The 72,089-nt window shown below is 42.3% G+C and overlaps 1 pseudogene; it reads right to left on the bottom strand.

Annotated features, from left to right (window-relative positions):
* Window positions 1–19,899: 19,899 nt before the first annotated feature.
* On the bottom strand, window positions 19,900–49,771 carry LOC129834716 (liprin-beta-2-like; annotated as a pseudogene).
* Window positions 49,772–72,089: the final 22,318 nt, after the last annotated feature.

The raw sequence follows: 72,089 nt of genomic DNA, 5'->3' as shown, positions 1-72,089 counted from the left end.
ACAAGCTCACCTCGCTGTGTGTGTGTGTGTGTGTGTGTGTGTGTGTGTGTGTGTGTGTGTGTGTGTGTGTGTGTGTGTGTGTGTGTGTGTGTGTGTGTGTGTGTGTGTGTGTGTGTGTGTGTTTGACTCTCTCCACATATTCAAAACAAAACAGGCCCCCCTGAAAAAACAAGGTGTTAGGGCAGGCTGAGGGACTGAGACCATTGCAGGTGTATTCACTCCACGCCAGACTGCTAAATAATTTATATTCACCATCCATCTTTGATTGGATGGGAAGTGTTGACATCCATATATCTTGTAGGTCATAGATATAAATGACGATGCGCAGACACGCATGTCCCTAGTGTCCCGTCGCACTCCATATGAGGAACAATAATCAATCTCTCGCTCTGACATCGAATCCCTGGCAATGGAACAAACCAGACGCAGCTGAGAGACCCTGACTAAACAGTGGCACTGTAATATGTATTTACTACAACAACAATATATTACAAAACTGAACATTACCATCTTTTTGCGGGAGATTGTTTAAAAAATCTTATTTTGAACAATTTATTTTTAGACTCATTCGCTGCTCAAAAGTTTCTGCTGAACGGATAAGCATCAATGTATGATTTCAATCAATCAGAAAGATAAATCCTCTGTGTTGTGCCAGCCGTTCTCCATTCTGTAAGAGACAGGCTTTCTCTCGGAATACAAACCAGATCCCCAATTTGTCAGGAACACAATGGCAATGCTGGCAGAGCCCATTTGCATCATTGTGTGAGCAACAAACAGAATTGCTTTCATCATTGATTATTGTCTTTTTGGAGAGATGAGGCGTCCCTGAAGAGGAGTTGAAACGGTTGGACATCAATCAGATCAGTAAATGTATCTTCCCTAACTTTTTCTTGTCATTAAAAGATATGCAGAACGTATTGGCTTGGGCAATGAGTAAGTTCCTTGCTGTGAAATGGAATAACCAAAACTCCCAAGGAAAATATCTAAGCGGTAATACTACTCTATGACTAATCTTTTCCTGAAATTATTTTAGAAGAAGACGAGGGAGCAATGTTATACTCTCAGTTGAATCAAAACAAAAGTCCTCTACTACACCAAAATTAACGACATGGCATCAATAGCTCTATGTTATCAATAGATGTTCAATCTAGAGGAAAAAGAAACGCACACCTATTTAGGCGAGGTGCTGGCTATCGGAGTGGAAAACTTGAAAATAAAGGAGAGCCACACACTCTAGGAGCTCAGATCCAAAAATGTAATGTCCAACGATATACCCTGATGAAGACAGCTTACCTGTCGAAACGTTGGACATTACATTTTTGGATCTGAGCTCTTAGAGTGTGCGGCTCTCCTTTATTATCAATAGATGTTCAATCATTATCTTATCATGCGTCTCCTAAAACGAGGGAAACAAGACAGACTAATCTCCATTCAGCTCTAGTAAACACCAGTAAATGTGGTTATGTAAGACAAGAGGGACATGTTTATCCAACAACAGCCTTTCAAACATGCCGTCTCTGCCTGGCAACTGTACCGTTTAACCATTACCCCTGAAGAGTGTCCAAGCTGCATCACTTATCAGGGGTGTTTGTTGTACAGGATCAAAAGTCTTCATAGAATTGACTTAGCTTCACACAATGAAATATTGTGAAAGACAATTCAGTTACTTTTTAAATCATTGCACTCTGTCTATGCCCCTGCTGTTTGCTGCTTTGACCCAAAATGGAGACTTGTCAGTGGCATAATGTCATCACCCACAATGCATTGGGTCACACCGCTTGTTTGAGCAGGGCAACTCGGGTCTAATTGAAGACGCATATCACACTGCAACAGTTGCATATTAACACAAAACCAGGGACCAATTGATCATTAGGCCATCGATATGTAGTTTGCATAAAATTATTCGCCTTAAATAGTCTATGTTTGAGGTGACACAGGGTTTGCTCATCAATAATGCAAATGGGACATTAGGGCATTAACAGGCTGTCTATGGGAGTGAGGGAACGCTGGTCTTCTGTAAGTTAATATCCAATACACCCTTCCATGCCAGAGAAAGGGAAAGGGGGGGACCTAGTCCGTTGTACAACTGAATGCATTCAACTGAAATGTGTCTTCCGCATTTAACCCGAAACCAGCAGGGGGGGCTGTCTTAAACGACATCCACATCATTGGGGCCCGGGGAGCAGTTGTTGTTTAACTGCCTTGCTCAACGACATATTTATACCTTTTTGGCTCAGGGATTCGATCCAGCAACCTTTGGGTTACTGGTCCAACTTGATGCTATTTATACTTATTGGAGAGTTATAGAGACTTTGGTGCACCATTTTTGGGTAAATAGTGGACTGAATTGGTTGAGCTGATACAAAGGTCAGGACATACTCAGTATTGTTTATGCAAAGTTTAGGCAAGTTGTGATATCTGATACACATTGAATGAAAGAAAATATCTAAATTGGCCATTTTTATTTGTTTAAGTATACTTTTCTAAATTATATGCATTTTATTAACCTGTAAACTGATGTATTCTGTGTAACATAAAGTGAATAATTTCTGAGGAAATGTTCCAAATGGGAGTTCAATAATCCTGAGGAGAATTCCCCAACAAGACATGGAGTCAAGACCTGTCTCAAACCTCATCCTCCATCTAGATCCATAAATAATCCTGAGGAGAATTCCCCAAGAAGACAGGGAGTCAGGACCTGTCTCAAACCTCATCCTCCATCTAGATCCATAAATAATCCTGAGGAGAATTCCCCAAGAAGACAGGGAGTCAGGACATGTCTCAAACCTCATCCTCCATCTAGATCCATAAATAATCCTGAGGAGAATTCCCCAAGAAGACATGGAGTCAGGACCTGTCTCAAACCTCATCCTCCATCTAGATCCATAAATAATCCTGAGGAGAATTCCCCAAGAAGACAGGGAGTCAGGACATGTCTCAAACCTCATCCTCCATCTAGATCCATAAATAATCCTGAGGAGAATTCCCCAAGAAGACATGGAGTCAGGACCTGTCTCAAACCTCATCCTCCATCTAGATCCATAAATAATCCTGAGGAGAATTCCCCAAGAAGACATGGAGTCAGGACCTGTCTCAAACCTCATCCTCCATCTAGATCCATAAATAATCCTGAGGAGAATTCCCCAAGAAGACATGGAGTCAGGACCTGTCTCAAACCTCATCCTCCATCTAGATCCATAAATAATCCTGAGGAGAATTCCCCAAGAAGACAGGCAGTCAGGACCTGTCTCAAACCTCATCCTCCATCTAGATCCATAAATAATCCTGAGGAGAATTCCCCAAGAAGACATGGAGTCAGGACCTGTCTCAAACCTCATCCTCCATCTAGATCCATAAATAATCCTGAGGAGAATTCCCCAAGAAGACAGGCAGTCAGGACCTGTCTCAAACCTCATCCTCCATCTAGATCCATAAATGCTCCTGCCTGCCAGCTGCAACCTTGAGACACCTCAGCTCCCTCCACCCATCCCTCCCTCCATCTCCACCTCCACGGGGTGTGCCAAAAACGCACAGAGAGACAGAGTGGCAGCGGGAGGAAATATCGTCTCCTAAAGCGGTAGTGTCGTCTTAGCTCAGGGGAAGGGGACGTCAACGTGATCCATCACGCCATTGATTCCCGCTGGAGGAAAGGATTCAAATCCGCAGGCCGAAATGGAGAGCCTCAGCAGCAGTGTGAGTCCGCAAAATGTCCTCAACTCTCAGAGAGGGCTGGATGTATTCTCCATGCCTTCTTTGACACTGGAAGAGTATGAATATTAGAGGAAAAGAGGGGATAGTTTCACCACTCTCTTGCTCTTGGGCATGTCATGTCTCTTGTATCACTAATTTGCATCATGTGACTGCCTATACTGGAAGAGCAATGAGACCAGAGTAAAAACCCTGAGAGCGGATATGAAGAGCAGTGTCACTAAATACCTTCTAGTATTTTTCAAACAGTCGCGCTCTATACAGTATCACATTTGCAATAACACTGATTTATGGAAAGGGAAAGTGTTACAAACTCAATGGAAAACAATATGGATTCTCCAATTGAGTTTACATGACAGAAATAAGGAAAATTAAGGAATTGTGCTAATTAAATTTCCAATCTGTTTATCAGCTTCTGAAACCTGGGGCATACAGATATAAGGCAGCTAAATGAGATAAAGAGGTAGGGAACAGTGAACGCTGTGTTGTAGAAACCTTCAGCAGTCCTATGCAGATATGACAAACGGTATCAGAATCAGAGCTGAACTATGTGATCAGTTACAGTGCATTCATGAAAGTATTCATACTCCTTGACATTTTCCACATTCTGTTAGGTTACAGCCTTATTCAAAAATGTATTAAATCGTTTTTAAAATCTACACACAATACCCCATAATGACAAAGCAAAAACAGGATTTAGGACATTTTTGCAAATATATTAATAATTAAAAACAAAAATATCACATTTACATAAGTATTCAGACCCTTTACTCAGTACTTTGTTGAAGCACCTTTGGCAGTGACTACAGACTTGATTCTTCTTGGGTATGACGCTACAAGCTTGGCACACCTGTATTTGGGGAGTTTCTCCGATTCATTTCTGCAGATCCTCTCAAGCTCTGTTAGGTTGGATGGGGAGCGTCGCTGCACAGCTATTTTCAGATCTTTCTGGAGATGTTTGATCGGGTTCAAGTCTGGGCTCTGGCTGGGCCACTCAAGGACATTCAGAGACTTGTCCCGAAGCCATCCTGCATTGTCTTGGCTGTGTGTTTAGGGTTGTTGTCCCGTTGGAGGGTGAACTTTCACCCCAGTCTGAGGTCCTGAGCGCTCTGGAGCAGGTTTTCATCAAGGATCCCTTTTGTACTTTGCTCCCTTCATCTTTCCCTCGATCCTGACTAGTCTCCCAGTCCCTGCCGCAGAAAAACATCCCCACATCATGATGCTGCCACCACCATGATTCACCGTAGGGATGGTGCAAGGTTTCCTCCAGACGTGACGCTTGGCATTCAGACCAAAGAGTTCAATCTTGGTTTCATCAGACCAGAGAATCATCTTTGTCATGGTCTCAGAGTCCTTTAGTTGCCTTTTGGCAAACTCCAAACGGCTGTCATGTGCCTTTTACTGAGGAGTGGCTTCTGACTGGCCACTATCACAAAGGCCAGATTGGTGGAGTGCTGCAAAGACGGCTGTCCTTCTGGGAGGGTCTCCTATGAATGGCACACATACACAATCCATGTCTCAATTGTCTCAAGGCTTAAAAATCGTTATTTAACCTGCCTCCTCTACTTAATCTACACTGATTGAAGTGGATTTAACAGGTGACATCTATATGGGATCATAGCTTTCAGTTGGATTCACCAGGTCAGTCTATATCGTGGAACGTTCAGGTGTTCCTAATGTTTTGTACACTCAGTGTATGTTTCTTTGCCTTTGTATCTTCACCTTTGTATTTTTCACATTATAGTTTTGCAATACAATGTTTGTATCCCTAAATACTGTGTTCCATTCTGTTAATGCTTTGCGTTCTCAGAGAGAGAGGACTACTGGCTGTTGAAATACTGTACGTTATTATCAAACTAAGGGGCCTCGCTCTCATTAAGGCAAACCGCTGGATTATCTCTCTCTCTGTCTGTGTGTGTCTGTGTGAGAGAGGTTGCCAGAGTGTGTTCCTGTCATGCATGTCATTGCCTTTGAGAGGTGAAGGCTTATTTAACACAAGACAGATGGAGGTATTTGCTAATTTTTTAAGTACTCTTAAAAGTACTTTCTGTGTGTGCCCAACACCATGGTTGTTTTATCCTCTCCCGGAAACACTTTTACTCAGAACATCCAAACAGAAACAGAACATTTAAGATGATTATGTTGTGAGAGGAAACACTTATGAAGGTGTGTTTGTGCCTGTCTGTAGGGGTGCACATATGTTATGTGTATGGCAGCAGAGCAAAGAGCATGTGAAAGAGAGATTATGCCAACACATTTAATTTCCATTAAAACAGACAGTTAGCGTTCTTGCATTACTCGCCAAAGTAAAGAGTGGAGGCTTACCTAAACCTCCCTGTGTTGTCATTTCTACTGCAGGGACACGCTTGTTTTCATTGTAAAAAGCAGTGGAACGGAGCAGTCCTTAAATCACTTCAACCCAGCATTTATTAAGGAACGAAGGTATACACATACATCTCAGCCACCTTTCAAACCCTAATTACAGGAGCAGGCTAATGCATATGCAGTGGAGGGCCCAGCTAAGATATATAAATACAAGACCAACCGTGTTGATGTTCACTGGCTTTGGAGGTAGTCTGTATAACATTGGATTGACAGAAGGATACCAAGCCAGCGGTCCGCACTGGAGCATCCCATTACACGCATCCCTGGGCGCCGATGACGTGGACGATGATTAAGGCGCCACCCCATGACCTCTCTGATTTAGAGGTGTTGGGTTAAATGCGGACGACACATTTCAGTTGAATGCATTCAGTTGTACAACTGACTAAGTATCCTCTTTCCCTTTCCCCAGATACTCAGATAGTAGCCTACACACATGAGCACGGATGCACACACACACACACACAACACACAGACACGCGGACGTACTCACGCACACACATGCGCACCCACTAGGCATCCATAAACACTCAACAAAAGTACACACTTTGGCGAAACACTGCACACTGACTGAAAGGGAAGACTGTATGACCTAACTAGGTAAACATACATTTTTAAAGACTATTCATGCTTGTCTGTTTTGTTCATTTACTATTACTATTTAATCTGATCGATATCGCTGTTGAATTTCAAGGAGAAATTAGGACTGGTTGAATAATATAGTGTCAAAGACAGTGTAACTTATTTTGAAACTGTACTGATGATGTTCCAGTCAGTCTCCAGAGGGAGTCTGAGGAGAAGTGAAGAATAGGAAGGTCTAAGGAGCCTCTCTCTGGATCAATGGTGCTACTACACTGTTTCTGATTATATCTATGTGGACAATTTTCTGTGTAGAAATCGTAGCTCTTTTTTTCCTGATTCTCTTGGCAGTAAGAATACCCTGGCACACGTTGAAACCTATCTCTAACTCACTCTACTCTCGCTCCCCTCTGTCTCTCATTTCCCTCTCATCTCTTGTCTACCCCCCCCCCCCCCCCCCCCTTCACTTCCCTTGTTCAAGCTGCCATCTCAGTGTGTAATCTGGCCCCAGTGGCCTGTTTGCCATTCTGCTCATTACCAAACACAGGAAGGTTTTTCAGAGTTCAAGACTCCTTATTGATCAGTCACAAGACCCTGAAATCAACGTCTGTCTCTTGTGTTGGCCCAGTGATAGCCAATCCTCCAACAAGGAACACAGCTATTGATAAACAGTCTAATTTACCTAGCAGATATACTCAGACAACCCCAATACAGCTCCAAAAAATGTATAACCTTTTTTGTTCTTCGCTAAGACAGTGTAGCATAATTTGTAACATGTTTCATAAAATCATTACACATAAGGCCTTGATCAATCCATTTTTAGATAGCAAAGTTTTACAAATAAAGTGTCAGAAAGGAGAAATGCAGGCATTCACCAAGAGAACGAGTGCGTGCTCCACCTCCACCCGCCATGCCACTCGCAATGCTCTAACTCTGCCATCCCTCCTCTCTGAATGCCATCGCACCAGGGCTCTCGTTAGCCCTCTATTACAGATGTGACGAGCGTCCCATAATGGGCCAATTATCCCAAAACTCTAAATTTCACTCCAAAGGAAAACGACTGTGTAGTGATTAATGGGAAACACTTTAGGGGGAAGAGTAACACAACGCTGCTGGATGGGGAAGAAATATGTATCAGTCAGCCACCACTACAGATGCTTCCTCCCTTCTGACAACTGCAATTCATTTGAGATGCTATTAACATGCATAATTATGCTAATCAAGTGGTAATTAAGTGCCAATTCATCAGAGACTGTTTTTTGTGTGTAATTTTGTGGAACACGGTTAGTTTGTTGTTGTTTTCTTCCTCTATTTCCTTTCACAATATTGTCTAAGTGTTGTGTTCACGTTACATCCACTGTATCAGCCCTCTGCTCCATGTCTCCTCTCATATCGGACTGTACACATCATCGCATCCAAGATTCACAATCAACCTTCTTAACACTTATCAAGAGAAGGCCTCAAATAGAAAGTAGCCTATGCTGATCAATATAAAAGGAACAATTCCTACATAATTTACCCAAACTAAACATAGATTTTTATTGCCAAGCTGCCAGCAGCGACTTTGAGTACATACTGTTTGTTACAAAGATATTAAACCGACCATGTTTGATACAGCCGTGTTCTTAATTTATCCTCCATACAGTCCGTCCACAACTAGCTTCACCCCTAATTAATGACTCGCTCACTTTTCAAAATCTGATATAGGCCTACTTCATCCATAATAGCATCCATCACACTTCTCTACATGGATACCACTGGGAGTGAAATAATCCCTCTCTCCAGCCCGTCGACTGTCACTCTGGTAGTCTAATCATGCTGGGTCTTTCTTAAAGTAGCTACAGTATATAAGACCATAGGTTTGTAGGAATCTGATCTCTCTCACTCTGTAACTCTCTTTCTCGCTCTCACTCTCTCTCTCTCTCTGAACAACTCACTGACTCTACATGCGGAAGCTTGCTCAGAGGGCATTGAACGTTGGCCAGGAAATCCAACAAATATCTCTGAACCTCAATGCCACCCTACGCATGGCTTGAGTGGTCTGACAGAGATACTAAAGTTTTTTGGATGTACATAGGAAAAACCTTTTAAGAACCCTTTTTGGTTCCAGGCAGAACGCTTTTGGTTCAATGTAGAACCCTTTTGGTTTCCATGTAGAACCTTTTCCACAGATGGCTCTACCTAGAACTAAAAAGGGTTCTCCTATGGCGACAGCTGAAGAACCTTTATGGAACATATTTTTCGAAGAGTGTAGGCTATGCCTACTATCGTTATGTGCAGGCCTACTCCAGTGACCCAATTTGGTATACAAACTTCATAAAAAATAACAATATAAAAAATACTCCAAATATAGTGTGGTATATTGTCTACAATACAGATTGTTTCTATTTGTGTGTCCTAGTAATTCTTGTCGGTCAGTGCACTATTACATAGGAAAGCACATATGAAACATAATTTGCTGTGGCATCCCTCTGTCCAGTTTCACCCTGAGAGTCAGACAGGTGTTCTCATTGGACATGAAGGTCTCTGATGATTGATGTCACTCTTGATCACCACTAACGCTGGCCTGGGGTTATGAAACTGCTAGTTTCCCACCAACATGGGATCTCTTTGGAGTTTCAGCACTTTTAGGATGTTTTTGGCAGCTGCAACAACCTCCAACGCTACATCGAGATGGACAGAGTTTCACAACAAGGTGCATCATTTCTCTTTCGCTGTCTCTCTCTTTCTCTTTCCTGTCATTTCTAAAATCAAAAGTAAAACACTGTATTAGAGTTTCTAAAATGACCGAAGTGTACTAGCGGGCAGCCGTTTATACTTTTTATCGTTTAAAAGCGACATGGAAGTAGTGCAAAAGCATTGTGCAAAGTCCCAAAATTACCATAAACCTCATTATAAACTGGCAGCATTATTTAATTGGAAGCTTTTCATCCACAATGTGCGTTATGAAGAGGCAACTATTTATGTATTGCTCAATTTACTTCACTCTAGTTAAAGAATCGTCTCTTCATATCACACATTGTTGAAGAAAAGTTTCAAATGAATTCATACTGCGAGATCATTATAATTTGTACGGTATTGTTAGGTCTTTCTATAATGCTTTTGCATTACAAAAATAGAAATGTAGCCCTAAGTCTTTGTTTCCAAATACATGGACATTGATTTAATTCTATACATGTGTGAAGCTGGCCAGCTCTGTTGTTGTGGCACATGTTGTTGTTGGCTGTGCTCCTCTCTAACAGTTAGCAGGCCTTGACAGATCTATTTAACCCAGGCTGTGCCCCTCTCTAACAGTTAGCAGGCCTTGACAGATCTATTTAACCCAGGCTGTGCTCCTCTCTAACAGTTAGCAGGCCTTGACAGATCCATTTAACCCAGGATGTGCCCCTCTCTAACAGTTAGCAGGCCTTGACAGATCTATTTAACCCAGGCTGTGCCCCTCTCTAACAGTTAGCAGGCCTTGACAGATCTATTTAACCCAGGCTGTGCCCCTCTCTAACAGTTAGCAGGCCTTGACAGATCTATTTAACCCAGGCTGTGCTCCTCTCTAACAGTTAGCAGGCCTTGACAGATCTATTTAACCCAGGCTGTGCACCTCTCTACACAGCACTCTGGCCCGGTTCACAGGAACAAGGCTGAGAAAACAGCCAAGCAAGAAGTCACCATAACACACTCTGCAAATGTTTGACCTTGAAGTTTTTCCTCCATCTCTCCCGCTCTCTATTACTCAACGTTTTCATGTCTATTTTTCTTCTCCTGCTCTCTCCTTCTATACTCCACCTCGTGTGTGTTCCTCTTTCTACACATCTCTATCTCGCTATCCTGTATACAAAATCTCTTCTTCTATGTCTCTCTAACACCGCTCTCCTCCTCTCTTTCCTCTCTATTGCTCCCCAGTTTGAAGACACAGAGGGCCCCAGGTTCCTCAGACTCCCCATGGTCTCCCCTGACCCCAGCCTATGAATGAATGATGACTGCATGGCCGGACACATAAAGACTCTTTATGGTGTTGGACCTGCAGCTGGTGCTCCCAGGGTGTCATGTTTGTGATGTGGAGGAGAGAGAAGAGAGGCGCTGAAAGGCAAGTCCAAGGCGCTGAAAGGCACGGCTGCATGCTCCCGAGTTGGCGAATGTAAAGCAAAATGAAGTTATGTTGCTTCATGTAATACATACTGGACTCAAAAGCCACATGGATGGATAGTAATTTAGTACATTTATCATAGATGATCACAGAGTTTAGAGAGAACATTTTCTATCATACTTTTTAATTTACACCAATATTGGCTATAATCTCCCACTGTTACATGAAGAAAAAGGCCTCTGAAATAACCTCCTGTTTGAAAAAATGAAAGCAATAGTAGAGGAAGTATACCATTTCTGTATTCAACTCCTTCGTCTGAGTGGATCAATCAAATCTCAGTGATGTTGTCTGTACAGTAAGCTGTGGTTATGTTGTTCCATTAGATTCCACGAGTGGGAGAGATACATCTATCCTATTCCTAAAGGTCTGTGTGCAGCGTTTTCTAAATGACCTCGGAGAGCAATGACATGATGCTCGATCTCTTGTGTGTTGAAGGACTCCTTAAATGTCTCTATCATTCTCTCATCTCTCCGTGACTGATCTCTCCCCTGTCTCAACATGTTCCCACCACATTTTCCAGGCAGCAAAAAGGCCAGTCCTTTTTCAGCTCCTAAGTACACATGACAGGGAGTTGTCTCGGGAGCCTGTAAAAAAGCCCTCGGGTGCCGCGGGCGGCCGATCATAACAGATCTCAGTTAGTCCTCTGAATCATACCCCATCAAGCTTGTTTTGGGACGTTAGTTGGGCTGTCTGTTTGTCTGTCCAGCTCAGACCACTGGGAGAGAGAAGGACAGATGGACAGGCAGAGGTTAGAGAATCACTGAAAAGGCACATTCTGAAAGATTTCCCATGCTTCCAATTGCTCATTCGAAACATCCTGAAATATAACTCCATTTTGAAGAATAAGACAACATAAATTAAACATAACAGATGCACTATGCAGAAATAGTTCAGCCAAATTAGTTTGCCTAATTTCAGTTTATGTGAAAAATTAAGTATGTATAGTGTAGAGAATCACTGTACTATCTAAACCGCTGTGAAGTATCTTTCCCATAAACAAAAATATTGTATTTTCAGCTGTTTGTAGCTGGTGAACAAAACTGAAAGTAAAAGATGCAAAAACTAAACTTAAGAACGGGATGCATAGAAATAGCGACATAGAACAGATCTATGGCTTCTTAGACTTGCTTTCAATGATAATGACAGATCTATAACTCAGTTTTCTATGTGAATGTGGCCTGGTCGCCCAACAAGTTACATAATGCTAGAGAAACACACAGTATAAGACAGAGAGACACACAGATAGGACTGCTCCATTTGATACAGTGAAGGTTGCGACAGACAGACAGGCAGGTTGGATGGAGACACAGAGGTCTTGATACAGCACAGCCGCATAGGACAAGATAGGCTGTGAGGTTTGACGAGGCAGAAGGAGGCTTATGCGGACGTCTGGCTGCTCCTTTTGACGGCATGTCAGGCTTGGCTTGCAGGCCGCTTGGCCACGTCCGCATTACGCAATCATCGTTGTGGCAGGCCTGTCAGAAAACTCTGGTGTGCGGGAGACAGATCCGACCTCGGCTCGTCCAACGACCAGTGTGTGACGTATGTGCCACCCTGCCAAGGAATATGTTCCCCAAACTGGCAAGCTGGTGGCAAGCCTGTTGATAAGAACGACCAGTGACATCATACAACAACATGATCACGCTCCGCTCCAGACATCTGAGGGAGCTCAAGGATCAAACAGACAGACACACCCACAGGGTGATGAAGGGAGGTGCTTTGGGATTTGGTTGTTACTGGGACTTCTAACACTCTTGATAGAGAATGCAAGTTTGCTCTTTACAGAAAGACAGGTCTGATTTAAAAAATTCTGTAACAATCGTAAAACACCAACAACACACAAAAGCAAGCAAGCAAGCAGGCACACTTACAAGCGTGCCTTACCGATCCAAAGTTTTTTTATGTGATATATTTCAAGTGAATGGACAGGCACAGTGGGAGAATAATGTGTAATCATTAGCAAAGGGTTTACAAATTATTTATGTAATATAAGCCATGATAATTTACTCAGACTTTTTTCCTGACTGCCATTAACAAGTAACTTGGAATCCAATAAATGTCACAATCGCTTTCACTTAATTAAAACAATAGATATCATATAGCAAGGCGTGCTGTCATTCATACCCTAGTTTCCTGCACACCGCCATTTACAGCCAATGCTTTATGAGGGAGGGTGACACAAATAATAGTCATTAAACTGTCAGCCAATGGGAGCTGGATCACATTACCGAAATTAGCTAAGATGCACCATTATAAACAAGGCCTTCCCTCTACACGCGCATACACACACACACACACGCACATACACGCAAACATTACAGGAGGGAAACAGGCCAAAATGGAGGAGAGGAAAGGTCTTTCTACTTACTGCTAACACTTACAGAGCAGTTCAAAGACATACCCCCAGCTTTAAGGTTGTTTCCACACAATGCTCTTTTGTCCCCACCATATTTGGGCGGTTGAGTTGAAACACTGTGTCTGATCCCATTAGGGCATCTGTCTTGACCATCCTGACTCCCATTAGGGCATCTGTCTTGACCATCCTGACTCCCATTAGGGCATCTGTCTTGACCATCCTGACTCCCATTAGGGCATCTGTCTTGACCATCCTGACTCCCATTAGGGCATCTGTCTTGACCATCCTGACTCCCATTAGGGCATCTGTCTTGACCATCCTGACTCCTAGGGCATCTGTCTTGACCATCCTGACTCCCACTAGGGCATCTGTCTTGACCATCCTGACTCCCATTAGGGCATCTGTCTTGACCATCCTGACTCCCATTAGGGCATGTGTCTTGACCATCCTGACTCCCATTAGGGCATCTGGCCAATGGCCATCCTGACTGTGACGTCCTGTTAAATAAGTGTCCATCGGACCACGCAAGATTAGCCTTTGTGCTTGACCGGTGCCGTGACATCCAATCATGTCCTCTGTGTTGGCATCACAACCCTGTTCACCTCCTACCCGTCAGAGAGACATTTGAGTGGGTGTTGTCATCACGTATGTCTTGACAAATGCGTCACATTGAGATGAGGGGCTGTAAGAGAGATAGTATTTCAATGACCCCGCTGATGCCCTGACTAACACCAGCAGGACTGGGAACTCGACCATTATAAAGTACGTGGGGAAAGGAACATTGAAAGACAAAAGTTCTCATTATCATTCTGTAAATCGACTATGAAGTGTTTACTTCCAGCAAGGTCCAACCTTTGTTAGATGACAATAGGGACTTTCATTCGAAATTAATTGACACACTCATTTCTCTTAGTTGAGAGATAATATTGGCCTGACAGCACAATACAAAATTGTAGAAAAAGAGCAATCAACGACAGTGTGTTTGTTATAAGTGGTGTTAGTAGGCTTTGTCACGGCAACCTATTCTACAGACAACACTGACACCTGCTGGTGTGGAACATCAGTCAAATGTTCACAGTCCAACATGATATTTACAGTACCACCGTTGCCAAACTTTTCTGAAACTACCACATGTATAACGCCAATCACATACAGGCAACCTCCTACAGTTTAACCCACAGAACAATATCTTTATATATACCCCATCTCCCCTCCAACCTCAGCCACATCCCTGTCCCCTCCAACCCATCCCATCCACCACACCCACTCCTTTCCCTCCTCCTCTCTTCCCCTAATAAGCATTTAACATGGGCCATTGATTGGTGTGGCACACTATCGGTGGGACTAATTTATTTATGATCTTGTCATTTCCAATCATTGATCTGGATGTCCTTCGTTAGGGAACTAATGATATGCAGAGGTTAAAGATCCACTAATTATTGTGTTTGGTCTAGTGGAGGCTGTGCTGCAGGAGTAGAGTGCTCCAGAGGGAGATGACTGCAGAAGGACAGGGCTCAAGAACTGAGGTGACTGCTGGAGGAGAGGGCTCCAGGGGGGAGGTGACTGTAAGAGGAGAGGGCTCCAGAGGGGAGGTGACTGCAGGAGGAGAGAGCTGCAAGTGGAGGTTTCTGTAGACTGTAGAAGGAGAGGGCTATGGATGGGAGGGTGCTTTAGGATTAGATGGCTCCAGAGGGGACATGACCACTGTCCTCGGCTGGCAGACTGCAGGACATTAGGACAACCACTGAAACAGAATCCTTTGCACTAACATTATTTAAAATGGTTTGTCTGTCCAGTTCCATCTACACTTGTGAGATATTCAGACACAATGCATGTCTGACAACCTCTATGTGCTCTACACCCGTCTACAAATGTGGGCACAATCAGGATGAGGACACAATCAGGACAAAGGATGCATGTTAGCACCCGGTGTAAACGGGGCTAGAGACATTGACAACAGGTTGCATCCCTTCTCTAGAATGATAGAGGCATCTAGTGGCCAAAAGTGGCATCTAGTGGCATGGATAGCGGCATTGAGGGCTTCCTACATTTTAATGTAGTCACAGATTCTCCATTATATTGACCAGATTGTAAAGTGGCCGCGCTAAAAATTAAAAAACATCTCTTAAAAAATGGAAGGCAGTCGGGAGGAGGCAAGATCAGGTGGGACCATTCTAGCCAATGAGAGGGCAGATGCGCTCCAATATAAAGAGCTCTATTCAATCAGATCCTCTTTTGCTGACATCCGCATAGCCAGGAGCGTAACTTTCACAGGGGATGGGGGACACATGTCCCCCCCCCCACACACACACACATTCTGAAATTGCATTTTTGTCCCAACCCAGTTTTATCATTGGAATGTGATACAAAATTGGGCACCTACGTGCTTTAGGACCATGCGGACATCTCTGAGCGTCGGGTAAGCTGTTTGGAGTGTTTATCCAACTGGATTACAATCTTAAAAATAAAAATAAAAACATCCCCCCCGCTTCTAAAACCATAGTTGCGCCCCTGTGCACAGGGGTTGTTTTGACGTGTCGGGGGTGGAACTGCGTTAGAGCTGTCAAATCCACAAGAGGCTCCCAGCATTATACCATAGCAGACATTGTCATTGACTGCACGGAGTCGCATTAACATAAATCCTTTGTTCACAAGTTTGAACACTGGAAAGTGAGATGTAACCTACACCTAGGTTAGGATGATAGAAATCTTTATTTAGTTTCATGATTTTTAAGTTTAGGCATTAACACTGAATGGTTAAGGTAAGGGTTAAGGTTTGGGATAGGCTTAAAACAAAAATCTCAAAAACAACTTTCTATTGGATTTGAACATGCATCCTTCGAAAGAGGCAGATGCTTACACCCATCCACCATACTCAGCAAAACGGAAACAGATTTGAAGTTAACAGCGCTCACGGTTTCCCCCAGTGGCCAGTTTCGCATCTCCCAACGTCCTCAGACATGGATGGACATCACATACTGACTTGAATCTAGGACAGTGTTTTTTTCTCAAAGTTGTCAGGATATCACATGTCCTACTTATATCAATACACTCGTAACAACCTGAGCATTGTGAAACTTCTATTTGAGCAAATAAGCCTCTCATTGACCTACAAACAAAAACTCCTCGCTTTGTGAGCGGGAAAAAATGAAAAAGCGCCACCTGCTGGAGAACACAGATTTTAGGCCCAGTTATCCCTGTTACTTCGCCTCTTGCTCTCTGACATAGTCAACTGGGTGGGACTTCCAACTTCATTGGCTGATCCTTCCTTGTAACCCTGTTGGAGTCAAGCCCAACCGGGTCATCAGGAGGGATCAGCCAATCATAAAGAAGAAAATTGACTACTGCAAAATGGAGATTGCCTCAATGGCACGGCGCATGCTGTCACAGAAAGTATCATGGCACAGATACAAAGATGAGACCATGGTATTAGGATCAGCTAGGTTGTTCATGTAGCCAGGATACAGGCTACTCACATGTATTGTCATATAACCCTAGCCTGTTATGGCTGCACGCTGAATATTGAAAAAACTGGAAAATGTGTGCACATTTTCAAACGGCCTCCTAAGAAACTTTTTATTTTCCAATATGCATATATTTACTACTGTTGGATAGATAACAGTCTGTAGTTTCTAAAAAGGTTTGAATTGTTTCTCTAAGTCGAACAGAAATATTTTTACAGCCATTTTCCCAGCCGAATTGAGTTTTCCAAAATGCGATGTGTCTCTTTAAGACCTTCTCTATAAAAGGCCCTTTGACTTAGGACCATAGGGACACGTCACAGGCGTTCGTCAGACTGTAATGCGGAAGTGAGAATTGAAAGGAGTCGAATATCTCGTCCCTGGAGTGAATAACACAACTTCTTGTGAGACCTGCGCAGTTAAAAAAAAAATCCGGGCGCGAAGGATAATTTGTTCTCGGCTTCTGGAACAAGGTAGATAACGTTGAATATGATGCCTGACTACGATATTATTTGATACATGTCACAAAATCATCCTAAAGTATGTTTTTTCAATATACTTTAATTATATTATTGCAATTTATTCTGGACTTTAGATGTGAAACGACGGAAGAATTTTTTGAAGAAACGCTTTCTAGCGCAGCAATGCTATCGTGCCTGCTAACCAAAGAGGGAAATAATTCGTTCTGGAACCCAACTAAAGACTCTACTGGACATTGGACCCCGTTACAACATTCTGATGGAGTATCAAGAAAGATAAGACCCAATTTGGGATGCTTTTTCATATATATGTCGAACTGTTGAATGCTAACTCTGCTAACTGTGCTAGGCTAGCGCTTGACTAGAATCAATGCTGCCTTATGCTAGCTTATGATGTTAGCTAATATAACGATATATTGTGTTTTCGCTGTAAAACACTTCAAAAATCGGAAATGTTGGCTTTATTCACACGATATCTGTCTTTCATTAGTTATCCACCATATGTTTTTCTGAAATGTTTTATGAGGTGTAATTAGTAGCCGACGTTGGTGTATGTATTTTCTCTGGCTACTCCCGGCTGGATTCAGACTGTAGCTATGTATTAGCATTTTTGGGTAGCATCAATGTAAAACTGATTTATAGCTAAAATATGCACTTTTTATGAACAAAACATAGATTTATTGTGTAACATGTTATATGACTGTCATCTGAGGTAGTTTTTTCTGGGCTCTTTAGGTTGGTTTTAGTTTATTTCGGTTGGTTGTGCATGCTACTTCAATCATAATTCATACTTCATAATCATAATTCATACGTGTCTGTCCACTTTTGTATTTGGTGGTGAGCTAACATAAATATATGTGGTGTTTTCTCTGTAAAACATTTAAAAAATCGGACATGTTGGCTGGATTGACAAGATGTTTATCTTTCAAATGCTGTATTGGACTTGTTAATGTGTAAAAGTTAAATATTTTTAAAAAATAGATTTTGAATTTCGCGCCCTGCAGGGGTGTCATTTTCGGCCGAGGTCGGGCTTGCATCCCAAACAGGCTAGTCTGGTTCATGTAAACTGGAAATGTGAGGAATATTATTTTGAGACACTTTAAAACATCCTTGACGGTCAAAAAAAACAATGTAAACTGCTGAGAGAGAGAGAAAGAAAATGTACCAAAGACATATACAGTAATTCATCCACAACATGCATCATAGGTCTTTCGCATTACGTTGACGATTGGTGCTGCACTAGTATACTAGACTGCACATACAACGCATACTACACAGAACTGCATAGGTCTTTGAGTTATGTACATACTAACCAGGAAACGAGGTCAAACACTTGATATCGAATGTATATTATATTGTAATGAGAATTAAAGGCAGAAACATTGGAAAAATGGTTTACCTTCACGCTGAGCCTTTCATTTAAAATACTTGTGTAACGGGGTTATTCCTGTTTTGTTATTCAATTCTATAAAACTCAAGGGAATCCAATCCTAAGACATGTCCTTGCCTTTTTCATCCAGTAGAGGGCAGTGCTAGACCAGTCAAACAGATCACCGGACTTACTTTTTCCCCCTCTTTCAGACATAGTCATGAACTATTCTTTGACAGACATATAATTGTTCACATTGACCAGACAAAGAATACCTTTTGCTGCCATGTCTACAAAATCAGTCGTGGACAAGCAGAGCAGTGAAATGATTGTCTGAAGCTGGGTAAATCATATGACATTCCTCCAACTGCTAATGATGAAATGCAAGAAAAGCCCTAATGTAAATTGCCCTGTTGAATGTTTGTTTCATTTCTGCACTTCTTTCCTAACGAAGATAACATGTTGTTTTCCTGTTCGTACTATTCAAGGTGTTGGTACTCTAATAGTGTCTGATTGTCATTCGTGTTTTGTTCTTACAATCCAACTGTTGGATACGTCTGCCTGTTTGGACATATGAAGGCAGTCAATTTCATCATTAACAGAATAACATTCTTGATCAAGAAAGTTGCAATGATAAACTGTATATATATTTTTACAGCCATTGATTTCCCTCCATCATAGCTGAATAAATGGTGTGGGCTTTCGACCTAAAAATATCCTTCAGAGAGCCATCCTCCACTTCAGATCTTCACAAGGGTGAGTACACAGGGCTTTCTGGGAATTTCTGCTAATTTTGTTTCTGCTTCTCACAAGTTCCAAAGAAGAATCTGTTCACAATGTTGTCTCTTCACACTGGAACAACACATAGGTAGACTACACAGAAGTTAAAGCATGACTGATGGACCTGAGGATACAATGAAGACCATAATGTTGCAATATCATGGAGACGCATGGTACGTAACAATAGTCCAACATACTGAATTATACTCCTACTGTAGCATTGATCTTGAGCCATTGCGTCACTGAAACACCATAGGGGAAAATTACATACTGTATGATAAACACATCTTCAGTTCTCTGAAAAACAATGCTGAAACTCACCATGTAGTCCTCAGTCTGAGCTGGAGACAGAACTGTCCTCAGTGGATGCCTTATGGCATCCATCAAACTTTAGCATTCATGGTTTACCAGTCACATGATTGTACTATTGTATACTGACGTAGCAATGCTGTAAATTCAGGTGTGCATTGACGGAAAAATTATTTGAAGCCGATGTAGCATTGTCTATAATCCGTGATGTGTGTTATAGTGGAGTCAGCAAGAGCACTTTGCTTCAGTCAATATTGGCTAGTGTGGCCTTTAACCCAATCACCTTCCACCACATTAAATAATGCATTTAGAATTAAAATGAACCAAACAAAACATTATCACCTGCAAATTATTCTTTATTTTCAAAATATAACTATAGGCCAATGAGTTGGGTAGTGTGTGCAAACCTGAATTGTCATGAGAGCACCTTGTTTTATGAATTTGCCAATTATTAAATAGCACAAAATAAATCAAACAAGCTTATAGAATTGGAAATATTTTGTATATTGTACCATAACGAAAGGCAGTTAATAGCTAAGCTATATCCAGCAAGGAGGAAGGCTACAATGGTCAGTATCATCATAAGAGTTGTGTTCTGAAGCAATGGCAGAAGATAGGAAAATGTAATCCATCTCATTTTTCCAGGAACGCAGAGAGCAGCTAACAAAGGGAACCATTATACAACCATAGCATTATGAATCCTCATTTAGCCTGTCAGGTCAGTCATGATTTCAACATATCCAGGTCAATTACTTAATAAGCATATCCAGCAAATACCCAATTAGCACATCCTGCTGATATTCATTATATACACACACAATAGCTTGTCCAGTGAATCACCATTTGGTGAAAAAAATAAAAATCACGGCTTTAGAATTTACACCGAATCACAAAATCAGCACCTTGATTCAGGGAGAGGGATGTGTTTACATATGGCTTTTAACACCGCCCCACATGCCTAAGATTTGCAGTCATTGGCTGAGGGGAGCGTCATTGTCAGATTTTGGGCCCCACCTGCTCCCGCCTCTCTGACTCTGTCCAGGATGGGGCTGAGGCCTCGGACCCCTGTGTACGGCCGCCATTCATGACCGAAAGGCCCCCACTGTCTATAGGGCAGATGTAGTCCGCCAAATTATCAGGGCTCTTCTTCCTCAGGTGACTGAAGTGGGTGAAACCAAGCTTCTTGGGCTGAAATAATACAGGAAGACAAGGCCTTAAGCTAGGGTTCTCTATACACAGTATGTACATTGAACAATAACTACTGTGGATCATTTCTAATACTCAATAACAGAAAATTAAGCAGATTCTATTACATGTACACAGTATTCACAGCACATTATACAGTAATTACAGGCCTTCTTCCATGGACACACAGCAGTCGTACCCGGACTTTGGCAGTGGTAGTGAGGGGTGCATGGCCGGTGGCGTTGGCATACTCCCGTTTCTCCAGAGTGGCCTGTGTCCCCACCAGGGCAGTGAAGGCGGTGGCCAGGTGGCGGCGGAGCAGGGTCTTCTGAGGGGGGATGTTCAGCAGCATGGCCAGGGTCTCCGAGCTGAACCACGGCTCCAGAATCTAAAGTACAGGGGTAGAGGAGAGGGCTGGAGCTCACTCAGGTAGGAACACAATCATTTTTAAGTGCTGAATCCCAATTCTCCAGTCTTCTGCAGGTACACACTTTGGAAGATGACAGGGGGTGTGCAGCTGCACACTTCAGAAACGTTTGGGGAATTGGGACGCATGCATGGTTCTGAGGTGCAGTCCACTCACAATGAGACCTCCATGGACCCCACTGCCCCGTAGGTTGGGTGCATACTCAGCCAGGTCCACTGCCCGAAGCCACTCCATCACACTATGGTTGGACCATTGGATCACTTCTGAGAGAGAGGGATTCCTCTGACCAGGGAGAGAGAGAAATGAGAGTTCCTCCACTGAGCAGTAAAATCTTATCATTAAACAAATATTAACTAATTTCTCATCTATCACTAACTTTTCCTCTCATCCATCTTTTGCTTGTCCCCTCATTTCCCTCCTCATTACCCTCTCACCTCCTCTCCGGGCCTGCGTCGGAGGCAGTGGGGGTTGAACTTGTTGACGTGGAGGACGTGGATAGCACACTTTATACTGAGGTGATGGAGCCGACTGGTCACCTTCAGGAAAAGCAGGTCATTCTGGGAAACAGTTTAGATAGTGTAGTTCAGTTGGAAAGCTAGGGCGTATTCACTGTATGGGAACCATTTTATACTAATTGTATATTAAATGGTGATGATATCACATGAGCACGTAAACTCAATTTTTTGAAGGATTCATTTAAAAAAAATCTCATTGTTTAGCTTTACCACGGTGAGATACTGGAGCATCCTGCCATCCACTCGCCCCTCGTGGAAATGGTCCTTGTACTGAGGAAGGCCTATGTCATCCAACCATCCTGCATGTGACCAAGCAGAGCTAACCATTTTAACTTCCTTTTAAACAAGGAACATTTTCCAGCAAAATATCCTACAGACAATGCAGTTGACTCATTGTGCACATAAATACCACACTACTGGCAATGTCTGAATATAGTAGATTTTAAAAGTACAGCTTAAGTCGTAGACGTACGTGTAACCCAGATGTGGTCCAGTTCAGAGGACTTTTCCAGGGCTTTAGTACTGAACCCCCTTAGAGCCAGCTGTAGTTTCTTCCTGTGTAGCGGGTGTTTGATACCCATTTCCTGTGGACACAAACATTTACAAAAAAATAAGGTTCCCAAACACATGCAAGGTTTTACTGTGGTTTCCCAAAGCCAATCAATGACTATGTTTATAAGTTCAGAACAACATGATCCTGATTCCCACAGAGAGTGTAATAATATTCCAGAGAGTATTATGACAACGCAGTGTCCATATGGAATTCTGCTGAGACTGAAATGTTCTGAGTGACTGACTTGACCTACTTGCTACCCCGAGGCGGTCCTAATATAGGCACTATACAATCAACAATTGTGTATGTTAAGTTCATCAGGGTAGAAACCCTCTCGCCCTCAATGACCTTTTCAAAGTCCTGTGGCCTTGCGGACAGGAGCGTCTGTCCGTTGTCGACCCACTGCCGGGTCAGGTTGACGTACTGGCCCAGACCATAGTCCTCCAGCCAACCACACACCTGCTCTCTGGTCCACTGGCTGAATGGAGCGTTCATATCCCTGATAGACAGAATGAGAGAAATTAGATCAAGAATTCGTGAGAGAACACTGATGGAAAACCTTGTTTTGCTTCTGTCTACATGTATTGTACTTGGCCTACTCAACATCTATATGATGTGAACAGTATACCCTATATTGAAACAGGTGCAGTAGCAAACATGTGACTCATTTCAGTAAAGTAGGCATATGTCGCACGTCAATACTATACAATATATTTATTTTTTTCATAATTTCTCAAAAAGCTTTTGCAGAAATGTATTCTGGTACATGCGAACTTTCATGTTCCTTTAAAAACAAACTTGTATGCCGTCTGTAAATTAATTTTTTTTTGTTAAATTACGAGCCTAGTTGGTTTAACCATGGACAAACAGTAAAGGGGGATAACTAGTCAGTTGTACAACTGAAATCTGTTTTCTGCATGTAACCCTACCCCTCTGAGAGGTGCGGAGGGCTGCCTTAAAATCGGCAACATATTCAGCGCATCTGGATTTTTACTTTGTCAGCTCGGGGATTCGATTCAGCAACCTTTTAGTTACTGGCTCAACGCTCCTACACGCAAGGCTACCTGCCGCTAGCCATGATTGGCAGAGATAATGGTTGGGCTGAACATTCCGAGAGATGAGTTCAGATTGGTCTGCCATGTATCGTGCTTCTGTTTATAACATGAGCTGCTAAGTATTTTAAGATAATCCTTTCTAAAGTGGCTTTTTTGAAAGATATCACGAAGAACTGCAGTGTTGCTAAGGCTCTTCACTTTCTGGGAGGACAGAGTTTTGAACTCAGTGGAATGCTTGGTGGAAGCAGAGTATGATAACTAAGGAGATGGAGAAAAACCACCTAATTCCCCAATAGATTATTGGCAAGGAGTCATCCCCCAAACGCAGTCTTACCGAGCAGAGCTGCCAGACTCAGGGGTCCGGGTCAGTCTTGGCCCAGCTGTGGCACGCAGCCCCCCTCTCCTAAACTGGTTTGGTTCCAGGTCCTCCCCCTGCAGACCCCCTGACTGGGTCCGCCTGATCCTGGAAGAGAGGACAGTATTTGATTTCATAGACATACTTTACAAGACTTGGGAGTCATTCACATCGCAAAGCTTGCCAATTTACTGTATATATTTTCAAAAAATATATATACCCACTCACTTTCCCCAGAGCTTTCTGATACTGTTATTGTTCTTCAGGTGCTCTGGTGAGCCAATAGTCTGTTGACCTGACTCCGCCCCTGAAGACTGGGGTGAAAGGTCAGAGGATGAGGTGTCATCCATTTTCTCCGTCTTTTCTGTAAGACGGGGGGGGGGGGGGGGGGAACAAAAATATTATTTATTTTCTAGTTGTGCATCTATCATTGAATCATTTCAAATCGGACGTTTACATCTGGGTGAAGGTTCTGGTTTAGCTTTCATTAGAGTTGCTTTTGAAATTTAAAGCAATCAACTGGTTCAAAAAAGTCATTTCTTTCCAGGACCGCAAAACAAATAGCTGATGTTATCTATGTGCAAGTAAGTTTCATACAGGCGGTGAACCTTCAGTCTTAATGACTGAATTCTGTTTATTGCCAATAGCCTGTGGAGAGATGACTAGCACAAACATGTTAATTAACTCATAGCTAGTGCCATGAACACCCTTACGTGTACATATCCCTGAAATATAAGAAACATGAATGTATTGGAAATTCCAATATGTATGCAGTCAACTTACACACACTGACACACACACTTACCCCACCAGACATGTCACCAGGGGTCTTTTCACAGTCCCCAGGTCCAGAACAAATTCAAGGAAACGTACAGTATTATACAGAGGCATGACTCCCATCTTATATAGTGCAAGTGAACAGCAAAACTGGTTTCAAAGAAACAAGTAAAGCAACACCTCACGGCACAATGTCTCCCCCATGTGACCTACTTGTGTGTATGTACTGACATGTGTAACTGATTAATGATCACGCACACACTTAAAACCATTAACATGTTTTATATGTAAATTGTAAAGTATTTTGTCTAATATCTTTGTAGTTATGCGTGTCAGACCCCTTTTAAGACTCACTGATAGGTCCACTAGGGGATTGGTAGCGCTTTGCTTTCTCATGTTTGTATTTGAGGCCTTTGGCTCTAACCGAGCACCCAACAGGAGTGAGAGCACATAGAAAGGGGTTCCAGCTGCTGGGCCTGTACCTGTTTATGTGCACAGCACAAAATCCCACCACTGCAACCATAATATGGCACCATTTACAGCTGGGAGGCCAAAATAGATTCATTTTAAGGGAGGATCATATACTCATGGGCTTGATTTCTGCCACTCCAAAGCCCAGGGTGGAGTTGAGGTGAGTGTGGTCCGTGAGAGGGTGGGGTTGTGTGGACCTTGGTCATTTAGAAAGAGAAGGTGGAATTGAGGTAAACGTGGTCTGTGAGAGAGAGGCTTGGGTTCAGTGTGGTTGATCAGAAAGAGGGTGTGGCTGTAAACATGGTATATGTCAGGCAGTCAGGAATATCCCTGAACCTTTGCTCCGGCCTCACCGCTATTAGCTTTGATCAAAGTGACACTATCCACTGATCAGAGTCCTGTGTATGTGCCCTGTCTCAAAGGGAGGACCAGGTCTTGGTCTGATCAGCTATCTGGGGCTTTGTGCTCTGTGGTGTAGAAGGGGCCAAAACTAAGCACATCTCAGAGCAGGTCTGTCCACCATGCAACATAAGATACAGTGAAACCTACAGTATATTCTGAGGTGAAGGTGTCTGAAGCACCTATGGACAGTGTGGCGGGGGGTGCTTCAGGCTTACTTGAGTCGCCATCTTCACTCCCCTCTGGAGACCTCTGGCTCTGTGTCTCACTGCACTCTCCATTATGCTCTGGGAAGGAGGCCTTCACCGGCAGGGTCTGGCACCTGTTATCTACAGGCCCATTCTGGAGAACAAACACAGATAAATGAAACAATTAGACCAATACAATGTTTTATTTTACTTTTAATTGACAAGACACAAAACAATCATGTGGTCAGAAGTGTAACCCAAACAAGAGAGAGAACAGTAATGGTTAGATATGAAAAGTGAAGAGTTTTGTTCACAGTAATAATACCTCAGACACTTCAGCCTCTACAGGAAACACCACTACATGCTAGAGATAGGAAAGGTGAAGAACAGTCATTAGTTGACAAGGAGTTAGTGCTGTGATACAGATTGAGAAGAAAAGTGTAAAGCACTTTCTAGTCAGATTTTCCTACTCTGGGCAGTAAATGTTGACAGGTGACAATGTCTCCACTACCGTCGGTGAAGATCCATTCTGTAGGTTGTCCATACTGCTTGATAAAAGTCGGGGACGCGTCCTGATAAAAATACATCATCATCTGATCATTCCCAATGAAATATATTGATTAGTGCAGTCCCTTATGCCCTTATGCCTTATGTGCAGTTCCTTGTGTGTGATGTCCGGTAAAAGGTATTCCATTCACAGCGTCTCACCAGAGTTCTCTCTCCTTCTGGGTTGGCAGGTGGGACACAAGCTGGGGGGACGAACAGCTGAAGGACATCTGGACCAGAGGAGAGATGAGATAAGGACAGGGAACGAGGTATATGACTGTAGCGCATTAGCCTCTAGTTCAATAGTCAGAAGACTTGTGGGAAAATGAGACTTCTGAACCATATTAGGCAGGATCAATCATGTTTTAATCCAAAGGCACTTTCAACCTTCATATTATGCTGATACTGAAAACTGGAGTAATTGTCAACGTATGCTTGGGGCTGAGAGAACAATGTCTTCCCCATCTGAACATTCCCCTTCCTCTGACCCACCTCAGTCTTTGTGTTCTCAGGGAGTGCACTGGGAGGAACTGTCCTCATCACCACTCCATGCTCCTCTTCCTCGCTGCTCGACGGAGTCCTCTCATTGGATACTGAGAAGATAGTGGGTGGAGCTATCAAAGAAAGTGTCATTGCTTCATACCATCATGAGTAATGGAAATGTTCTGCTTTCTCTGGGTCATTATAACATTTGAATGTAAGGAATGTTTTACCCTTTCGGTAGCTTTTAATTTAATTTTTTTTATCAATAACTAGAGTAGTACAATGTTTGGTAGGGGAGATTGTTACCTTGTCTTGGGGTCACAATGTCTCTGAACTGGACTAAGAGTAGTGTGAGCTCCTCAATACACCGGTCCTGTAACAGAAAGATTAATCCATACAGTGACTTGAAAAGTATTCCAAGTATTTCTTCACATTTTGTACTAGAAAGTGGTATTAAAATTGTTTTAATTGTCAATCTACACAAAACTCCAAAGTGTAAAAAAAAATGTAATAACTCAAATAGTCAAGTATTCCGCTCCAAGAGTCAAAACATGTTAGAAACACATTTGGCATCAATTACAGCCATGAGTCTTCTTGGGTAAGTCTGAGAGCTTTGCACAGCTGAATTGTGCAATATTTGCCTTTCTTTTTTAATAACTATCGTCACTTCCTGTTTAACATGAAACGAGGGAGAGCTCGGTTGTGTTTTGAAAATGTATTGAAAAGTTTTAGTAGCTAGCTAATTTTAGTTTGGATCCCACGACAGTTGGCATCAGTTGCTGGGACTGCTAGTCACTGTCCAGTGATCTTGCCAACTAAGGCCAGGTCTGAGGAGTTATTAACCTAGCGGGGTTGAGGGCTTGAATGTAGCCCGCGAAGTGGTTAGCCATTGTGGCTGGGACCGCAGATCGTCCCGAGTTTGTGGCTGTCTAGATCCCTGCTGTTTGTTATTTTCAATCTTCCCTGTGACCTGCCCTGTCTGGAACTGTAAGGAGAAACAGCGTAACCTATGTTGCTAGCTACCATGACAAAGTTCTACAAGCACTTGTTACAAGAAAATAGCTTTAAGTGTTTTGTCAAAATACTGGTGGATTCAACTGAAGAACAGTTTGCAGTTCCCCCAGAGTCAGCACGATGGGTAGAAACAGGAGAACGGTAAGATGAAAGCAGTCTAAGTCATTGAGAGAGGTCATCAGTTTGTTTGTGAATCCATGATAATAATGATGGATAAATCAGACTATCAAGGCGGAACATGGTTGTGGGCAGACTTGCCGAATCTCCATGAAACCTGGACGGAGTCTGAGGACAAAGTGAGGGAAATGATCTGAGAAATTGACAATGGACCAGTTTGAGGTAAAGCGCGCTCACAGGACTGAAAACCCACCGACCCAGGTGACAGGTCCAGGTCGATAGTCATCACGTTCGTGAGGTTCAAGAACAAGGTAGAGGTTCTGGAAAGAGCCAAGAACTTGAGAAGAACGTATATCTTCCTCAACCGGGTCTATCCTGAAGCTGTGTGCCAGAAGAGGAAATAACTGATCCCAGCCATGAAAGCTGCCAGAGCACGTGGGGACGTTGCTTACATCCCATGACAGGCTCATTGTCCCCTCTCCCTCCCAGAAGCCTGGAAGGGATGAGAGAACAAAGCCTATGGGTTCGTAGCTTCAACCCCGCAGCACACAAACCAATTGATTAATGGACTGATGAATGTAAAAAATAAATGCTTTATTTGCTTTTTTTCAGTATTATGTCTCTGTGATAAGCTACCAAGGAAAGGGCTAAAATTAGCCCAAATTGATATGTAGCATTAGAAATAAGGTTAACTTCTTGCAACTATAGGGGGTGCTGTTTCGCATTAGCATAATTTGCTCTACAGATTAAACTGCCTAGTACTCAATTCTTGCTCGTACAATATGCATATTATTATTGGATAGAAAACTCTAGTTTCTATAGCCGTTGGAATTTTGTCTCTGAGTGAAACAGAACTCAATCTACAGCACTTTTCATGATAGGGAGTCAGATTTCAGACATCTTGGCCCCTGATCTGGAGTCAGTTTAAAGGTCCGTGTAAATGCTATGGAGAAACAGACACTTCTTACGTCTTCCCCTGGATGTCAGTACGTGATGACGCTTTGAATGGAGTCGATTGCGCAATCAGTGCCTCTATAAATCACCAAATACCGGAAGTAACTTTCTTTGGCTGCCTGCACCTGGCGCGCGAAGGATGTCGGACTCGCCTCCTTCCAAGCTGTTGTTTAGCCAGTAATATTTCTCCGGTCATATTTTTACTCGTTACAGGTGTTATCATAAGGTAGTTAATTTTAACCGTTTTATAGCAATTTATATCCGTTTAGTGCGATTGAGGCATTGCTTTGTTGTGCACTTTGAAGCGCCGGGCACGTTTCGGGGTCCCGGTCGAACGTTAGTGGGCATTGACAGACAAGAGATCTTTCGACCAAAAGAAGATTAGACCCAAGAAAGGATACATTGCCCAAGATTCTGATGGAAGATCACCTCATAGTAAGAAATATTTAAGATGATAAATCGTTGTTCTGTAGAAAAATGTTAAACACACGTTCCGCCATTTTGTTAAGTGTAGCTTCGCTTGGCGCAACCTGTATTGAAAAGGATAATTAAAAAAATGTAATTCCGCGATTGTATTAAGAATTAAATTGTCTATCAATCGCTGTCCAACCTATATTTTTTTGTCAGGTTTGAGTATTTATGTATAAGACTAGATCACTGTCTAATATGGCGCACGACATTTTCTGACCAGCTGGGCTACTTTTATCATTGTCTAACCATGATTTTGGTGGCTAAATATGCACATTTTCAAAACAAACTCTATATGTATGTTGTAATGATGATTAATGATGATGTTACAGGAGTGTTATTTAGATGCTACTATTTAATTGTGACGCTATGTTAGAGATGCTAATCAGTGTTTCGGGGGGGGGGGTGCTCCTGGACCCAGGGTAGAGGCTCGTGAAAGGTTAATAAAATCAATTACATTCATATATTAGCCATTTCTAAGACTCAATTCATTTGATACAGCAGTAGCAAAACAAGAAAATAGCATCTATAGAAGAGACATACATGCTCACAGGGGATGTGTTGCTGTATATACAGTGCCTTTGGAAAGTATTCAGTACCCTTGACTTTTTCCACATTTTGTGACATCCTTATTCTAAAACGGATTAAATAGTCCCCCCCCCTCCTCTTCAATCTACACACAACTCATAAATAACAAAGCAAAAACAGGTTTAAAAAACCCAGAAATATTACATTTACATAAGTATTCAGGCCCTTTACTCAGTACTTTGAAGCACCTTTGGCAGTGATTACAGACTTTAGTCTTATTGGGTATGATGCTACAAGCTTGGCACACCTGTATTTGGGAAGTTTCTCCCATTCTTATCTGCAGATCCTCTCAAGCCCTGTCAGGTTGGATGGGGAACGTCGCTGCACCACTATTTTCAGGTCTCTCCAGAGATGTTCGATCGGGTTCAAGTCCGGGCTCCGACTAGGCCACTCAAGGACATTGAGACTTGTCTCGACCCTAAGCACACAGTCAAGACAATGCAGGAGTGGCTTCAGTACAAGTCTCAATGTCCTTGAGTTGCCCCACTAGAGCACGATCCAACATCTCTGGAGACCTGAAAATAGCTGTGCAGCGACGCTCCCCATCCAACCTGAGAGAGCTTGAGGGGATCTGCAGTGAAGAATGGGAGAAAAGCCCCAAATACAGGTGTGCCAAGCTTGTAGCGTCATACCCAAGACTCAAAGCAATGTTTTTGCTTTGTCATTATGGGAGGGAGCTGTTGAGGATGGATGGCTTATTAAGGACCTGAGCCCTAGGAGCATGCCTCAGGACTACCTGGCGACTCCTGGCTTTCCCCAGTCCACCTGGTCATGCTGCTGCTCCAGTTACAACTGTTCTGCCTGCGGCTATGGAACCCTGACCTGTTAACTGGACGTGCTACCTTGTCCCAGACCTGCCGTTTTCAACCTCAATGCTTGGCTATGAAAAGCCAATTGATATTTACTCCTGAGGTACTGACCAGTTGCACCCTCTACAAACACTGATTAGTATTTGACCCTGCCAGTCATCCATGAATGTTTGAACATATTTAAGAACAATCTGGCCTTGATTGCCCTGTACTCTCATAATCTCCACCCGGCACAGCCAGAAGAGGACTGGCCACCCCTCAGAGCCTGGGTCCTCTAGGTTTCTGCCTTTCTATGGAGTATTTCCTAGATACCGTTCTCCTACATCTGCATTGTTTACTGTTTCTGTAAAGCACTTTGTGACATCTGATGAAATAAAAAAGGGCTTTATAAATATATTTGATTGATATTGTGTGTAGATTGATGTTAAAAAAATATATTTTTAGAATACGGCTAACGTAACAATTTGTAAAAAGTCAAGGGGTCTGTATACTTTCCAAATGCACTTTATATTCAGTCAAATCCCTGTAATGCTTAGAGAAGAGCTTACGTCAAATGTTTTTGAAGTGTTGTGGTTGCATGTTCACTTGGCAAATCTAAAATACTTTTCTTTTGGGGTGTTGCTATAGCCCAAGTGCTAACAGTCAGTATCTAAATGTGTGAAAAGCTTGATAGTGTGATGTAAACAGAGGTCTACTTTCATGGAGTCCTGAATATTGACTGGGATACATCAAGCTGTCTGCTCAAAAAGGAAGATTCTCACTAACCAGTGTTTTTAATCTGGTTCAAGATATTAATCAACCTACGAGGGTGTTTACAAACACCAGAGGAACAAGATCCACATGTATCGATCACATTGTGTTAAATACTTTGTTTTAAAGCTGTGTCCATAACCATTGGATGCAGTGATCACACTAGTCAGGAAAGCCAGCTTTCCAAAAGCTGGTCCTAAAAGTGTATAAGAAATCATACTAAATATTTTGCAATGAGTCTTAAGTGGATGTTACATATATTTATTTGTCTGATGTAATTAATGAAAGGAGCATCCAAACGCTGCACTTGATGAAATTGCCTTTTCCAATTATTGATAAACATGCAACTGTTAAGAAAACACTTCTAACAGTGTTAATGCTCCATGGATTGATGAGGAATTTAAAAGTGATGGGGCAAAAGGAGAGGCCAATAAGTTGTCTACACAGCAGACTGGCTGACATACTGCAAATTGTGACTAAACTCAAAGAAACTGTATTTATGAAGCCATGATCAATTATATAAATGGAAAAAACTCAGATTGCTTATTCATCATGAATCCATTTAACGTTGGCAATTTTTTTTAAGGACTTTAATGGCAAAGCGGAAACTTTAGCAGAAAACGGCAAACAGCCATCGTATTCATGTATAAATCTTTTTTTCTTTAAATGAATTTTGTAAAGTTCATGTGGGAGAGGTGGAAAAATTGTTACCTATCAATGACAAACCTCCTGGCATTGACAACTTAGATGGAAAGCTACTGAGGACTTTAGGCACTTCAAATCGGTCATGTCATCTGTGCCTAGAGGAAAGTCTTTGTCCTCAGGCTTGAAGGGAAGCCAAAGTATTTCCACTACCCAAGAGTGGTAAAGCAGCCTTTACTAATCATAATAGCACACCTATAAGCTTGCTGCCAGCTCTTAGCAAACGGTTGGAGAAAAAAAAAAAAAAAAAAAAGTGACCAAATACAATTTCTCTAAACAAATGAACAGACTTAACATGCTTATAGAGAAGGGCACTCAGCATGTACTGCACTGACAAATTACTGATGATTGGTTGAAAGAAATTGATAAGAATATTGTGGGAGCTGTACTGTTAGAGTTGAGAAATGTTAGGATTTTTCAATCTCAACTCTAAATCCATGATATGACAAACTAATTGAAGCTATCATTAAACTCTACATTTTTGACAAAGTGTGGTGTACCACAGTGCAGATCTCTAGGCACTCTTTTACCAATGAGCTGCCACTACAGCAAGGATTCATGTATGCTTATGATTCAACCATAAATACGTCAGAAACCACAGGTAATGAAGTCAATGATACCTTTTACAGAGTTGGTCAGTTTTGAAAAAGGTGGCCGGTAATAAACTGGTCCTGAACATCTAGAACTAAGAGCATTGCATTTGGGAACAAATCCTTCCCTAAATTCTAGACCTCTAGAATCTGGTAATGAATGGTGTGACTGTTGAACACATTGATACTAGATTACTTTTTACAATCTAATGCCAAGTAATGATCAAAACAAAGATTCAATGGTTTTAAAGATGGGTGGAGGTCAGTCCGTAATAGAGATGCTCTGCTTTTTTGACACCACACTCCAAAAAGCAAGTTTTGCAGGCTCCAGTTTTGTCTTATCTGGATTGTGGTCAAGTGCTGCAAGGAAAGACCTAGTTAAGCTGCATCTGGCCCATCTTGCAAGTCATTGTAATCAGAGGGCTGATATAAATACTATGCTTGCCAGTCTCTTGGTTAAGAGTTTTTACCTTTAACTAGCCAAGTCAGTTTAGGAAAAAAATCATATTTACGATGCTGGGCCAATTGTGCACCACCCTATGGGACTCCCAATCACAGCCGGTTGTTGAGGAAAGACATAACTTAAGAAACAGTAGTGTTAAAAATCACAAATTGTTTGCATAGTCAACTTACACACAGATCTGATGCGCACACACATGTCGCTAGGGGTCTTTTCACAGTCCCTAAACCCAGAACAAATTCAAGAAAACATACAATAGAGCCATTATTGCATGGAACTCCATTCCATCTCATGCCGCTCAAATCAGCAAACCTTGTTTAAAAAAAAAAAAATATTCAGGTTAATCAACACATTGCACAACAACTCCCCTATTTGACCTAGATAGTTTGTGTTGATATGTAGGCTACGAGTGCGTTAAAAAGGTAGTTTTGTACTTGAGCTGTTCTTGTCTCAGTGTTCTGTATTATGTAATGTTCCATGTTCTGTGTGGACCCCAGGAAGAGCAGCTGCTGCTTTTGCAACAGCTAACAGGGTTCCCAATAAAATACATTGATCCCCAACATCTTGATAGAGGTTCATGGCTAGACAGTAGAGGCTTTTCCTGAAAAACTCCAGTATTTGCCAATGTCAAGCATACCGATATCATGATGCAGTTACCACCATGCTTGAAAATGAGGCAGTTAGTGATGTGTTAAGCACAAATCTAAGGCTATACATTTAGGCTAAAAAGTGTATTTTTGCTGTATTACTTTAGTGACTTGTTGCATGAATTCTGCACATTTGTATTCTTGTCACTGTTGTTTAGGCGATTGTGGCGTCACCACAATGTTGTTGATACAGCCTTAGCTCTCCAAGCACAGCCATTGAACTCCGTAGCCATTTTTGAACTCACCAATGGCCTCATGTTAACATCCCTGAGCAGTGTCATTCCTGTCCTGCAGCTCAGTAGGACTATCTTTGTTGTGTCTGGGTGGTTTAATACATAAGTATCAACCAGATCATGCTTAAAGAGATGTTCATTGTCAGATTGGTTGTTACCCATCACTGCCCTTTGAGGCTTTTGCAAAGCTCTGTGGTTGTGCTTGAAATTCAACACTTAATTTGACTGGAGGGTTTGACTGGATTTTTGAATTAGTATTATTTCAGTGTGAGTCCAGGTAATTTGTGACATGTTAAGCCATATTTTACTCCTGAACTAATTTAGGCTTACCTAAACAAAAGGGGACGAATACTTATGCAACGGTCTATATGTACAAACACTTCACATTAGCATATTCTCTAGATAGTGGGATTAAAATGGATGTCAACAAACACAAAAGTTGAATTAATCCAAAGGGTCTGAATACTTTAGCAAGGCACTGTAATTGGCTTTCTCCATATGCTTTTAACATAGGAGTTGAGAAAAGTTTTATTACATGGCTTTGCCTAAAATGGCTGCGGAGAGAGCGAGCACACATGAGGCCTATTTGTTCAAAGATTCCACCCGTGGGTGCAACTAAGAGTACAAAAGCTCTGTGCTGTAAATGGCAGTGGGTGGTGCTACTGATGTGTGGTTACGTACGCCATCAGCAGCTCCTGCCATTCAAACAGTGATGGTCGTGCTGTGTATGCCAACATTGCTTAATGTATACAATGGCACCCAACTGTATACACTGTACAAAGCAATGGGATCAGACAGTTCAATGTTTTATTTTGTGACGTATAGCAAATGATCTCACTACTGGACCAAGAGAGACAAACATGCATTGACCTGTTGAGGCTGGGGGCGCTGTTGTCACTATTTATGCTAATCGTGTAATTTTTGAAACGGCTTCCCACAATTCTTGATCGTACAATATGCATATTATTATTATTGGATAGAAAACAGTCTATAGTTTCTATAGGAGTTGAAATTTTGTCTCTAAGTGGAACAGAACCCATTCTACAGCAATTTCCCCGACATGGAGTCAGATTTCAGAAATGTTGGCCCCTGATCTGGAGTCAGTTAAAAGGCCACAGTTATTGCTATGAGTATACGGACACTGCTTACGTCTTCCCCTGGATGCCTTTACGTGATGACGATTTGAATGGGGTCGATTGCGCGTTCACAGGCACTATAAATTAAAAAACCCTGTAGCTAGTAAGTCTTTTGGAGCTGCGTTATGCGCGTGGAGGACACCGACCCGCACCTGTTCCAAGCATTAGTGTTGGGAGTAATCTTTCTCCGGTCATGTTAAGACTCGTTATAGGAGTTAAAAACATCATAAGGTAGTTAATTTAAAGCGTTTTATAGCAATTTATATCCGTTTAGTGCGATTTTGGGACATTTATTTCTGAAACGCTGTGAATTGCTGGGCACGCTTCCAGTTCATGCTGAACGCAGTTTGCATTTCCACATGGCAAGAGGACAGCTTTCCACCAAAAGACGATTAGACCCAAGAAAGGATCCTTTGCCCAAGATACTGATGGAAGAACAGCTCAAAGTAGGACATTATGATAAATCGTGTTTCTGTCGAAAAATGTTAGTGGCTTAGGACGCCATGTTTTTTGACGTAGCTTCGCTTGGCGCAAACTGTATTGAAAAGTAAGGATAATTAAAAAAATGTAATTCCGCGATTGTATTAAGAATTAAAATTGTCTATCAATCGATGTCCACCCTATATTTTTTAGTCACGTTTATGAGTATTTATGTATAAGAGTAGATCACTGTCTAATATGGCGCACAGACATTTTCTCACCAGCTGGGCTACATTTCACATTGTCTAACCATGATTTTGGTGGCTAAATACGCACATTTTCGAACAAACTGTATATGTATGTTGTGATGTTACAGGGGTGTCATCTGAAGAATTCTGAGAAGGTTAGTGAAAAAATTAATATATTTTGGCGATGTTGACGTTATCGCTCACTTTGGCTAGAATCAATGCTGGGCTGCTATGTGCTATGTGCTATGCTAATATAACGATTTATTGTGTTTTCGCTGTAAGACACTTAGAAAATCTGAAATATTGTCTGTATTCACAGGATCTGTGTCTTTCGATTAGTGTATGCTGTGTAATTTTACGAAATGTTTGATGATTAGTAAGTAGGTAAACACGTTGCTCTATGTAGTTATTCTAGTCCATTTGTGACGGTGGGTGCAATTGTAACCTATGCCATCTACCTGAAATATGCACATTTTTCTAACAAAACCTATCCCATACCATAAATATGTTATCAGACTGTCATCTGATGAGTTTTTTTCTTGGTTAGGGGCTATAAATATCTTAGTTTAGCCGAATTGGTGATGGCTACTGGTGTTGGTGGACAAATAAAAGATGGTGGATTATGCTAATGTGTTTTTAGGTAATAGATTTACATCTTTACATATTGTGTCTTCCCTGTAAAACATTTAAAAATCGGACATGTTGGCTGGATTCACAAGATCTGTGTCTTTCATTAGCTGTATTGGACTTTAATGTGTGAAAGTTAAATATTTAAAAAAAAAAATTTGAATTTCGCGGCTCTGCCTTTTCAGTGGGGGTGGGGGGGGGGGGGTTATTAATAGTAACCTTTGACAGCCGCCTACTCACCTTTTCATCATTGGCAACCAGCAGTGTCTCCATCCCCGTCTTTAACCTTTGGAGCTCCTGGTCTGTCGAAAGAGGAGTCAGTGTAGTTGCCATCATGTACCTTATGCAGTACCATAATATGACAATGTATTTGCAATCTTTCATTTTCTACCCCATTTAGGCATATAGTTGGAATATGTATAATCGATGGAGCAGAGCTTTTCTCAGATGGAAACATCTCACCTAGCCAGGGAAAAATCAACAGTATGAGCTAGGGGTCTATACAATGAAGCAGAAATTAAGTAGAGAAAGTTGACAGGCAGCCATGGGCAATGGAAAAGTTTTCTGAAAATGAAACTTAATCACGTATCTATACTTCTAGTAGCAAGAGCATAATGACATATCAAGGTTGTTACTGAACACCAGTTGGCTGACATTAAGAAACAGATGAAGAGTCCATTCCCAGTGGAAATTCTGATCAGGGATTCAATAATCTACTCAGTTGAAGAAACATAAGCTCATAAAATGTTACCAGACAGAGGAAGCCAATGTCCATTCCTGGGTTTGATTTTCTTGGAGCCCCACAACAGGGTATGAAAGAGTGAAATTAGTGTATTCAGGTAAGGGACAAGATGTTGAAGCAGTGTTTAAGTTGTTAAAATAGTGTTAAGGCTTACGCTTATTGTTGAGCCTTCTCCTAAACATATCCTCTAACAGTGGAAATGCAAGGTGGAGAGAGAACCATTGTTAGACACCACTCACAGGCACAGCATGTTATTGATCCATGACTGACAAACCTATTGACTAGTCACCAACAAAATACATACAATCCCTTCATTACAGAATAACAAACCCTGTAATAAAGTTATGCAGTTTGGAAGAAGTGCTTGGGTGCTTACCTCTCTCGGAGGTCTCAGCGGACAGTGGTCTGGCCAGGAGCTGTGCATGCAGGCTGTCTAACTCCACATTCTTACTGAGCAGGAGCTGCTGGAGGTCTGATATCTGTGCCTGTGTGGGATAGGGGGACAGGGAAAGATCAGGAGCATGCATAAACTAAAAAACACATACTCAGAAAGACAAACTAAGTATAAGTCACTCATAACAAAAATGTCCGCATAACTTTGAGACTAAGTTTATTGGTGGCATAAACTGTTTAGCAGATGTAATAGTAGGTGCAGCAAAATACACCTGAAATCTAAAGCAGATATTTACATGATTTGGCTGGTTCATCTTTCCAGAGCAGGCTATATGTTTTACATAGGGCACAATGAAGTTCACAGTAACGCAACATGACCATGTACAGCAAAAAAAATACATTTTAGCAAGGCTCTTATACACTAGCAGTAATTTAAGTTAAAATGCATAGTGTGAACAAAAAGCAGATGGGACAGATGAGGCGAGTGAATGTAAAAAAAAAAAAATTGCTCAATGAAGAAGTTCAGGAAAAGGAGAGATTGAGGGGTAAAGAGTGCAGGGGAGTGAAAGAGACAGCAAAAGAGCCAGGTAGCGAGCCAGCGAGTTATGGTGTGTGTTAACCAAGATATTGTAATACCGCCAAGAGAAACCAAGGAACTGTGCCACCATTTAAATCCATTTCTACAAAGAAAATAGTCTGCAGATTTTTTAAGAAAATAGCCTTTTGTGAATGACTTGTCTGTAAGACTCATCCAACTGGGCAGAAGAGCAGATTGGACAGTTTAGGAAAGCTGTAGTTAGCAGAGGAATCTGGGCACTACTAGTACAGTCTAGACATAACAGGAGATGAGGTAGGCTAATGTGTTTAACCTTTGTTGCTTTGAGTCTCCTCTCATACTGGGACTTCTGGTCTTCAAGATGTTCTACTTTCTCCTTGAGAAGACTGATCTCTTGAAGTATGACCTGGGGACATTGATAAAAGGATTTACAACTTGTACATGTCATTGTCACAAATGTACATCAGATAATGGATTGTTTTAATTGTCTGGAGACTGTCATTTAGTCCATGAGTTCTATCTGCTAAATAGTCACAACACCACAGTGAAATGCCTATTATATGATGCAGTACAGTGCATGCATCAACCCCTTTATCTACACAAGTCATGGGATTGCATTGGTTTTGGGTCTCATGACCTACGCATGTGTAAGCGTTGTGGTGAGGGGTTCCTTAGTGCAAGCATAAATCTAATTGTCAGAGCCTTGGGATCATTCCATACAGTGATGGGATGACTACATGCTTGGGGTCAAAGGTCATGCAGACATTCTCTGCCTACACTCGCCACAGCAGCACTGCTCCTCAGAAGTACTGGAGCTATTCTCCACTCCTGGGATCACGTCAGGAGGCTCCTCCAGCCCACTGGCATGTACCTCTGGGCTACCCTCACAGGCAAGCCCCTGGTCTGGGTGTTGGGCCTCCATGGACCTAGTGTCGCAGGCCTCCTGTAGGCTGCTGTCAGCCTGGCCTGTTTTCTCCCGGATCCTGCAATTGATCTCCTGCTGAAACCTACACATCTGCTCCTGCAGCTCACAACACTAACAGGAAGAGAGAAATAAGGAAAATAAAACCAAAAAGAGGAAGAATGAAAAAGGAAAGAGTTGTGTCTGGTGTTCCTCAACGATATACTACTACATTTTCAACACATTTAGTTACAGTAAACAGATGGAATGTTTAAAGCCACAGTGATTTGGTTTGATATGTCTAAATGAACCACAATGAGAAACAAAGCGCTGCGAGATCTAAACACACTCTGGGCCTGTGAAATAGTTGTCTGGCCAGGGTAAATATGCTATTAACCTACTGGAGTGAAAACAACAGGTACATAGTCTCACACGTGTACGCTACTGCCACATGAAATGAACAGTCTAGTCCATTAGAGCAGGGCATGTTATCATACTTAGAGCGTAGACAACCATAGAGCTATACCTGGACTGTGGAAGTATCACATGAAGTCCAGTATAGAGGATATGACAGATATGCAGAGCTGTCCAAAGCTATATATAACCATGAGCTTAGTGACTTCGCGCCACAGCAGGGAGGCCTCCAAAATGAGTCAGTGTGCGTGCGCATATTCACACGCTATATGCTTGAATGGTCACACATTGAAAATCAGCAGAATGTTCAAAACAGAGGTGTCATTATCTCCAGTCAGCTGTCATAGGGAAGGCAGTGTGTACATGACCAGAGCAGAAAGACTATTGCAACACGTGTCCTTATATGACTAAATATCCTCTACATTACAAACCACAGGTATGGATAATTTCCTGTCTAAAGTGTTATGTTACCCGCTCTTGAAAGGAGTGGGGTTTCCTCATTTGACACTAACCACCTTCCTCTGCAGCTCATACAATAGGCCAGTCATGATTTCAACAACATCAGGACTTTAGACTAAAACCTGCCGCAGAGTTAAAGCCTACGCACCGTCAGGTTTACCCAGTCATCCATCATGCCAACACAGCTTCACATAGTACTGGATGTGCTCTGGGGCACAAAGGCTCTTTGTCAAGCCATGTTTTGACAGTAACTCCATACTGGTAGTTCTCGTAACATACAATATCTGCCCCTTTGTCTTAAAAGGACCCATTAAAGGACTATGCCAGTTCTGGACTTACACATCTAGTTTTTCTGGATCTTTGTCAAGTAATGCAAGGGGGGGGGGGGGGGGGGGGAATGGTACATCAGCCATTTTGGGAGGGGGTGTGGATGACCACACCATAGCAGTCATCGTATCAGGTTTTGCTGAAGTTCTGAGGAAACATTTTGGACCTTACCTTCATGTGGTGATGGGTGTAGGTAACCCAACATACCATATGGGCTTAAACAAACATACATTTCAGGTTGAACTAAAACACAGAACCATGACTCCATGGAGAGTAGTTTCATTCCTAGGTAGTCCAGGAAGAGGGTGGAGTACATTTTACTCTGTCTTTAGCATATGTTTGTCATAAAGTCAGCAGCATTGTTGTATCTCCCAAAACATGATCAGGAATTGTACATGCACTCCTGTCATTTCCTGGCAAAGCTCACTTAAATAGAAGTATCACAAGGGATGTGAAACAAACCCCCTTAGAGTATGGAAATAATTCAGCTTCCCTATATATGTCTAAACGAATTCTAAAAAAAATAAAAATATTTTTTAAAGTAATCAGATTTGCTTCAGTACAGTCTGTCTCAGGGACTCAACTCTAACCGCCTCAGTCATACATACAAGTTTAGGATTACACTAATCACCCCTCATGTGTGTCTGTGTCCTTACCTCTGCTTTATGCTTCCTCGCTACTCCATGAATTTGTTTCTCCTCCATGTCCACCAGCTTCAGTTTCAGGTAAGACACCTCTCCCATCAGATCCAACTTCTGACTCTCCAGAGACGTCCTGTTTAGAAGCTCCTGCCACCAGGGGAGACACTTGTTAACACCAATCATGCAAATGGACACACCATTAGAGACAGTAGTACAGCCACACCAAGTCCAAACAGAATTTTTACACTGGACACTAAAGAAGCTACCGTCTAGCTATGTTCAATTCTCTCAAAGTCAGACGCTGTCCACATGGCTAAATGTACACAGCTTCTGGGCACTATTTTACTGCGCCTCTCACATGCAGACACACGAGTACAAAGCATGCAGAGGGGAGCGTGAACGAGCCCACAGAACCCTGCACAGTTGCCATACAACAACTAGAACTACTGTAGCGGCTCAGCACGTGCCTTCCTATTTAAATTAGGATTTCTATCAATCAAACATGATGCTGATTAGGACCTTGCTTGGTCCACTAATTATCCCTCTTTATCAGAAAAACGTCTGCTTTGAAAGTCCCTATTTCATTCAACAGCTAATTAGGTTGATTTCAGGCAGGTGCAAAGTCTCAGAGGCTGCCCAATTCTGATATATTTTCACAAATTGGTATTTTGACCAATCAGAGCAGCTCTGAAACAGTGCTGATGTGAAAAGATCTGATGTGATTGGTCAAAAGACCAATTAGTGTAAAAAATAGAAGAATTGGGCTGCCTGTGTAAACACAGCCTTAGAAAGGTCCAAAGAAAATATCTGAAGAACTGAGGCAGTCCAATCATGGGCATTTAAAAATGTACCTTTTTTGAAGAGAAACGGGTTTGTTTTCTGAGGTTTCTGGGAGAGTGCACATGGAAAATATTAGAGCTGTGTCACTAGTAAGAGATTTGCGGCTCAGGTGCAAAGCCTCATAATGACAACGTCTCAAGGAAACAAACCCGGCCCTTCAGAACAACCCTGCTGTACAGAGTTAACCAGGGGTGTATTCATTATGGAAACTGTTTACCGTTTAACCTCTACGGGATTGGTGTCTCCCCTGTGGGACGGTTGAGCTAATGTAGGCTAATGTGATTAGCATGAGGTTGTAAGTAACAAAAGAATCCCAGGACATAAACATATCTGATATGGGCAGAAAGCATAATTTCTTGTAAATCTAACTGCACTGGCCAATTTACATGAGCTATTACAGTGAAATAATACCATGCTACTGTTTGAGGAGAGTGCACAATTATGAACTTGAAAATGTATTAATAAACCAATTAGACACGTTTGGGCAGTCTTTATACATCATTTTGAACAGATATGCAATGGTTCATTAGATCAGTCTAAAACTTTGCACACACTGCTGCCATCTAGTGGCCAAAATCTAAATTGTGCCAGAGCTAGAATAACAATGGCCTTTCTCTTGCATTTCAAAGATGATGGTACAAAACAATTTTAAATGTTTCATGTTTTTTTCTTTGTAATATCTTTTACCAGATCTATATCTATTCTCCTACATTAATTTCACATTTCCACAAACTTCAAAGTATGCGAATCCTTGCTTCAGGTCCTGAGCTACAGACAGTTAAATTTGGGTATGTCACTTTAGGTGAAAATTGTAAAAAAAGGTTGGATCCTTGAATGGAAACAAACGGAGCAAAACAAAAGTTTATTTTGGACAAATGCAGGTAGGTCCTTCCCCATTTAATTTATTTTGCTTCTGTTTAATGAACTTTTTGCAACAGAATCGAAGTTTGCAATGGCTACCAAATGAAATGCATTGTTGGCATTTAATGACAGTCTACCAAAGATGGCCTAGTATACAGATTTTTTTCAGGGGAACTTTGGAGCAGTTGAAAGCCTCTCCTTGGAATGATGATAAACTGTAGCAAAAACGCTTACTAGTATGCCAAGTTTGTCCTACCTCAGTTTCCAGTTTGTATGGACTGACGATAGTCTTTTTCATGCATGTTGCTGTCATGAAGTTATCTTAGCTTAGTTTTAAAGAGGATCCTTGGTTCTGACTGAGTTTCCATGTCTGCTCTGAGCTTGAACTCTACTGCACCTCACAGGAGTGGAAGACATGGACACACCACCTCTACTGATGACAGATCTCTCTCTCTCACACACACACACACACACACACACACACACACACACACACACACACACACACACACACACACACACACACACACACACGGGTGGTTAGGGGTGTGACCGACTACGCTCCCGGTCTTGTGCACACCTGCCCAGACAGACCAGCCCTAGAGCAGAGCACCACGACCAAACCTACCAGAGCAGACAGACGCTGCACTCTAAGAATCAGTCCTGGATGGGAACAGACCACACTAAACATTTGGGTTGTCAGAGATCTAGAGCCTGGCTCACTGGAATCCCTGGGAGGAATTTCCTCCTGGGAAGCTGGACTCTATAGGAGGCAGTCTACCATGAGACTCAGCATGTCTAGACAGTCTGCTAGGAGACAGAGTATGTAAATGTAGTCTGCTAGTGGACTGAATATAAGACTATTGTATGAGGAGTATGTTTACCATGGATGTGTGCTAGTCTTAAAATACAAAGTAGTAGATGAAAGCTTTGGATGTCACATGCTCACATGCATTATTTTAAAATATTCTAGTCACACATAAAGCAAATGTCATGATGTCAGTCTAAGGGAGAAAGCATAATGGTTGTGCTGCTGTGATGCAGACTTTCAGATCCCAATTTTAATAGAAACGGGAAGATACGGAAGTGAACCTGATAACCACACAAAACGAGGAAGTTGATATCATACGGAAGCCAGTCTAAACTGAGACTGTGAATAAGGTTGAGGTTCAAAGGTTTGTATGAATGGAAGAGGACCAGTGTGTGAGGTTCTTACCTGCTGCAGCATCTCTTCTGTAGAGTTTAGCTTGTGTTGGTGTTCCTCCAGAGAACTTTCCAGATCACTGATCTTTACACCCTGAGCTTCCACCTGGTCCGTCAGAACGCTCACCTGTGTGTGTATGTGTGTGTGTGTGTGTGTAATGGAGGAGAAACTTAGTCACACTAGTAGACAGCCATACTTCAACATTTCTGACCCCTTCTTTCAATGTAGTCAACCCTCTTGACCTCTGTTCATCCTTCATTCCCACTCTCTCTTTCTCCCTCCCTTCTTTCCCCCTTCCTGGCTCCACCCTTTACTCCTCCTGACCTGGGAAGTTATCTAACCCCAACATCCACATGCACTTTCTCAAAGTCATTCAAATCACCTCTCTTTGCCTGCCATCCATTTCACAACATATCAGTTCCTTAATTGATATACACTTCACACTGCCAGATTAAACAGTGCAAATATTTCCAAAGCTGAATGAAGGACTCTTTGTCCTTCAGGAGTTTTTCTCAGTTCAGCCCATCAGGCCGGCTCTGCACTACTCATGATATAGATAAAGCTGTTGAGAAAACAAACTAGCGAAAGAGTCAATCAGTTACAAAAGGCAGGGCTCAACCAGCCAATCAGGTGGAGTTTAGTGGAGGAATGTGTTAGTGTGTCCATGAGACCTATACACAACAGCAAGTCATCACATCTGCCAACAAACAGAGGTGTGTTGTAGCCAGCAAGTCTGGACCTGACTACAGAAAAACCCTTACTCAACAGCCCTGAGAACTAGTGTACACACACACACACACACACACACACACACACACACACACACACACACACACACACACACACACACACACACACACACACACACACACACACACACACACACACACGAAGTACTGCCCTTGTACCTAACCCTTGTTGACAACAAAACAACATAACTACACTGCAATTAAGGCAAACCACTCACCCCCCCCCCCCTCTCTCATATACACTGCTCAAAAAAATAAAGGGAACACTAAAATAACACATCCTAGATCTGAATGAATGAAATATTCTTATTAAATACTTTTTTCTTTACAATGTGCTGACAACAAAACCACACAAAAATGATCAATGGAAATCAAATTTATCAACCCATGGAGGTCTGGATTTGGAGTCACACTCAAAATGAAAGTGGAAAACCATACTACAGGCTGATCCAACTTTGATGTAATGTCCTTAAAACAAGTCAAAATGAGGCTCAGTAGTGTGTGTGGACTCCACGTGCCTGTATGACCTCCCTACAACGTCTGGGTATGCTCCTGATGAGGTGGCGGATGGTCTCCTGAGGGATCTCCTCCCAGACCTGGACAAAAGCATCCGCCAACTCCTGGAGAGTCTGTGGTGCAACGTGGCTTTAGTGGATGGAGCGAGACATGATGTCCCAGATGTGCTCAATTGGATTCAGGTCTGGGGAACGGGCGGGCCAGTCCATAGCATCAATGCCTTCCTCTTGCAGGAACTGCTGACACACTCCAGCCACATGAGGTCTAGCATTGTCTTGCATTAGGAGGAACCCAGGGCCAACCGCACCAGCATATGGTCTCACACGGGGTCTGAGGATCTCATCTTGGTACCTAATGGCAGTCAGGCTACCTCTGGCAAGCACATGGAGGGCTGCGCGGCCCCCAAAGAAATGCCACCCCACACCATGACTGACCCACCGCCAAAATGGTCATGCTGGAGGATGTTGCAGGCAGCAGAACGTTCTCCACGGCGTCTCCAGACTCTGTCACGTCTGTCACATGTGCTCATGTGCTCAGTGTGAACCTGCTTTCATCTGTGAAGAGCACAGGGTGCCAGTGGCGAATTTGACAATCTTGGTGTTCTCTGGCAAATGCCAAACGTCCTGCACGGTGTTGGGCTGTAAGCACAACCCCCACCTGTGGACGTCGGGCCCTCATACCACCCTCATGGAGTCATACCCTCATACCACCCTCATACCACCACCCTCATTCTTGCCACAGCTCGCATTGATGTGCCATCCTGGATGAGCTGCACTACCTGAGCCACTTGTGTGGGTTGTAGACTCCGTCTCATGCTACCACTAGAGTGAAAGCACCGCCTGCATTCAAAAGTGACCAAAACCTCAGCCAGGAAGCATAGGAACTGAGAAGTGGTCTGTGGTCACCACCTGCAGAACCACTCCTTTATTGGGGGTGTCTTGCTAATTGCCTATAATTTCCACCTTTTGTCTATTCCATTTGCACAACAGCATGTGACATTTATTGTCAATCAGTGTTGCTTCCTAAGTGGACAGTTTGATTTCACAGAAGTGTGATTGACTTGGAGTTACATTGTGTTGTTCAAGTGTTCCCTTTATTTTTTTGAGCAGTGTATATATATATATCCCTCTCTTTCTCTCTACATCTCTCTCTCTCTTTCTCTCTCTCTGACACCCTCTCTTTCTATCTCCCTCCCTCTTTCTCTCTGCCTCTCCCTCTTGCTCTTTTTTTCTCTCTTCCTCTCCCTCTTGCTCTCTCTTTTTCTCTCTTCCTCTCTCTCTCTCTTCCTCTCCCTCTTGCTCTCTCCCTACCTTTCTTATTACTGATACATGATAGAGCTACTACTGTTTATATTTTAGAGAGGGCACCACGGGGCCAATGCGGTGTAATGTATCCTTTTGTATTGCAGTAGGCTCATATTCAACTCTCTCTGTCTCTTTCTCTCCCCCCCCCCCCCGTCTCTCTCTCTCTTCCTCCCTCTCTTATAACTGACACATAAGGGGGCCAATGCAGTGTAATGTATCCTCTTGTTTATCAGTAGGCTCATATTCAACTCGGGGGATTCAACTTCAGCTGAATTTCAATAATAATTTCTATAGATGAAGGGTATATCCATTAACAAAACTCTTTTATATGCCAATGTGCAGCGAAACACTATTCTCTCCCATACAAACACACAAATGCAAAACATGCACATGCATGTATTGTTCATGCCATAAGGTAATCTTACCTGGAGGGCAAGGAACTCTTTGTCTCCCTCTAAGCGTGTCAACCGTTCTTGGTTAGTCTCGCCGGTCACAGGGGACCGCTGGTTTACCTACAGAGGAGTGATCAGTTACTGGTCAATTTGTGGTCAGTACAAATATAACTGTGAAGTGAGAGGAGTTACCCACAGTGTCAGCTCTACCTTGAACCAGGGCTCCCTGAAATGAAAGCTCAGACTCTGGAGAGAACAACAAGAACACACACACACACACACACACACACACACACACAGCACTGGTATCACATTTTAAATAACCTATTGTGGACGCGAGTGTGGAATTCTGTAAGAGGTTTATGCTTCTTAAGCTTTCATCAAATGATGTTGAACCTTTTAGTATTCTAATAATTTGATATTTGCTTCTCGACCAAGTGTGCAAGACCTCGGGCCTTCCTAAATAATTGCTTAGCCGTTCATATAAAGAATTAAACATAATTTGAGCAAATTACTGAGAAATCCAGACTTTTTACAGCCACAACCATGGAAAGTTTGTGGCAAAGTGACTGTGAGGACTATGTAAGAATAGACTATGTAAGAATAATCTTCAGATCTAACTGTTGAAGATTCAGAATCTACAGCATGTGGCTGGAGTTTAACTGCCTTCAAGAGTCATAAGAAAAAGAAGACAAGGTATGCATATAGCCATATATCTTTCGAACAATAGAATATGTAAATACATTCTCTCTTCAGCTATTTCAATTGCTGCAAATAACACATTTTTGCACAACATAAACATCCTGTAAACAAGTCCAAATAAGCAAGTCAGTTTGATAAAAGAGAAAGAGACTTCGTATATAATCATCTATGAGGCCATTTTGCGTCCAAGTTAACCTGTAACAACGAGGTCCAGATGGTACGAGCCAGCAAAGAGTTAATCACATCTCCCTAATGACAACAAGATGGTGAAGGAGAATTCAGGAATGGGCTGATCGTAACTACATCCAGTCTTGTCCTATCAGGTCTATTTCAGGTGCTTCCCGTACTGTACCTCCCAGAGGAAGGACAAAGTCTGAAGTGAAAACACATGTTGCCCATCCATTCTTCTATTCTCCTCAGGTACTATGACCTCTTGACCTGTCTGGTGTTTATCTTTCACTCATCCCAGTATGCACTTCTCCCTACACATGTTTCCTGCCCCTAATTGTTGATTGGTGACTGGGACCTTGATTGCTGATTGGCCACAGGGACCGTGAAACAGGTTAAGCCTGGTGCACAAGCTCACCATACCAGATCTGGTTCCCATTTAGTGACTCGTTTAAATGTTTTCCTCCTATCCTAGATAACATCCATTTAGCCACCGACTACACATTCTTCACTGAAATTCAGTAAAGGTTCCTCAACAGATGGATTGACAGATTAGCCATATAGTTCAAGTTAGTACCATGTATGAAGGCTATGTAGATGCTCATCCAATCGTAATCGCCTGCAGAGTTATGGATATAGTTCCCTTAATAAGGAAAAGCACCTTTAGTCAATCTGTTTTCTCTGTGAGAGCTTCCCATGTCTGGAACCCACTGTCATCTGACACACATAACTGCACCACCTATCTCACCTTCACAAAAAAATGAAGAAATGGTTAAAGGCCAATCAGACTTGTTGAACATAATCCCCAGCTGTGTATTGCCGCTTTCCATGTTGTCTGTAGCATGTGAGGTGTGGAAACACTTTTGCTTTTATGTATTTAGTTTTTTTGCTTTTTGTGCTATTGTTCTATGTTGCTCTGCATGTGCTCATTGCTCATTGTTTGTCTGTATTGTAATTGTTTTAAGAACCTGCCCAGGGACTGCGGTTGAAAATTTGCTGGCTGGCTAAAACCGGCACTTTTACTGAATCGTTGATTAATGTGCACTGTCCCTGTAAAAATAAAAATTAACTAAACTTATATAAGTAAAATATGATATTATTCCTGTTCAGTAAAGAAACACAGGGAGAGTTGGGTCCCGTGTGGCTCAGGTGGTTGATGCCAGGGTTGGATTCCCATGGGGGACCTGCTGTTTAATGACTAAAATGTTAATGTAAAGTGTTTTCCAGAAAGCTGGTTACCATGTTTTATTGAATGCTACCTGTTGCTCTTCAACAATTCCCAAGCTTTTCCCTATATCGGCCTTGTTCTGTGAAGGTGTAGAAATGACAGACAACAGAACAGGTGAGTACTATGCTGCCCTACCAAGCAAAAAGGCAGTAACTGCTCATTTCCTTTGTGCTACATTAAATCCATGCTTAATCATGTGGACAAGTATCCTGCCTCTATTGTATTGTGTTTAGGAGAAAATGGGGGTCATGTTAGCAGTAACTGCATAAAGTTACTGTGAAACCAAGGTAAATAAAAGCCATTTTTCTCAGTTTCACGCTATGAGCAGTTACTGCCTTGTTGCTTTTTAGGACAGTATGACGTACAAATTTCCAGCTTACGGTCAAAACAGATGAGTCTGTACTATCAATGTTTCTATCTGTGTTACAATGAGCCACTCCACAACACAAGTCTTTCTCCATGTGCATCTCCAGTATGCAAGGAATTTCACTGTCTGTGTACAATAACAATAACCAGATTCCTCTATACAGATGTATAAGCAAGGTAAATGCATGAAAGTGAAACCTCAAAAAGTCTCTTACCTTTTTTAGCCAGGCAAAATGCTTATAAAAATCTATGTTATACTCCATTCTGTTGGCCCATTGTAGCTTTGACTATTTCGTTCCTCAAACTCTACACTGCAACTTATCCTGGCAAGGCAATGAGGCTCCACACACACACACACACACACACACAGAGACAGAGAGAGAGACAGAGAGAGAGAGAGAGAGAGAGACAGAGAGACAGAGAGAGAGACAGAGAGAGACAGAGACAGAGAGAGAGAGACAGAGAGAGACAGAGACAGAGAGAGAGAGACAGAGAGAGACACAGAGAGAATGATTAATAAAGTAGAGCTCAGAAAGAAAGATACTATATCACTGAAAATCTCTCTGAATCCTTCTATCTTCTTCTTCCCCTCTGTCTTGCTGCAGAGAGACTTTAGTGGGGACCCTATGGTGTGCTGTGTCTGGTTCGGATCCTGGCTGTGTGGTTTGGAGCCCAGACAGAGGCAGGCTGAGAAGTGGCTAGTCTCTAATATCAGACTGCAGCTCTACGACTCAGACCACGCCAGCTGGCTCCTCTCCCTCCCTTTCTTCTCCCTTTTCTCCTCCCCTCTCTCTCTCTCTTATTCTCTTTCTCTCTCTCTCTTTCTCTCTCTTACGCACACACACACACACGCACGCACGCACGCACGCACGCACACACGCTCACACACACACACACACACACACACACACACACACACACACACACACACACACACACACACACACACACACACACACACACACACACACACACACACTCACACACACTCTCTCTCTCTCTCTTTCTCTTGCTTTCTGTCTGTCTCTCTCTTTTTATGCCTCTCCCTCTCTGTCTCATACTCAAGCATTGTTCTTTTTGGCTCTACCACCCCCCCCCCCCCCCCCCCTCTCGCTCTCTCTCTCTCTGAAGTACCCATCGATGTAGCTACTTTTGTGATCTCTCTGAAGGGGCACCGGAGAGAGGGAGCATTCTGCTACACATGCTTGTCACAGATGTGGTACAGACCAGGAATGGTAGGTAGACTGTCAAAATATTGTCTGTGAGTATAACAAAACTGATTCTGCAGGCGAAAATCTGAGAAAATCTAACCCGGACGTGATTAAAAAAAGAAAAAATCTGTATTTAAAGGGGTATCAACCAGATTCCTTTTCCAATGGCTTCCTCAGGCTGTGGCCAGGCTTTAGACATAGTTTACAATTGGCTCATTCATCCCCCTCCTCTCCCCTGTAACTATTCCCCAGGTCGTTGCTGCAAATGAGAACGTGTTCTCAGTCAACTTACCTGGTAAAATAACGGTAAAATAAAAATAAATAAATAAAATAGTTTCAGGCTTTTATTTTGAAAAATGTAGTCAGTTGTCCTCAGATTAGTTTCTGCGCGCGAGAGGGTAGCTCTCCATTTTCCTTTTCTCTCTTATTGAGTAGGTTACGGTCCGGTTTAAATATTATCGATTATGTTTGTTAAAAACAACCTGAAGATTGATTATAAAAAACATTTGACATGTTTCTACGACCATTACGGATACTTTTTGGAATTTTTGTCGATTGGAACGAAGCTTTGGTTTTCTGAACATAACGCACAACCCAAATGGCGTTTTTTTGTGATAAAAGTAATATTTATCAAAAATGATAATTGTTGTGTAACTGGGAGTCTTCGTGAGTGCAAACATCCGAAGATTATCAAAGGTAAGCGATTAATTTTATTGCTTTTCTGACTTTCGTGACCAAGCTAACCAAGCTAATATAAGGCTAACTGTTCTAGCATTGATTGATAGACTCACAAAAGCTTAGATTGCTTTAGTTGCAAAGCATATTTTCAAAACCTGACACGATAGGTGGATTAACACCAAGCTAAGCTGTGTTTTGGTATATTTCACTTGTGATTGCATGAATATAAATATTTTTGGTAATATTTTGCGCCCTGCAATTCAGTGGTTGTTTAGGAAAATGATCCCGTAAAAGGGATCCGTAGCGCAGAGAAGTTAACAAGTACAATACAGCAAATGAAAGATAAACATCTTGTTAATCTACCCCTGGTGTCCGATTTTTTAAATGTTTAACAGCGAAAACACAACATATATTTATGTTAGATCACCACCAAATCCAAAAAACACACAGCCATTTTTTCCCAGCCAGAGATAGTCACACAAAAGCAGAAATAGAGATAAAATGAATCACTAACCTTTGATAATCTTCATCAGATGACACTCATAGGCCATCATGTTACACAATACATTTATGTTTTGTTCGATAATGTGCATATTTATATCCACAAATCTCGGTTTACATTGGCACCATCTTCAGAAATGCCTCCAAAATATCCGGAGTAATTACAGAGAGCCACGTCAAATAACAGAAATACTCATCATAAACTTTGATGAAAGATACATGTTTTACATATAATTAAAGATACACTGGTTCTTAACCTGTTGGGGATGGGGGCGCTGTTTAGACAATTTATGCTAATTTGGCAAATTTTTTAAACGGCTTCCCACAAAATCCTTGATCGTACAATATGCATATTATTATTATTATTGGATAGAAAACAGTCTATAGTTTCTATAGGAGTTGAAATTTTGTCTCTAAGTGGAACAGAGCCCATTCTACAGCAATTTCCCTGACATGGAGTCAGATTTGAGAAATGTTGGCCACTCTTCTGAAGTCAGTTAAAAGGGCACTGTCGTTGCTATGACTATACGGACACTTCTTACGTCTTCCCCTGGATGCCTTTACGTGATGACGATTCCAACGGGGTCGATTGCGCGTTCACAGGCCCTACAAATGAAAAAACCCTGAAGCTAGTCATTCTTTGGGAGCTGCGTCATGAGCCTAGAGGACACCGGCGCGCACCTGTTCCAAGCGTTAGTTTAGCCTGTTATATTTCTCCGGTCATCTTTTCACTCGTTATAGGAGTTAAAAACATCATAAGGTAGTTAATTTAAAGCGTTTTATAGCAATTTATATCCGTTTAGTGCGATTTTGGGACATTTATTTTTGCAACGATGTGAAAAGTTGGGCACGCTTTTCAGTTCATCCCGAACGCAGTTGACATTTCCACATGGCAAGAGGACAGCTTTCCACCAAAAGACGATTTCTCCCAAGAAAGGATCCTTTGCCCAAGATACTGATGGAAGAACAGCTCAAGGTAGGACATTTTTATTATGATAAATCGTGTTTCTGTCGAAACATTTTAGTGGCTTAGGACGCCATGTTTTTTGACGTAGCTTCGCTTGGCGCAAACTGTATTGAAAAGTAAGGATAAATTAAAAAATGTAATAACGCAATTGTATTAAGAATTAAATTGTCTATCAATCCCTGTCCACCCTATATTTTTTAGTCACGTTTATGAGTATTTATGTATAAGAGTAGATCACTGTCTAAGTGGCGCAAGGACTTTTTCTTTACCAGCTTGTCTACATTTCACATTGTCTAACCATGATTTTGGTGGCTAAATATAAACATTTTCGATCAAACTGTATATGCATGTTGTAATGTGATGTTACAGGAGTGTCATCGGAAGAATTCTGAGAAGGTTAGTGAAAAAATTAATATCTTTTGGCGATGTTGACTTTTATCGCTCACTTTGGCTAGAATCAATGCTGGGCTGCTAATTGCTATGTGCTAAGCTAATATAACGATTTATTGTGTTTTCGCTGTAAGACACTTAGAAAATCTGAAATATTGTCTGTATTCACAGGATCTGTGTCTTTCGATTCGTGTATGCTGTGTATTTTTACGAAATGTTTGATGATTAGTAGTTAGGTAAACACGTTGCTCATTGTAATTATTCTAGTCCATTTGTGATGGTGGGTGCAATTGTAAACTATGCCATCTACCTGAAATATGCACTTTTTTCTAACAAAACCTATCCCATACCATAAATATGTTATCAGACTGTCATCTAATGAGTTTTTTTGTTGGTTAGGGGCTATAAATATCTTAGTTTAGCCGAATTGGTGATGGCTACTGGTGTTGGTGGACAAATAAAAGATGGTGGATTATGCTAATGTGTTTTTAGGTAATAGATGTACATCTTTACATATTGTGTCTTCCCTGTAAAACATTTTAAAAATCGGAAATGTTGACTGGATTCACAAGATCTGTGTCTTTCATTAGCTGTATTGGACTTTAATGTGTGAAAGTTAAATATTTTAAAAAAATATTTTTTTTGAATTTCGCGGCACTGGTTTTTCAGTGGGGGGGGGGGGGGTGTGCCGCTAGCGCCACGCTGATCCTAGACAGGTTAATGCAACCGCTGTGTCAGATCTTCAAAAAACTTTAGGAAAAAGCATACCATGCAATAATCTGAGATGGCGCTCAGAAATACACAACATTTCTCCTCCATGTTGGAGTCAACAGAAATACGAAATTATATCATAAATATTCCCTTACCTTTGATGATCTTTCATCAGAATGCAGTGCCAGGAATCCACAATAAATCATTGTTTTGTTCGATAATTTCCATTACTAGTGTCCAATTAGCTACTTTTGCTAGCACTTTTAGTTCACATGTCCAAACGCTGGCGCCGGTCCAGGTGAACTCGGACGAAAACTTAAAAAAGTTATATTCCAGGTCGAATAAACTGGTCAAATTAAGTAGAGAATCAATCTTCAGGATGTTGTTATCATATATATCCAATAACATTCCAAACGGAGCATTTCTTCATGTCTGTATAAGTAATGGAACACATTGCCATATCATGACTAGCGCGCATGACCAGAAACTAGCATTCTGCCTGACCACTGACTCAAATAGCTCCCATCCGGCCCCACATCACACTAGAGGCTTCATTCCACGTTCTACAGACTGTTGACATCTAGTGGAAGGCGTAGGAAGTGCAAACAGATCCATATATTGCAGGGAATTGAATAGGCGATGAATTTAACATCGACCCTTCTCAGAATTCTCACTTCCTGTTTGGAAGTTTGCCTGCCATATGAGTTCTGTTATACTCACAGACATAATTCATACAGTTTTAGAAACTTCAGAGTGTTTTCTATTCAATAGTAATAATACTATGCATATATTAGCATCTGGGACAGAGTAGGAGGCAATTCACTATGGGCACGCGATTCATCCAAAGTGAAAATGCTGCCCCCTATCCCTATAAAGTTAAATATTGCACTAGTCTGCACAGATATATATTCATGATCTTATGTCACCTTAGTTGTCGCCCTATTCCGGGAATTGCTAGAATTAGCATTATTAGCATTATGCTAGCCTGTATTACCATCTTTATGGGTGATGTCACTGTTTTCTCAGTCTTAGAGCAGTGTGCTGGGGGTCATTAGCACTATGCTATCTCCATTACTAGAGCTGTGTGTCTTGTGCCCCTTACAGGAACCCCAACAGAGTCATCTGATATACTGTTGTGGTTGTGACAAACAGTGGTGACTGAAATGTATCACCCCTGTAACAACATGGAGAGAGAGCTAGTTAAGGAGTGAGGTGGATAACTACAGACAAGGATGAAGAAAATATAAATCAAACCTTACTGTTGTATTTGTCTTTCTTGCTATTGCTGACAGCTGCTTTATTGAGGAACGTTTTTACATTCTATGACTGTGATATGTGGTTTTATGGAGCTTAGTTGAATGCACTGACTGTAAGTTTCTCTGGATAAGAGTGTCTGCTAAATGACCAAAATGTAAATGCAATAAAAATGATAGTATGAATAGAATAGATCAGGTGGGGGAAGAAGAGAGGCAGCTTCAAAGACAAGCAGAAAGGTTGATGTACAGTAGCCTACTGACAAGGACCATCTAATCAAAACCTGCAGAGTTTCCCCTAGTAAATATGTTCTAGTTGGAACAAACTCAAACCCAGTATCTCAAACTTCAAAAATCACAAGAGGAACTTTCCTTTCCTCATTTCATGTAAAATCTAAAGTACACCATGTTTTAGATAATGCTTAGAAAGTACTGAACACATTGTAACATTCCTACTCTAAATTAATCTATTTAAATCTCAATTAAACCTGCCGGGTTGTCTTTGAGGAGGTCATAATAAAATGGAAACTTACCAGCGATAATGTCATCCATTTACTCCAAGGCTGCCTCCATTTGCTCCAAAGCTGCCTCCAGCATGTGGCTGGCATCTGACGCCATGGCAACGGGCTACTTCATACACTGTTACTCACCGGATCACCATGCACCGGTAGAAGAAAATGAAATAGAGAAAGAGAGAGAGAGGGGGGGGGGGGGGGGGAGGGAGTGAGAGTAGAGTTGGAGAGAGCAAGGTCTGAGAAAGACGGAGAGGGGCAGAAGGAGCAGAAGGGAGTGGAGTAAGAGATGGGACAGTTTACAATCATGGACTATAATGCAAAACCAGTCAAAGAGATTATAATCAGCACTCAGATGACTGCAGCTTTAAGGAATAGTCTTTACCTCTTAGATCCATTTACAGCAAAACAACAATAGCCTTTTTCCCCATGTAAATATCCTCCATGGATGTGGCTTTTGGCTTTAAATGTTCCTCTCATTTTGCGGGCGGAGTTCTTGTCATTGTTAGCAGTCCTCTCCACTTGGGATGGGAGCGCAACCTTGGCATTGTTTGTGTTTTGTTATTGTGGGCCTCCCGAGTGGCGCAGTGGTCTAAGACACTGCATCGCACTGCTAGCTGTGCCACTAGAGATTCTGGGTTCGAGTCCAGGCTCTGTTGCAGCCGGCCGCGAACAATTGGCCCAGTGTTGTCCACGTTTGGCAGGCACCAGCGACTCCTGTGGTGGGCCCAGGTGCAGCACACGGTTGCCAGGTGTATGGTGTTTCCTCTGACACATTAGTGTGGCTGGCTTCTGGGTTAAGTGGGCATTGTGTCAAGAAGCAGTGCGGCATGTTTGGGTTGTGTTTCGTAGGACGCATGGCTCTCGACCTTTGCCCTACCTGAGTTTGTACTGGAGTTGCAGCGATGAGACAAGACTTTGAAAACCATGAAAAGGGGGTGGTTAAAAAATTGTCCTTGTTCAAGTATTCCATTTGTCTTCCCTTTATTTCTATAACTTGTTAACTTCATTCATATGTCCTGAAGGTTACTGAACTAAATGACTATCGCCCTGTAGCCCTCACTTCTGTCATCATGAAATGCTGTGAGAGACTAGTCAAGGACCATACCCGACACCCTAGACTCAATACAATTTGCATACCACCCCAAAAGATCCACGGATGACACAATCACATTCGCACTGCACACTGCCCTATCACTGCCTGGTATAGCAACTGCACCATCCGCAACTGCAGGACTCTCAAGAGGGTGGTGCGGTCTGCCCAACTCCTGGTGGCACAATGCCTGCCTTTCAGGACAACAACAGCACCCAGAGTCACAGGAAGGCCTAGAAGATCATCAAGGACCTCGCACCCGAGCCACAGCCTGTTCACCCTGCTACCATCTACAAGGTGGAGCCAGGTACATCAAAGCTGGAACCAACAGACTGAAAAACAGATTCTATCTCCAGGCCAGCAGACTGTTGAATCCTTAGTCACTGTTACTAGTCAGCTGCCACCCAGTACTCCACCCTACACCTTAGAGACTTATATTCCGGAGTGACATTGCTCGTTTGAATATTTCTAGATTTCTTAATTGTCTTGTGTTTCTTTATTTTTTCATGTCTAGTATCATTTTTATGGCTGTAATTTGGCCCTTGGGCTGAGAATACAGAAGTTATAAAATACTGTCTTACTGGAAACAAGGTTGAATAAGAATAAAGATGGTACTGACCAGCAGGACGGACATACAGTAGGAGGACAGGATGACAGACAGTTGGATACTGATAACCAATGCAAATATGGACCAGTGGCTGTCATAACAAAGTCCAAGTGAAAACCCTATCGGTGATGTAGACAGAATGGTGACAGCCATCATCTCTGTCACTACACCCTGTTTTAGACTATTTGCAGTATTATTACACACACACGCGTATACACACAAACCTACTCACAGGAAAATATATATAAATCTTTAGACCTAATGCACATTGTCACATTGTATTACATCCTTTGTTCACAGATGTAATCATATAATCCTCTTATTTGGTCTATATTCAAATCAAATTGTTTTTGTCACAATACAACAGCTTAAGACCTTACCGTGGAATGCTGACTTTAAAGCCCTTAACCAACAATGCAGTTCAAGAAATAGAGTTAAGAAAATATTTACTAAATAAGCTAAAGTCAAAAATAAAATAAAAAAGTAACACAATAAAATAACAATAATGAGGCTACATACGTGGTTGCAAAGGGCATCAGTGTCCTAAGCGCAATTTACCAAGGAAGGATACTCTGAGTGCAGCCCAATCCAGAAATCTGGCAGTGGCTTCTGATTAAATTAAATTTTCACAGAACCGCTTGTTGCAATTTCGATGAGGCTCTCTGGTTCAGATATCAATAAGTGGACTCACGAATCCAGTTGTTTGTGTCATTCGTTTAGGGAAATTTGAGCACCCAACTCACTCGAGTGCTTCGCGATTTCACATTTGACATTGTCTGTAAGCTTGAGTTCATTTGCAGACACAAAATCATACAATGAAGGAAAGACCTGTGTGTTGTCCTTGTTAATGCAGAAAGAGAAGAGCTCCAACTTCTAAATCATAGACTCAATTTTGTCCCGCACATTGAATATAGTTGAGGTGAGTCCCTGTAATCCGAGATTCAGATCATTCAGGCGAGAAAAAACATCATCCAGATAGGCCAGTCGTGTGAGAAACTTCATGCAAGCGGTCAGACAAGTGAAAATTCTGGTCAGTAAAGAAAACTTTAAGATCATCTCTCAATTTAAAAAAGTGTCAATACTTACTGAATCAAACGCGCCAAATAAACAGACTTTTTTGGGATATAAAGAAGGACTTTATCGAACAAAACAACCATTTGTTGTGAAGCTTGGACCCGTGGGATTGCAAACAGAGGAAGATCTTCAAAGTTAAGTGATATATTTTATCGTTTCAAATTCGACAACATCCGGTAAGGTTGTAAAAATCAAATTATAAAATCGTAATATTAAACATTCATGAACATACAAGTGTCTAACATATCATTTAAAAGCTTAACTTCTTGTTAATCCAACCGCGTTGTCAGATTTCAAAAAGGATTATGGCGAAAGCATACCATGCGATTATCTAAGGACAGTGCCCAACATCAAAATACTTTTTCAAACCAGCACAGGCGTAAAACAAATCACAAATAGCGATAAAATAAATCACTTACTTTTGAAGATCTTCCTCTGTTTGCAATCCCAAGGGGCTCAGCTACACAATAAATGGTTGTTTTGTTCGATAAAGTCCTTCTTTATATCCAAAAATGTCAGTTTAGTTGGCACCATTGATTTCAGTAATCCCCTCGTTCAACATGCATACAAACGAATCCAAAAGTTACCGGTCAAGTTCGTCCAAACAAGTCAAACGATGTTTCTAATTAATCCTCAGGTACTCTAATATCTAAATAAACGATAATATTTAAGACGGAGAATAGTATGTTCAAAAGGGAAGATAAATAACGAAGAGCATGCACCTCATTCACGCGCGCAACAAGACTACTTTTCTAATGAGGGACACCTTGGATAAACTACAACTACTTGTTCATTTTTCAAGAAACAAGCCTGAAACACTGTCTAAAGACTGTTGACATCTAGTGGAAGCCATAGGAACTGCAATCTGGGTCCTATTTATTTGTATATCCCATAGGCTAGCATTGAAATTTCTGGATGGATTTTCCTCGGTTTTCGCCTGCCATACAGTTCTGTTATACTCACAGATATTATTTTAACAGTTTTAGAAACATTAGAGTGTTTTCAATTCAATGCTACCAATTGTATGCATATCCTAGCTTCTGGGCCTGAGTAACAGGCAGTTTACTTTGGGCACGTCAGTCATCTGAACTTCCGAACACTGCCCACTGCCCAATCAGTTGTGTTGTGACAAGGTAAAGGTTGTATACAGAAGACAGCCCTATTTGGTAAAAGACCAAGTCTATATTATGGCAACAACAGCTCAAATAAGCAAAGAGAAATGATAGTCCAGACATGAAGACATGAAGGTCAGTCAACATGAAACATTTTAAGAACTTTGAAAGTTTCTTCAAGTGCAGTAGCAAAAACCATCAAGCGCTATGATGAAATTGGCTCTCATGAGGATCCCCACAGGAAAGGAAGATCCAGATTTACCTCTGCTGCAGAGGATAATTTCAATAGAGTAACCAGCCTCAGAAATTGCAGCCCAAATAAATGTTTCACAGAGTTCAAGTTACAGACACATCTCAACATCAATTGTTCAAGAGGACACCTGAATTAGTCCTTCATGGTCACATTTCTGCAAAGAAACCACTACTAAAGGACACCTATAAGATGAAGAAACACGAGAAATGGACATTAGACTGGTAGAAATCTGTCCTTTGGTCTGATGAGTCCAAATTTGAGATTTTTGGTTCCAACCGCCGTGTCTTTGTGAGTAGGTGAACGAATAATCTTCATATGTGTGGTTCCCACCGTGAAGCATGGAGGAGGAGGTGTGATTGTGTAGGGGTACTTTGCTGGTGACACTGTCTGTGACTTATTTAGAATTCAAGGCACTCTTAACCCATTTTTCCCCAGATATGAAAATATCCAAATCAGTGTCATTAGTAACCCTTTGAAGTAATCAATCATTCTTTTTTAAATATTTTAATGGAAAAGTAAGTGAAAAAGTGTGTTTTATGGTGGGTCACAATTGTGACCAGTGGGATAATGGGATGTAAACGGAATTAACATACTTCTCCTATGCAGTTATCAAAGTTCTCATATATCCCAATCCAATTATTAACACATTTAAAACTCTGTCACTAGCAGTCCCCAGCATTGCCACTAGAATGCCCCGTCACATTCTAGTGTGACTATTCTATTCTAGTGACTATTTTATACATCAAAAACCCTTATACAACAAGATATGAACACTGAGAGCAAAGACAAAAAGACAACAACCATCAACGTATTTCAACATTGTTACTTTAGTTCAACATGTATTGAAACAGTAATATTGTAACTTAATTGTAACATTTAACTTGTACTTTAGTGCAATATTCATTGTAACATTGTCATTGTGACATTTTAGTGCAACATTCACTAACACCTGTATAGCAGTCATGTGATTCATTCCCACTGAACATAAAGGTAACATTTAGGATAGAGGTAGCCTGTAGAATATGCATTCAAGTAGAAAACTACACTGAACAAAATACAAATATATATATATATATATATATATATATATATATTTAAAAAGCGCCACTGCACAATGAGTGCCTATATATACGTACAGTGGGGCAAAAAAGTATTTAGTCAGCCACCAATTGTGCAGGTTCTCCCACTTAAAAAGATGAGAGAGGCCTGTAATTTTCATCATAGGTACACTTCAACTATGACAGACAAAATGAGATTTTTTTTCTCCAGAAAATCACATTGTAGGATTTTTAATGAATTTATTTGCAAATTATGCTGGAAAATAAGTATTTGGTCAATAACAAAAGTTTATCTCAATACTTTGTTATATACCCTTTGTTGGCAATGACAGAGGTCAAACGTTTTCTGTAAGTCTTCACAAGGTTTTCACACACTGTTGCTGGTATTTTGGCCCATTCCTCCATGCAGATCTCCTCTAGAGCAGTGATGTTTTGGGGCTGTTGCTGGGCAACACGGACTTTCAACTCCCTCCAAATATTTTCTATGGGGTTGAGAGACCCTTGGCTCTTCATTATCAACAATGGAGGGGGGTGGGGGAGGTTGTGGATGGGGGGGGGGGGGGGGGGGGGGTAGGTCATCATCACTGATAACATTGTTCCTGTCATGATCTGTTTGTGATAGGTTCAGCATATGCATTCAACAGCCTGGCTGGAAAATGGCCTGTCCATAGTCCATATCTGACCCATCGCTATCACAATCACTCAGGACAGCATCTTTCTCATTTTGAGGGATAACTGCAATGTTGCATGCCTTGTCTGGGTGGTCACCTAGATCCAACATATCCAGAACTTGACTCAAAGGGAAACTAAAAGAAAGAACAGAGTAGAAAGTTAGGTAAACAAGAACTATGTATGTGTATAACTATGTGTATACCTAGACGCACTGTGTTATCCCGCCGGTCACTATTGTTGCCGTCAACATGTTTACACATTCTATGACCACACTGAACAAAGTTGAGTAATTGCAAATGCATATATCAATACTAGACACCCTAAAGATGATGTGTACCAAAAATCCTTGTCCTAACTTTATGTTAACATACTTTACTAACCTTTTGTTTGGGAGCTTTGATGCAGCCATCCTCTTCTCATGGTGCAACCAGGAAGTAAACAGCTCTGGTCATGTGACAATTCACACTAAACATGTGACACTGCACATCTTTCATTGAGACCCTTTATTATTTCAATATTTGCTGGAAATGCATTGATACATCATTCAGTAACATTTTTAGAGCCTTATAACTGAAAACGTTTTTTACGGTCACTTTTGTGACCGATGGGATTAAATAGGTCAACCAGCATGACTACCACAGCATTCTGCAGCGATATGCCATCCCATCTGGTTTGCACTTACTGGGACATTTGTCAACAGGACAATGACCCAACACACCTCCAGACTGTGTAAAGGCTATTTGAAGGAGAGTGATGAAGTGCTGCATCAGATGACCTGGCATCCACAATCACCCAACCTCAACCCAATTGAGATGGTTTGGGATGGGTTGGACTGCAGAGTGAAGGAAAAGCAGCCAACAAGTGCTCAGCATATGTGGGAACTCCTTCAAGACTGTTGGAAAAGCATTCCAGGTGAAGCTGGTTGAGAAAATGCCAAGAGTGTGCAAGCTGTCATCAAGGCAAAGGGTGGCTAATATATTACATATATTTAGATTTATTTAACACTTATTTGGTTACTACATGATTGCATATGTGTTATTTCATAGTTTTGATGTCTTCACTATTATTCTACAATGTAGAAAATAGTAAAAATAAAGAAAAACCCTTGAATTAGTAGGTGTGTCCAAACTTTTGACTGGTACTGTATGTTTGCCAATGTGTTGTAATCACACACACCCAAGGGTCGATACGTAGACTACTTACTGAATCACAGATAAGGTTGTTATTTCATAGCACTCTGGCTCCATAGTGGCAGAGATGCAATCAATGGAGGAGTGATAACCTACCAACTGAACTGCACCACAGCAAAATGTATCAGATTAGTCAGATTATATCAAGTCCTTGACTAGAACCAGAGTACAGCATCATCCTATCACCCCTATCTTGTCGTTATTTCAAGGTCTTTGGTACACTATTAGAAAGAAAAGTGCTATCTAGAACCTAAAAGGGTTATTTGGCTGTCCCCATAGGAGAACCCTTTGAAGAACCCCTTTATTTTCCAATTAGAACCCTTTCCACAGAGGGTTCTACATATAACCCAAAATGGTTCTACCTGGAACAAAAAAGGTTTCTCCTATGGGGACAGACATTTTTCCTAAGAGTGTATAATGAACATTTCGACGTTTAGGCCTATTTTAGTAACAACCAGTTGGTTGTCGGCAAAATAAAGGCTTTTATTTCTGGCCAGGGAATAACAAAAGCACTTGAATGATATGGTACATGCACTGTGTTTTCTCCCACAAACCTCTGCTCCGCTCAACACAGTCCAAGAGGAAAGAATCAACCCTCTGGATGTACTGTGAAAAACAGCAAATCAAATCTAATGTCTTTATATAGCCCTTCTTACATCAGCTGATATCTCAAAGTGGTGTACAGAAACCCAGCCTAAAACCCCAAACAGCAAGCAATGCAGGTGTAGAAGCACGGTGGCTAGGAAAAACTCCCTAGAAAGGCCAAAACCTAGGAAGAAACCTAGAGAGGAACCAGGCTATGAGGGGTGGCCAGTCCTCTTCTGGTTGTGCCAGGTGGAGATTATAACAGAACACGGCCAAGATGTTCAAAATGTTCATAAATGACCAGCATGGTCAAATAATGATAATCACAGTAGTTGTCGAGGATGCAGCAAGTCAGCACCTCAGGAGTAAATGTCAGTTGGCTTTTCATAGCCGATCATTAAGAGTATCTCTACCGCTCCTGCTGTCTCTAGACAGTTGAAAACACAGCTCAGATAGCTGTTATAGTGGGGATTGTAGAACAATCATAAAATTGTTCTACATTGTTCTACAGAGTCTGAGATATTATCTACACACCCTCCCTTACCACCTGCTCTGTCCCTTCCCTCTCCTCTCCCCTCTCCGGCCCCCTAGGCTCGACAAAACACACATTCTGCTGTTACATCTCAAGTTGAGTTTCCTCAACTGGAGTACAAGTACAGGTTTTAAATTAAATCCCGTTCCATACACTGTAACCATGAATCTGTCTTTGGTATTGACTGAAATGCATAATTTCTATTTGATTTGACCTACATTGACATATGCCGTTGGGAGAATGTTCACTCGCCGTGTTATTGCCCCATGGGTAGCATCTGTTGGGGGCAGGATGGCTCATTAACAGTATTATAATGTACATTTAGCCAGCGGGCTGCTACACTTAATGTTACATTACACACTATCACAACATACTGTATGTGTGGATCTGTTTATCTTCTGTAGTGTAATGTGTTCACATAACCCAAATTAAATTGTATTGTGTTGCAGAATCAGTTGTAATAGAGCGTTTATGTTCCACTGTTGCTCCTCTGTTCCATTTGCATTCACCTGTGTGTTCTTTTGACAGTGTATTTGTCCTATCAGCAGAGACGGTAGAGAAAGCGAAACATCTCACAGGCAATTTTTTTTCTGATCGGGCAGGGTGGGGTGAGCGGGGGTGAAGGGGGACTAGGTAGACCAGAGCCAGCGGTTATCAGTTAGATTCCTGTTGAAAACAATTGTGAAGGTTCCTGTCTAAGTGGGCGTTCCCTCTCCTTTGTGACCATCTTTGAGAATGCACGGCGGAAACGCCCACTTACACAGAGAGGAACCTTGACCTTTTTATTTTTATGGTTAACATCCTTTATGTAGCATCTTCATTATCCACCATCTTTGCTATCTGTATAGGAGAGCATGGGGAGGCAGTGATGTGCTGCTATGCCTTACAAGGCCACCAGAGAGCATCAAATCACTACATACAGTATGTCAATGACCAAATGTTGTGTGTATGGCAATCATGAATGGTGTTCTGTCTAATATACTGTTCAGCAAAAAACACATCATAAAATAGGCTACACATCATAACGTAGACTGCACATCATAACATAGGGAACACACAAGTGCAAGATGGAGTGGGGTAACTGAATTGATTCGCTTAAAAAATGTCAGTCCATTTATCCAATGAATCCTCCTGTTTTTTTTCTCTCTCTCTCGCTCTCGCTCTTGCTCTCGCTCTCGCTCTCGCTCTCGCTCTCGCTCTCGCTCTCGCTCTCTCTGCAGAGTCTTTTATCCTCCCACGACTGTTACACACGTAATATATTTTACATCCAATGAGAGTAAAGATCATTATTGTTGCTATTAATTTGAAAATGATCAAAATTGCCTGTTTAGTGTTTGGCTACAGTTTGGCCAAGCGGCTCTCTGTAAAAGCAGAAATGCTCTTACAGTCCAGTGAAGAATAGATTGCTTCCCAGGGCAGTGAGCCTGGGTGAATCCTCAGAGAGCTGCACACAAAGATTGGCGCGGAGGGATCAGAGCGGTGCCTCCTGGATAGTGATGATGTACAAACCTTGGCCTCTCCTGAAGACCATAACAAATGCCTTCATCCTCCAGCGAAGACCATTAGCGGCCAGATAAATGCAGTGTGTGTGTGTGTGTGTGTGTGTGTGTGTGTGTGTGTGTTTCATAGGGTTTATGTACATGTGGGTGTGTTGGTAGGAAGTGTTTTGTAGAGGGACAATGTGTGTTTTCTTCTATGTGTGTCTGTCAGTGTGTTTATGCACTCTACCCAGTCTTCCTTTCAGACCCCTAGACACTTGTATGGCCACAGGGTGTATCCTGACGGCTTATTGGATTCCTTTTAGTGATGGCCATTAGCTAAACTAATAAAGGCCACGTCTCTGTGTTACGACCTCCACCACTGTGGTCACAGGCACGATCCACCGTTGATCACAGGATCAACATTTTAACTTCATACATGAAACCAAGCAGAACTAGGTAGGGTGAGGAATAATATACAGGTGCTTCTACACCTGCATTGCTTGCTGTTTGGGGTTTTAGGCTGGGTTTCTGTGCAGCAATTTGTGACATCAGCTGATGTAAGAAGGGCTTGATAAATAAATGTGATTGATTGATTGATATAGTGTACCTTGGGACTCGGGTCTAGAGGTGTTATCTCAGTGAATGTTGCAAGGTATTGTAATAACAGAATCAATACACAAATATATGTGTATGTGTGTGTGTAGTCATTCCTGCTTATCTGCCTGCGTTTGTGCGTGTGTGCACGTGCATGCGTCTGCCTGTGTGATTGACTGCTGGGTTTAGTGAACTTGACATTCCGTCATCATGATGACACTGACCTTCTCTCCACAAATGTGTTCTGGCTAATGCAGTTCCCAGAGAGTGGAGAAATCAATTGCTCAGTCAGGACAGGAGGTGGACTGGTTCACCATGGTCAGTTTACTGACTGCTGCACTGAGCACAGCGTATCCCCTCTTGATTTGATTTGATTTATTAGGATCCCCATTAGCCGACACCAAGGGTGGACAGCTAGTCTTACTGGGGTCCCACATATAACGAACACGATATTACAGACAAAATACTTTACAATTTACATACGTTTAGAAACATGAACATGTAGTCTGTGTGTGCATCTATCAGTTACACATACATGTCAGAACAAACACACAACAAGTAGGTCACATGGGGGAGAGGTGTTGTGCTGTGAGGTGTTGCTTAATTTCTTTTTTGAATCCAGGTTTGCTGTTCACTATAGCTGCGCTATCTGAGATGGAAGGGAGTTCCATGCGCTAATGGCTCTGTATAATACTGTACGTTTCCTTGAATATGTTCTGGACCCAGGGAGTGTGAAAAAAAACCCGGTGGCATGTCTGTAGGGTAAGTGTGTCAGTGATGCGTGTAAGTTGACTATACAAACAATTTGACATTTCCAACATCAATGTTTCATATAAAAACAAGAAGTGATGCAGTCAGTATTTCCTCAGCCAGGAGAGACTGGCATGCAGAGTATTAATATTAGCCCTCTAATTACAATGAAGAGCAAGGTTTGCTGCTCTGTTCTGGACCAGCTGCAGCTTAACTAGGAATATCTTTGCAGCACTGGACCACACGACTGGACAATAATCAAGATAAGATAAAACTAGAGCCTGCAGGAATTGCTTTGTGGAGTGTGGTGTCAAAAAAGCAGACCTCTACCCATCTTTACAACCATTGAATCTATATGTTTTGACCATGATAGTTTACAATCTAAGGACACACCAAGTAATTTAATCTCCTCAAGTTGTTCAACCGCCACATCATTCATTACAAGATTCAGCTGAGGTCTGGTACTTAGGGAATGATTTGTACCAAATACAATGCACTTAGTTTCAGAGATGTGCAGGACCAGTTTATTACTGGCCACCCATTCCAAAACTGACTGCAACTCTTTGCTAAGGGTTTTAGTGACTTCATTAGCTGTGGTTGCTGATGCGTATATTGTTGAATTATCAGCATACATGGACACACATGCTTTGTTTGATGCCAATGGCAGGTCATTGGTATGAATAGTGTCACGTTCCTGACCTGTTTTCTGTTTAGTTTTGTGTGTTAGTTGGTCAGGACGTGAGTTTGGGTGGGCATTCTATGTTGTCTGTTTCTATGTTGGTTTAGGGTTGCCTGGTATGGCTCTCAATTGGAGGCAGGTGTTTGGCGTTCCTCTAATTGAGAGTCATATTTAGGTAGGCGGTTCACAGTGTTTGTTTGTGGGTGGTTGTCTCCTGTGTCCGTGTCAATGTTTGCACCATACGGGACTGTATACGGTTTGTTCATTTCATGTAGTCTGTTCCTGTTCATTTCGTTCTTTACGTTGTATGTAAGTTCGTCGTTCGGGACTGTCTACTTTCGTTTTGTTATTTTGTTAGTTTTCAAGTATAGTTCGTTTTGTCTTATTAAATAAATTCATCATGTCATTTCAACGCGCTGCACCTTGGTTCAATCCCTGCTCCTCCTCTTCTGATGAAGAGGAGGAGGATTAGCGTTACAGAACCACCCACCAATCCAGAGCCAAGCAGCGGTTTAAACGGAGTAAGGGACAGCGCAAGAAGGAGGAATGGACTTGGGACGATGTATTGGACGGTAAAGGTTGCTACACATGGGAGGAGATCCTGGCTGGAAGGGATCGCCTCCCATGGGAACAGGTGGAGGCACTGAGGAGAGCAGAGGCTACTGGAGTGAAGAACCGGAGTTATGAGGGGACGCGTCTTGCACGGAAGCCCGAAAAGCCCGTGAGTAACTCCCAAAAATTTCTTGGGGGGGGGCTAAGGGATTGTGGGCCAAGGGCAGGTAGGAGACCTGCGCCCACTTCCCAGGCTAACCGTGGAGAGCGGGAGTACGGGCAGACACCGTGTTACGCAGTAGAGCGCACGGTGTCTCCTGTACGTGTGCATAGCCCAGTGCGGGTTATTCCACCTCCCCGCACTGGTAGGGCGAGATTGGGCATTGAGCCAGGTGTCATGAGGCCGGCTCAACGAGTCTGGTCTCCAGTGCGTCTCCTCGGGCCGGCATACATGGCACCTGCTTTACGCATGGTTTCCCCGGTTCGCCTGCATAGCCCAGTGCGGGCTATTCCACCTCGCCGCACTGGCAGGGCGACCGGGAGCATTCAACCAGGTAAGGTTGGGCAGGCTCAATGCTCAAGAGAGCCAGTACGCCTGCACGGTCCGGTATTTCCGGCGCCACCTCCCCGCCCCAGCCTAGTACCTACAGTGCCTACATTACGCACTAGGCTACCAGTGCATTTCCAGAGCCCTGTTCCTCCTCCACGCACTCTCCCTGTAGTGCGTGCATCTAGCCCGGTGCCTCCAGTTCCGGCCCCACGCACTAAGCTACCAGTGCGTCTCCAGAGCCCTGTACACACTATATATTCTCCCCCTACTAATCCTGATGTGCTTGTCCTCAGCCCGGCGTCACCAGTGCCGGTACCACGCATCAGGGGTAGAGTAGGCTTTGAGGATACAGTGTGCCCTGTCCCTGCTCCCCGCACTAGTAGGAAGGTGCTTATCATTAGCACGGTGCCTCCAGTTCCGGCGCCACGCACCAGGTCTACAGTGCGCCATATCCGGCCAGAGCCATCCGTCTCACCAGCGCCATCTGAGCCATCCGTCTCCCCAGCGCCATCTGAGCCATCCGTCTCCCCAGCGCCATCTGAGCCATCCGTCTCCCCAGCGCCATCTGAGCCATCCGTCTGCCAGGAGCCTGCAAAGCCGCCCGTCTGCCATGAGCCTGCAAAGCCGCCCGTCTGCCATGAGCCTACAGAGCCGTCAGCCAGACAGGAGCCGCTAGAGCCATCAGCCAGACAGGAGCCGCTAGAGCCGTCAGCCAGACAGGATCTGCCAGAGCCGCCAACCAGACAGGATCTGCCAGAGCCGCCAACCAGACAGGATCTGCCAGAGCCGCCAACCAGACAGGATCTGCCAGAGCCGCCAACCAGACAGGATCTGCCAGAGCCGCCAGCGAGCCATGAGCAGCCAGAGCCGTCAGAGCGCCATGAGCAGCCAGAGCCGTCAAAGAGCCATGTGCAGCCAGAGCCGTCAGTGAGCCATGAGCAGCCAGAGCCGTCAGAGAGCCATGAGCAGCCAGAGCCGTCAGAGCGCCATGAGCGTCGTGAGCCGTCAGCCTGCCATGAGCGTCGAGAGCCGTCAGCCTGCCATGAGCGTCGAGAGCCGTCAGCCTGCCATGAGCGTCGAGAGCCGTCAGCCTGCCATGAGCGTCGAGAGCCGTCAGCCTGCCATGAGCGTCGAGAGCCGTCAGCCAGCCATGAGCATCGAGAGTCGTCAGTCAGCCATGAGCTGCCCTTCAGCCTGAAAAGGCTGGATACCCAGAACTGCCCATCAGTCCAGAGCTGTCTCTCTGTCCGGAGCTGCCTTTCAGTCCGGAGTTGCCCCTCTATCCTAATCTCCCTCTCTATCTTCATCTATCTCTATAGTCTTATCTATCCCTCTATCTTGATTTATCTCTCTGTCCTGGTGTTATCTTTATTTAATATATTATTAAGAGAATTGTGTGGGGGAAGAAAGAGGGTGGACATTCTTTGTGGGAGGAAGTTAGGATGGATTATGGTGGGGTGGGAACCGCGCCCGGAGCCTGAGCCACCACCGTGGTTAGATGCCCACCCAGACCCTCCCCTAGACTTTGTGCTGGTGCGTCCGGAGTTCGCACCTTGTGGGGGGGGTACTGTCACGTTCCTGACCTGTTTTCTGTTTAGTTTTGTGTGTTAGTTGGTCAGGACGTGAGTTTGGGTGGGCATTCTATGTTGTCTGTTTCTATGTTGGTTTAGGGTTGCCTGGTATGGCTCTCAATTGGAGGCAGGTGTTTGGCGTTCCTCTAATTGAGAGTCATATTTAGGTAGGCGGTTCACAGTGTTTGTTTGTGGGTGGTTGTCTCCTGTGTCCGTGTCAATGTTTGCACCATACGGGACTGTATACGGTTTGTTCATTTCATGTAGTCTGTTCCTGTTCATTTCGTTCTTTACGTTGTATGTAAGTTCGTCGTTCGGGACTGTCTACTTTCGTTTTGTTATTTTGTTAGTTTTCAAGTATAGTTCGTTTTGTCTTATTAAATAAATTCATCATGTCATTTCAACGCGCTGCACCTTGGTTCAATCCCTGCTCCTCCTCTGATGAAGAGGAGGAGGATTATCGTTACAAATAGAAAATATGTGAGAAGGCCTAGAGAGCTGCCCTGCGATACACCACATTTTACGTGTTTGACATTAGAGAAGCTTCCATTAAAGAAAACCCTCTGAGTTCTATTAGATAGGTAGCTCTGAATCCACAATATGGCAGAGAATGAAAAGCCATAACACATACATTTTCTCAACAACAGGTTATAGTCAATAATATTACTGCACTGAAATCTAACAGTACAGCTCCCATAATCTTCTTATTATACATTTCTTTCAACCAATCATCAAAATCTTTTGTACGATCACTTCACATTATTTTAGGACCAGCTTTTGGAACTCCTGGATATAGCTAGCCACTGCATCCAATGGGTATGGATACAGCTTTAGAACAAAGTTCTACAGTGTTAGTAAAAATGTCATAATAATAATTTTAAAAAAGACATGTGGATGATCTTGTTCCTGTAATGTTTGTAAACACCTGGTAGGTTGATTATTAACCTGAACCAGTTTGCTGGCACTGTGACAAGCTTCCTTTTGTGTGGACAATTTGAAGAAAACAAGTCAATATTCAGGTCCTCAAGAATGTAGACCTCTGCGTTTACATCACATACACTATCAAGCATTTCACAAACATTATTTAGATACTGACTGTTAGTACTTGGTGGCCTATAGCAACACCCCAAAAGGAAAGGTTTTAGATGTGCCAAGTGATCCTGCAACCATAACACTTCAGTAACACTTGACAAAAGATCAGGAAAATGGCTCTGAATATACTGTATATAGCAACACCTTCTCCATAAGCATTCCTGTCTCTTCTATAGATGTTATATTCTTGTATTGCTACTGCTGTATCATCAAATTAATTATCTAAGTGTGTCTCAGAATGGCTGATGGCTGTTTGCTGTTGATGAGGAGGATTTAAAGAGATGGTGTAACGATCTTCGTCTGGAGAAAGAGAGGAGGACCAAAGCGCAGCGCGGTAAGTGTTCATGATGAAACTTTAATAGAACAAACTGAACACTGAGATACAAAACAATAAATTGAACGAACAAAAACCAAAACAGTTCCGTGTGGAACACACAGACACGGGAGACAACCACCCACAAAACACAAAAGAAAACAGGCTACGTAAATATGGTTCCCAATCAGAGACAATGACTAACACCTGCCTCTGATAGAGAACCATATCAGGCCAAACAAAAAACCCAACATAGAAAGACAACATAGATAACGCACCCAACTCACACCCTGACCATACTAAAAAAAAGAAAATACAAAATAACTAGGGTCAGAACGTGACAGATGGGGGGTTAATAGTGCCAACCTGTTCAATCTCACTCACTGTGTCTTCCTGTAACAGGAATGGAAGTTGTGGAAATACACTAGCTCTACCAATGGATTACTTTAATATCTCTATCATTGTCCTCTAATAATCCTATCATAGTGATGAACTGAAATTCCATTGGCTGCTCTCTCTCGCTCTCACTCACTCTCTCTCGCTCTCTCCCTCTCTCTCTCCCTTTCCATACCTCCTCCCTTCCATCATTGTGCTCCACCAATAAACTAGTCTGTGGAGAACTTCAAAGTGCATCCTCATGGCTCCCCACTCCTCAGTGTAAGGATGGAGAGATGCTATGTCTGTTCCATGCGGCCTCGCTGACAGAGCAATGTCTGTGTAATTAACAATACAACTCTACGGTTCAGAGGAAGGGAGAAAGATAGAGCTGAGAAAGAGTATTAGTATCATATAGTATCATATAATAACAAGAAGTCAGCTTCCAATCACTTATTTGTTCTATAATTTTGTAGTAGAGCAGTTGTTCCCAACTCCAGTCCTCCAGTACCACTAACAGTACACATTTGTATTTTATCTGGAGAAATACTCCAGATATAACAGACTGACCCTAGCCCCCCGACACATACACTCGTTGTTGGAATGAGTGGACCAAGGTGCAGCGTGGTAGGAGTACATCTTTCTTTATTCAATGAACACCGAAAAAAAACAAATACAAACGAAACGTA

This window comes from Salvelinus fontinalis, chromosome 35 (assembly GCF_029448725.1).
Source record: "Salvelinus fontinalis isolate EN_2023a chromosome 35, ASM2944872v1, whole genome shotgun sequence".
NCBI lineage: Eukaryota > Metazoa > Chordata > Actinopteri > Salmoniformes > Salmonidae > Salvelinus > Salvelinus fontinalis.
Note: the sequence above shows the minus strand (reverse complement) of the source record. Positions and strands in the feature narration are given on the sequence as shown.